The following is a 72,089-nucleotide window of genomic DNA, read 5'->3' as shown; positions in this document are numbered from 1 at the left end:
GAGTGTGTGTATGTTAATATTAATTAAGTAATATGTGTTGTCTTTTACAAAAGGTGTCAGATGTTCCCTTTGTATTCCTTCTGGGTTATGTGTATATTTTTGTATGTAATGTAAGTGTGTATGTTTTGTACTAACTGTGTGTTATTTTTTAACGTGTTTTTTTGGTGTCCCTTTTTTTTTTTTTTTTTTTAAATGGCCGACGTAATGCGTCACTTCGACGTTGTCTATGTTTAGCGGTCTAGTTTTTTTTTGTGTTGTGTGTGTTCTTTTTTGTTTACGTTTTTTTTTAGCCAATCGGAGCGCGACGTTTTTGACGTAGCGTTCCGATTTGCATACGTCAACGGTGGAATTCCCCAGAGATCGAGAATGTTGGTGCGCGGAAGGCGTGTTCTTGTTCCTGTGGTGTTGCTGCGTCGTTTGACAGGTAAGAATGTATTCCAAAGCTTTTTTTAATGTAATGTAATGTAGTATATATAGTATGTTTAAGTTAAAGACTTGCGAAATGTTTTTTTTTGGCTCGTAATATTTGTAAATGTTTGTAATGTAACGGAAAGTTTAGTTTTTTATTGTCGATATGTAATGCATATGTTTTGTTAAACTGTAATGTAATGTATTATTTGCTGTTTTTTGTTATTTGACGTACAAAAGCTGTTTTTCTAACTTTGTAGTGTTTTTTTTTTTTTTTAATATATTGATGTAAGTTGTGTCTGCATTATGTTTTCGTGTGATGCTGAAGTAGCCGGATTATATGTTATTGACGTACTTGATGTATGAAAGGAAACTTTGTGTCTTTGCTGACTTTATTTTTCGTAGCAATGTATGAAGTAGATGTACAGTGATGTAATGTTTTTTTTGTTTGCTTTCTGTGAAAGAATAGTTCTATTTTCGTAATATGTTTCTTATATTAGAACTAATTACGTGTGAATAACTGCTATTGTTGTATGCGTACGGCTTTTTGTGTAACTGTTGACTATTGTCTTTAATCCGTCCCATTTTCCGGATGAATAGTGCTTGTTTATTGCCCCCAGAAAAAGTTGGCTGTTTCCGAATAGTTGTATTTTAGTAATATTTTTCTTATATTAGATGGAATTCCGTGTGAAGATGTGCTATTGTTGTATGCGTAGGGTTTTTAGTGTAACTGTTGACTATTGTCTTTAATCCGTCCCATTCTCCGGATGAATAGTGCTTGTTTATTGCCCCACGAAAAAGTTGGCTGTTTCACTGTTGTCTTTGTACATCCTCGTCCTCGCTTCCTGCCACATATTTGTATTTGTTTTTTTTGTGTAATATTGTTGTAATATTGTAGGTGTTGAGGGTGAGTGAGGGTGAAGTAGTGAGGTCGCACTCTGATGTTTATATTTTCTCTGACTTGGCTTTTGCTTGTGTTTTTTGGACCCGTATGTGACTTGTTTTGCCGCTATGCTTTTTGTTTTGGTTTGTTCATTGTTGTAGTTAAAAGTATTATGTATGCACTGTTTATGTTCTCTTTGTGTGTGTTTTTGTTATATTTTGTACATTTCAGGGAATGAGCTGCTACGATCGACAGGTAATGACAATTTTATTTTCATATTATTAAAGAGTGTCTTTGTGAGTTATTAGACTTTTGTTTATGCATTTGCTTATTGTAATGTTAATGTAATTATTGTTTTAGGTCTTGCTTTGTTCGCACTTACTTTCTGTCTGGCTCCTTTCATTAGAGTATGTTTTGTATTTTATCAATGGCTGCTATTTCGTTTTATTTGTTGCCATGGATTGAGTTCCGTTTTGCCGTACGTGTTTTCCGGTCGCACTTGCCTTGTGTTTAGTATTTTTCTCTTCCACGGCATCCCTGATGTCCATTTGTGCAGCATGCAGCAATAGCACATTATTAACATTCGGCACCCCCACAGTACCATTGAGCAACATCAGATCATCACTCTTGCCCACTAGAGCCGTATTTAGCACACCACCAGTCTCATTTAGACATAGTACTGCAGTACTGTACAGCAGCAAAGCATGCTTGTCTAGCTGTAATTGTGTGTGCAACGTAAAAAAAGTTGTTCTAAAGCGTGCACTTCCGGCTGGTGGTGTGTGTGACTGTTGAAAGCGTGGACTGATGCCTGTTTGTGTGGGTGTATGCATGGTGAAAGGATGCACTGATGACTGTTGTGTGTGTACGCCTGGTGAAAGTGCCCATTGCTATCTATTGGTGTGTGTGCCTGTTAAAAGCGCACATGTTTGGATTGTATGACGTTTGTCTGCTGAGTAATGCTGTAGTGGTAATGAGTGGTGCTGTGGTGGTAAGTCTTTGTGTGTGGTTGTAGTGTGATAGTGTGTTGTTGTTGAATGATGCTGTTGTGGTGGCGTAGAATGATGTTGGTGTGTTGCTGAGTGATGTTAGTGTGGTGCTTAGTAATGCTGTTGTTGTGATGTGTTGTTCTGTGCTAGTGATGAGTGGTGCTGTGTTGGTGTTTAATAATTACCACCACAGCATAACTCAGCACCACAACAGTTGCACTTCTCCCAACAATGGCATCACTGATGTCCACGAATGCAACACGCAGCAATACCACTTTATCATTCTGCACCCCCACAGTACCATTGAGCAACAACACAGCATCACTCTGCACCACCACAGCCGTATTTAGCACACCAACAGTCTCATTCATACATACTACCGCAGTACTGATGACTGTTGTGTATGTACGCCTGGTGAAAGAGTCCATTGATAGCTGTGTGTGTGTGTGCTTCTTAAAAGCGTCCATCTTTTTATTGTATGACGTTTGTCTGCTGAGTAATGCTGTAGTGGTGATGAGTGGTGCTGTTGTGGTAAGTGTTTGTGTGTAGTTGTAGTGTGATAGTGTGTTGTTGTTGAATGATGCTGTTGTGGTGGTGCAGAGTGATGTTGGTGTGTTGCTGAGTGATGTTAGTGTGGTGCTTAGTAATGCTATTGTTGTGATGTGTTGTTCTGTGCTAGTGATGAGTGGTGCTGTGTTGGTGTTTAATAATTACCACCACAGCATAACTCAGCACCACAACAGTTGCACTTCTCCCAACAATGCCATCACTGATGTCCACGAATGCAACACGCAGCAATACCACTTTATCTTTCTGCCCCCCCACAGTACCATTGAGCAACAACACAGCATCACTCTGCACTACCACATCCGTATTTCGCACACCAACAGTCTCATTTATACATACTACTGCAGTACTGATGACTGTTGTGTGTGTATGCCTGGTGAAAGTGCCCATTGATAGCTGTTGTTGTGTGTGTGACTGTTAAAAGCGTACATGTTTTTATTGTATGACCTTTGTCTGCTGAGTAATGCTGTAGTGGTGATGAGTGGTGCTGTGGTGGTAAGTGTTTGTGTGTGGTTGTAGTGTGATAGTGTGTTGATGGTGAGTGAGGGTGAGGTGTTGAGGGTGAAGGGATGATGGTGTGAGGGTGATGGTGTGAGGGTGAGGGTGAGTGATTGTTGGCGAGGATGAGGGTGTAAGGCTTATTGAGAATGTGAGTGGGTGTGCGAGGATGTGTGAGAGTGTGAGTGCGGATGTGTGGGAGGGTGGGGGTGTGTGAGCGTGTGGGCATGTGAGTGTGTGGTTGAGGTCATGAGGTTGAGTGAGGGTGTGTGAGGGTGTGAGGGTGAGTGAGGATATGTGATGTTGAGGGTGTGAAGGTGTGTGAGGGTGGGGGTGGGTGAGGGTGCGTGAGTGTGATTGAGGGTGAAGCGTTGAGGGTGAGTGAGGGTGAGGTGTTGAGGCTGAGTGAGGGTGAGGGTGGGTCAGCGTTAGTGAGTGAGGGTGATTGAGTTGTTGAGGGTGAGGTGTTGAGGTTGAGTGAGGGTAATGTATTGTGGGTGAGTCAGCGTGAGTTGTTGAGGGTGAGTGAGGGTGAGTGTGAGTGAGGGTGAGGTGTTGAGGGTGAGGGGCTGAGGGTGAGTGAGGGAGTGTTATTGTGGGTGAGGTGTTGAGGGTGAGGGTGAGTAAGGGTGAGGTTTTGAGGGTGAGGGGCTGAGGGTGAATGAGGGTGAGGTGTTGAGGGTGAGTGTGGATGAGTGAGAGTGAGTGTGAGTGAGGGGTTGAGGGTGAGGTGTTGAGGGTGAATGAGTGTGAGGGTGAGTGAAGGTGAGGGTGAGGTGTTGATGGTGAGTGTGGGTGAGTGAGGGTGAGGGTAAGGTGTTGTGAGTGAGGGTAAGGTGTTGTGGATGAGTGAGGGTGAGGTGTTGAGGGTGAGTGAGGGTGAGTGAGTTGTTGAGGGTGAGGTGTTTATGTTGAGTGAGGGTGAGGTGTTGAGGGTGAGTGATGGTGAGTGGTTGAGGGTGAGTGAGGGTGAGGGTGAGTGAGCGTGAGGTGTTGAGCGTGAGGGGCTGAGTGCGAGTGAGGTGTTGAGGGTGAGTGAGGGTGAGGTATTGAGGGTGAGTGAGGGTGAGGTTTTGAGGGTGAGTGAGGGTGAGGTGTTAAGGGTGAGTGAGGGTGAGGTATTGAGGGTGAGTGAGGATGAGTGAATGTGAGTGAGGGTGAGTGAGGGTGTGATTGGCATATGTGAGTCTTTAGCATGTGTTAATGTTTATTATAATGTAATGTTTTTATTCTTTTTAGTATTTGTATATGTTTTATAAGTATTTATTGTATTTACTGAAATTGTCTTTTATTAGTGTTCTGGTAAAGAGTAGTACGCTATGTATTCCCTTTACGTTTGTTACGTAAGGGATGTTAGCGTTCTATTTTTTTGGTGATGGTGATGTAATATTTAGCGTGACGTAATTTTTAGCCAATCGCAGCTCTACGTTGTGTGACGTAGCGTTGCATTTGACGTGCGTCAACGGGGCGTTTTCTAGATTGTTGTGAATGTTCGTGCGGTAAAGGTGTGTTATTCCTCCGTGGTTGTTGCGGCGTCGTTTGACTGGTAAGATGTACATGTTTTAACAATGAGGACATGAATTTGAATGTCTTAATACTTGTGTGTATATACGTATTATTAATAATGTTTTATTAGGATGTATGAGTGTTTTATTTGTATTGCGCCTTGTGTATTATCGACTTTTGAGTTACAATATCCTTTAGTACTGTTGCAAAAGATCGATGCTTTAATAATGTGAATGTTTATAAATGTAACATAAAGCAATGTATTTTTTTGTATGTGTTATGTCTTTGAAATTGCGAACGTAATTTCGCGCTCACTTTCCTTGTGTTTGGCATTTTTATTCTTATTTATGCGAATGGTGGCTCGTGTTTAAGTTGATTTTTCGCCATGCATTGACTAATGTATGCTAGTGTCTTCCTGGTATGTAGTTCCTGTAGTTTGGTTTCGCCTGAGGTGGCACTCTGATGTTTATTTTTTCTCAGACTTGGCTTTTTCTTGTGTTATTTTGACCCGTATGTGACTTGTTTCGCCGCTATGCATTTTTTTTTGGTTTGTTGCTTGTTGTAGTTAAAAGTATTATGTATGCACTGTTTATGTTGTCTTTGTGTGTGTTTTTTTTATATTTTCAACATTTCAGGGAATGAGCTGCTACGATCGACAGGTAATGACAATTTTATTTTCATATTATTAAAGAGTGCCTTTGTGAGTTCTTATACTTTTGTTTATGCATTTCCTTATTGTGATGTTAATGTAATTATTGTTTTCGGTCTTGCTTTGCTCGCATTTACTTTCTGTCTGGCTCCTCTCATTAGAGTGTGTTTTGTATTTTATCAATGGCTGCTATTTTGTTGTTTTTTTTGCCATGGATTGAGTTCCTTTTTGCCGTACGTGTTTTTCGGTCGCACTTGCCTTGTGTTTAGTATTTTTCTCTTCCACGGCATCCCTGATGTCCATTTCTGCAGCACGCAGCAATAGCACATTATTAACATTCGGCACCCCCACAGTACAATTGAGCAACATCAGATCATCACTCTTGGCCACTAGAGCCGTATTTAGCACACCCCCAGTCTCATTTAGACATAGTACTGCAGTACTGTACAGCACCAAAGCATGCTTGTATAGCTGTAATTGTGTGTGCAACGTAAAAAAAGTTGTTCTAAAGCGTGCACTTCCGGCTGGTGGTGTGTGTGACTGTTGAAAGCGTGGACTGATGCCTGTTTGTGTGGGTGTATGCATGGTGAAAGGATGCACTGATGACTGTTGTGTGTGTACGCCTGGTGAAAGTGTCCATTGCTAGCTATTGGTGTGTGTGCCTGTTAAAAGCGCACATGTTTGGATTGTATGACGTTTGCCTGCTGAGTAATGCTGTAGTGGTAATGAGTGGTGCTGTGTTGGTAAGTGTTTGTGTGTTGTTGTAGTGTGATAGTGTGTTGTTGTTGAATGATGCTGTTGTGGTGGTGCAGAGTGATGTTGGTGTGTTGCTGAGTGATGTTAGTGTGGTGCTTAGTAATGCTGTTGTTGTGATGTGTTGTTCTGTGCTAGTGATGAGTGGTGCTGTGTTGGTGTTTAATAATTACCACCACAGCATAACTCAGCACCACAACAGTTGCACTTCTCCCAACAATGGCATCACTGATGTCCACGAATGCAACACGCAGCAATACAACTTTATCATTCTGCACCCCCACAGTACCATTGAGCAACAACACCGCATCACTCTGCACCACCACAGCCGTATGTAGCACACCAACAGTCTCATTCATACATACTACCGCAGTACTGATGACTGTTGTGTATGTACGCCTGGTGAAAGAGTCCATTGATAGCTGTTGGTGTGTGTGCTTCTTAAAAGCGTCCATGTTTTTATTGTATGACGTTTGTCTGCTGAGTAATGGTGTAGTGGTGATGAGTAGTTCTGTAGTGGTAAGTGTTTTTTTGTGTGGTTGTAGTGTGATAGTGTGTTGAGGGTGAGTGAGGGTGAGGTGTTGAGGGTGAGTGAGGGTGAGTGAGGGTGAGGTGTTGAGCGTGAGTGAGGGTGAGGTGTTGAGGGTGAGTGAGGTTGAGGGTGATTCAGGGTGAGGCGTTGAGGGTGAGGGTCTGAGGGTGAGTGAGGCGTTGAGGGTGAGTGAGGGTGAGTCGTTGAGGGTGAGTGAGAGTGAGGTGTTGAGGGTGATTGAGGATGAGTGAGAGTGAGGGTGAGTGAGGTGTTGAGGGGGAGGTGTTGAGGGTGAGTGAAGTGGTGCTGTGGTTGTAAGTGTTTGTGTGTTGTTGTAGTGTGATAGTGTGTTGAGGGTGAGCGAGTATGAGGGTGAGTGACGTTGAGGGTGAGTGAGGGTGAGGTGTTGAGGGTGAGGTGTTGAGGGTGAGTGAGGATGAGTGAGGGTGAGGTGTTGAGGGTGAGTGAGGGTGAGGAGTTGAGGGTGAGTCAGGGTGAGAGGCTGAGGGTGAGTGAGGTGTTGAGGGTGAGGTGTTGAGGGTGATTGAGGATGAGTGAGAGTGAGGGTGAGTGATGTGTTGAGGGTGAGGTGTTGAGGGTGAGTGAGGGTGAGGTGTTGAGGGTGAGTGAGGGTGAGGTGTTGAGGCTGAGGGTGAGGGGCTGAGGGTGAGGGTGAGGGGCTGAGGGTGAGTGTGGGTGAGGCGTTGAGGGTGAGTGAGGGTGAGTGAGGGTGAGGTGTTGAGTGTGATTGAGGATGAGTGAGAGTGAGGGGTTGAGGGGGAGGTGTTGAGGGTGAGTGAAGTGGTGCTGTGGTGGTAAGTGTTTGTGTGTGGTTGTAATGTGATAGTGTGTTGAGGGTGAGTGAGTATGAGGGTGAGTGAGGGTGAGGGTGAGGTGTTGAAGTTTAGGTGTTGAGGGTGAGTGAGGGTGAGTGAGGATGAGTGAGGGTGAGGTGTTGAGGGTGAGTGAGGTTGAGGAGTTGAGGGTGAGTGAGGGTGAGGGGCTGAGGGTGAGTAAGGTGTTGAGGGTGAGGTGTTGAGGGTGATTGAGGATGAGTGAGAGTGAGGGTGAGTGATGTGTTGAGGGTTTGGTGTTGAGGGTGAGTGAGGGTGAGGTGTTGAGGGTGAGTGAGGGTGAGGTGTTGAGGCTGAGGGTGAGGGGCTGAGGGTGAGTGTGGGTGAGGCGTTGAGGGTGAGTGAGGGTGAGGTGTTGAGGGTCATTGAGGATGAGTGAGAGTGAGGGTGAGTGAGGGGTTAAGGGTGAGGTGTTGAGGGTGAGTGAAGTGTTGCTGTGGTGGTAAGTGTTTGTGTGTGGTTGTAGTGTGATAGTGTGTTGACGGTGAGTGAGGGTGAGGTGTTGAGGGTGAGGTGTTGAGGGTGAGTGAGGATGAGTGAGGGTGAGGTGTTGAGTGTGCAGTGTGGGTGTATGCCTATTGAAAGCGTGCATTGATAGCTGTTGGTGTGTGTTCTTGGTGAAAGCGTACATGTTCTGTTTGTGTGACGTTTGTCTGCTGAATAATGGTGTTGTTGTTATGAGTGGTGCTGTGTCGTTGTAGAGTGATAGTTTGTTGATGGTGAATGATGCTGTTGTGTTGGTGGAGAGTGATGCTGGTGTGTTGGTGAGTGATATTAGTGTGGTGCTGATTAATGCATTTGTGATGATGAGTGGTGCTGCGTTGTTGATGAGTGGTGCTGTGTTGGTGTTAACTTATTACCACCACAGCATAAATCAGGCCCACAACAGTAGCACTTCTGACAACAGCATCACTGAGCACCAGCAATGCAACACGCAGCAACACCACATTATCACTCTGCCCCCCCACAGTACTATTGAGCAACTACACAGCATCACTCTTGTATAGTTATTGTCTTTTTAAAAATGTAACAGCAACAGCTATTGTTCTGTATGTAGTATTGGCACATTGAACATTGTTTGAAAAAAATATACCCACCCAGAACGAAAATGACCATGCTACAGGATATGTTCAAAATATTATATTTATTTTCAGTAAACAAAAAACAATAATTATTTTTTTTACTTTGTCAAAAAATTGTAATTGCGAGGATTTTTACTTAATCACTTAAATCTTCCTCCGACTTTTCTTTAACAATTTTAGTTATTTTGCCATTGCAAAATATAACCTCACATGTTTGAGGCAAATAATGAAGTAGTGCTTCACCAATGTCATCCACCTCTTCGTCCAACATAAACCATTGTATAAGTGTTTGATTTTGTACATCCATCGATTGATAAATATCTGTGTTGGTTATATTTGTTGTTAAGGTGCTCCAATCTCCGTTTGTGCTTTCCACGCCATATATTTCGACGTCAATATTATCTTGTGGTGGTGTTGTTACCTGTTGTAGTAAATAAAAACATAGTTATTTTTTTTCCCCAAAAATGTTACAGTGTGTCTCAGAGAGAGTGTTGTACAGAGGCAGTTGTAGAGAGAGGCAGTTGTAGAGAGAGGCAGTTGTAGAGAGAGGCAGTTGTAGAGAGAGGCAGTTGTAGAGAGAGGCAGTTGTAGAGAGAGCGTGTTGTAGAGAGAGCGTGTTGTAGAGAGAGCGTGTTGTAGAGAGAGCGTGTTGTAGAGAGAGCGTGTTGTAGAGAGAGCGTGTTGTAGAGAGAGCGTGTTGTAGAGAGAGCGTGTTGTAGAGAGAGCGTGTTGTAGAGAGAGCGTGTTGTAGAGAGAGCGTGTTGTAGAGAGAGCGTGTTGTAGAGAGAGCGTGTTGTATAGAGAGCGTGTTGTAGAGAGAGCGTGTTGTAGAGAGAGCGTGTTGATGAGAGAGCGTGTTGTAGAGAGAGCGTGTTGTAGAGAGAGCGTGTTGTAGAGAGAGGGTGTTGTAGAGAGAGGGTGTTGTAGAGAGAGGGTGTTGTAGAGAGAGAGTGTTGATGAGAGAGGGTGTTGATGACAGAGGGTGTTGTAGAGAGAGGGTGTTGTAGAGAGAGAGTGTTGATGAGAGAGGGTGTTGATGAGAGAGGGTGTTGTAGAGAGAGCGTGTTGTAGAGAGAGGGTGTTGTAGAGAGAGGGTGTTGTAGAGAGAGGGTGTTGTAGAGAGAGGGTGTTGTAGAGAGAGGGTGTTGTAGAGAGAGGGTGTTGTAGAGAGAGCGTGTTGTAGAGAGAGGGTGTTGTAGAGAGAGGGTGTTGTAGAGAGAAGGTGTTGATGAGAGAGCGTGTTGTAGAGAGAGCGTGTTGTAGAGAGAGTGTGTTGTAGAGAGAGCGTGTTGTAGAGAGAGCGTGTTGTAGAGAGAGCGTGTTGTAGAGAGGGTGTTGTAGAGAGAGAGTGTTGATGAGAGAGGGTGTTGATGAGAGAGCGTGTTGTAGAGAGAGGGTGTTGTAGAGAGAGGGTGTTGTAGAGATAGGCTTTTTTTTAGAGAGAGGCTGTTTTAGAGAGAGAGTGGAGAGAGTGTTGTAGAGAGAGCGTGAGTGTGTGTCTGTGTGTTGAAGTGATAGAGTAAGGGGTGCGTGAGAGAGCATGTGTTCCTTACTTTTAATTTGCTGTGCCTTGTCGTGTTCAATATTTTCTGTCCATTAAATTCATGTACTGTGACATGAGTTAACATGACATATTCTCCAATGTTTATTGAGAATTCAGTAGCCTCTCTCCATAATGTGACTTTTATGTCATCAGTGGCATCTTTTAATGTAATAGATTTTATTGCCGTATTTTGTCCATTAATGAGTACAAGTTTACTTTCCTCTTCCTAAAAAGAAATAATAGTGTTAAAAATGTAAAAGCACAGAAGTAATACGTAATAATTTTCCAAGCATTGAAGACATAATTATTAAAGGCTATTGCTGTTTTCCAATGTACGGTGTTGTTCCCAAGTATGTTAAAAAATCTTGAACTCTGATGTCTCAGTTTGGCGCTCTTCTTTAAACACCTATCAACTTTACTTTTAGAAATGCAGTGTAGCTTTAGCTCACCTATTTACACATTGTTAATTGTTCTTATTTGGCTGCTGTACAGATCATTTATGATGGATAGAACCCCTCAGAAACATACCACCATATGTAATGTGTTTCAGAGACCACACACAGAACTGCAGCCACTGTAAATGAAAGAACATGTAAGCATCAAATAGTACACATACACACAAAGACACACACACTGATAAAGGGAAAATAAATATTGTCAATGGCATAGACAACACGACACACACAAACGGACAACTCAAGCAGCGAGACCAACAGTATAAATCACCACAACTTACTTCTGAAATTGTCCCACACACTGTCATAAGACTTCTCAAAGATGCCCGCTTTATTTCTTTTATTGGCGAAGCAGATGGTGCAGGAGGCTGCAAAATGTTTTCCGCTTCTTGAATTAGTGCTTGAGTTATAGTCATTGCTGGAAATTTTGTTACTTTTGTTTGCTTAGTAATCAGAATTGAGTTGTTTTTAATTATAAAATTGCGTATAAGTAGTCCACAAGTTTTTTGTGTCTGCTGATATAAACTTTCCTGGTAGCACGTAGCTTTGATTGTTCCAGTTTTGTCTGCCAGAGCCAAATGAAAAAGTACTTTATTTTCTTGTTTTGCGTTTTTGTAATTAGTTTTGCTTGAGCACTTGATCACATTAACTCTTATGGGTTTTTCATACGGCTTGTTGTCATTTGTGGTAATGTTAGCGATTTCTTCAATAGTCAACATCTGAAATAGAAATATAGGTTACAACAAATGTTAAATACAAATCCATAGTGCTTTATGATCACTGTAATAGCATTCTGATATACTATAACTTTGAAGTATGTAATTGGTATATATATGATCTAAGATAGATTGGTAGTCTGTTGTGTAAGTATCTATAAGTTGTGTACATTGCAACTTACTCTCAAAGAACCCAATGAGTTTGTTAGTTTGTGAATTGCTTTGAGAGACATCCACATTGAAATCTCCCATAATGATGAATTTGTGTGCTGGGTAAAAATTAGTGATACTGGTAATAATTTCTAAAAGATCTGTAATAAGTTTCTGTGGTGGTTTGTAGACTATAATAATAAGGTAATCTGTGTACTGAATCTGTAATGTAAAATGTAAAATGTCTATCCCTTGGTGTGTTTCATAAATAGGTAATATCCTAATCTCTTTCTTGTAGTAGAGTATCATCCCATGGTTAGTGTTGTATGTATGAAATTTATCAAATATCATGTGATCATATTGTTCTACATTAAAATCATTTGCAGTTGAGTTCCTTGTTGTGTTGATCTCAGTTAAGCAAATAATGTCTGCTTGCATTATGTTACTATCAGCTATCATTGATGTGAAATGCTTCTGAAGTGATCGTATATTGTGTGTTATAATATTGAAATGTGTTTTGTATGTATCTAATTGTGGGATTGTGATTTCAAGTTGCATTTCGGTCCTTAATCTTTCCATTTCCTCATTAACTTTTGGGTGTATTAGAATTTTAGTATCATCAAAATTCTTCGCGTATATGTTCTGTATACATTTAGCTCTGCTTATAGCAACATAATGTAAATGATGAATTTTGCTGTTATTAAAGTGTATATAAAGTGGCTCTATAGTGTCCCCTTGTGTGCGATGTATAGTACGTGCTGATGCTTGTCGTGAAGGAAATTGTTTGCGTATAACAGTAATAAATTTCTTAGTGTATTGAAAATGTCTAGCTATAGCATGTATTGGTGTCCATGACTTTTCTATTTGTGAATGATATAAATGCTTATATTCTTGCCTTGCTTTTTGCCCAACACTAATATTGTCAAATGATACCCAGACTAGAAATGGAGTATTGTTAATAATGTCAACAAATTGGACTATACCAGTTGCGCCATTTGTTAAACCATCATTTACATCCACATTGCAAGTTAAATCATAACGGAGCTGTAAAGCAATGTGTAATGTATGTGCAAGTCCCATAGTTTTTGTTGGATCCTTAGGCAATTGCTTTAGTATAGTTTTTTTGACATTTTCTGAAACATCTGAACTCACAGTATCGTTAGCTACTGTTATATACACTGGATAATCCTTGCTATGTTTATCCAAAACAATTCTGTTAATTTCATTAACTTCAACATTTGTAGACATAATGTATGGGATTGTTTCTAAGAGACTCTCATCAGGTGGCATTTCTCTTTGCTTAATTATTAGAATATCTTCTTTAGTATGCTTCCCTTCTCTTAATCTGTTTAGTAGTTCAGCAAATTGTAGATCTTCTTTTTGACGCATAATCTTCGTTAATTCAAAGAGTTTAAAATGTTCTTTCCATAAATTAATACTTAAAGGGCCATACAAATTATTAGAATCCTGAAAAATGTATCTGTCACAAACAGGTTTCAATTGGTAGAAGTCACCAATAGCTATAATAGAAAGTCCTCCAAATGGTTCATTTGACGACTTTATTTCTTGTAGTCTGTTATGTATAAAATGAAACATTTTTTGACCCACCATCGAAATTTCATCTATAATCAGAACTTTAACATGCATCATTTGCATTTGAAGTGAAGTTCTATTTTCATGACTTAGTGGTTTATAATCAAAACTTTGTGAGACTGGAATTTTGAAAGTACTATGCAATGTTTGCCCTTGAATATTATGTGCTGCTTTGCCTGTTGGAGCAGTAAGTAAGACATGTATATTATCAGGATTTTCACCTGCCTTTGTATTATAGTAGCGTAGTAATGTTTGATGTAGTGCAGTTATTAGAAAGCTTTTACCAACACCAGCCCCTCCAGTGCAGAAAGTATAGCATGGAGTACTTTTCGTTTTTAACAAATGCAAGTGATGGTAAACAAAATTGAGTTGTTGAGCAGTTAAGTTGTGCATTATCTGTTTGTATTTATCATCAGGTAGAATGGAGTTAGTTAAGCTTGTTTCTTCAGTTATTGTTCTAATTCCTAAATCTAATGACAAATCATATAGATGTTGATTTTCTTTATTATTCCCTTCATCACATACATTTTCTGTTGGGATTAATTGTGGTGATAGAGGAGGGGATATAATATTTTCATTCCACTCTTCATTCGTAATATTTCTAACTTCACCGTGATTATGGTTATATATTTTAACTTGTGAATCAACTACCTTTTTTACTAGTAGATACCTTTCAAAGTAAGTATCCTTGTTAGCTATAATTTTATGTTCTTCTCTCCATGGATAGTGCAACATTAATAGTTCTCTATAATATTCTTCTGGCTCTTTGTCTTTGTTAAATCTGCAAAAGCGTATAATTTTTCTCCGTTTGCGCTTACTTAAAGCATACTTGGTATTTATATTCTGCATACCTACATCCTCCTCAGTACATTCTATTTCAATTTCTTCCTCATCTGAGCTGTAAAAGTTTCTTTCAGCAAGTAAATCTTCGGAGTCATTTATTTCTCTGGTATATTTTTTTTTGCTGGAGTAATTAAAATTTGAGGCATAATCAGCTAAAGTACACATTTCTAATGTTTTGGGTCTCTTGCAGTACTTAGCAATAATATTTTCACATTGAATGTCAGTCGAATTTTCTGGCAATGAATTAATAGTTTCCATATTGCGCATTAAATAAGTTCTTTTTTCTGGTGGGCTAGTATTAATAAATACAAATGCCCGTGAACTTTTCCGTAATGGTATCTGAAGAATGAGATATGCTGCTTCTTGAGCACTAATTTCTGTGCAATTGAGGAATTTGTTCCCTATGTGTTTAAGTTGTTCTTTGACATTACTATTGTTTTTCACTTCTTTAGCAGCTTGTGCAATAAGTTTGCTAATTCCTCTTTGCGATTTGCTGATATATGAAATAATATAGACTGCACAAGCATAAGCATCTAGTACAAACTGCAAGTCTATGTTTGCTCGCCAAGCTTTTAAGATCGTACTATTGTAGTTATTAATGAAGCATTCATCTGGTGTTCTTTTTAAAAAAATTGTTGGCTTTTCTAAACTAGTTTGTATCGAAGTGATATATTCTTTATTATCCATCTTAATAACACCTAAGAAATCATCAAAAGAAAGTGTGCTAAAAGTAGCATTATTCATAGCTTCATGGATACGTTTTAGATTATCTTTCCATTGCCTATCTGTGCCTTCAAGTGTCAATGGCTCTAATATGAGAGTTTTTGACATAGGATATTTTGGGTATTGATATTTACATGTTCTTTTTTCTTTCCGGCGGCAATTTTTAGTGTGTCCATGCCTTTGTAAATTTATTAAAGGCTGTAAAACAGTGTCATGTGACTTATTACATTGAATATATTGCTCAATAAAATCATTGACATCTTCTAATGGCGACACACCATAGAGGGGTGCATTTTTTACCCATAGTAATGCATGTATATGTGGAGAACCTCTCTGTTGGAATTCTACTCTGTAAAAGTAGTCAACTATTTCCCCAATCGGATTTGTCCCGTTCATCAAAACACAATTAAACAATTTCCTCACTTGATAGTCAAACTGTCTAGCACATGTAATAGGATCTTCTTGTATTAATCGACATTTAGTTTCCCAAGACATGTTATTGAATTCCTCTTCTGTGCATTCATTTAAGTTTTTAACTCTCAATAATATATTTATTAAATGGTGCCATTTTGTTTCAGCAGCAGATAAAGTCAAGAAAAAAGTTGGTATTCCAAGTTGTCTTATCATAGCAAAAAGATCTCTTTTACAACTTTCCCAATAAGGAGGTGAACTGCGTATAGTTTTCAAAACTTTATAACCTTCATTAAACTGGAACAAATTTTCAATATTATATTTTATATCTTTAGCAGTAATATTCTTACCATCTGTATATTTTTTCCGTATGGAAATATTAATTTTCCCTTGAATTTGCTTAATATGTAACTTTTTAAGTTTAAAGAAAACATTAGTCATACTTTTAGCTACTCTTCTATCATGACTTCTTAATTCCCATTGGCAAATAGTACTATAATGTACCGGTATATGTCTTTCCTTATTGTTTGGCCTTCGTTCTCCACAATAAATTGTAGGGAAAGCCAAAAATTCTGAATCTTTATCCTCATATAAACCTCTTGGTGTATTATATTCAGCTGGAGCTAAACTTAAAACATTTACCCTATTTGAGGTAATTGTTTCATTTGTTAACATAGTATCTAAATTTCCAGCTTCCATGTTCTCAGATGTATCTGAAGAAAAGCTTGTGTCGGAATTATCATTTACATTGTTGATTTCTGGAGGTATATACTGCCATTCGGGGTTAATTGTCACACCATATTCATTAAACATGATACTATTGGTTGCTAGCCATGTAGCTGCCTTTTTAACGGTGTTTGGGCGAATATTTTCATAATGCGTGTGCGACCTATACATTAGTTTCCTTTTTAATTTTACTGGGATGGTCATGGCATCATTCATTTGCCTTGGTAAAATTGTAACTGTTGTCATTACATCTGCAGGTACATTAACAACAGCACCTGATAATGATTTTTGAAATCCGCGTGGTAAACTACAAATTTGTAAAAAAGGTATCCTAGGAGAAACTAATCTTTCTTCTAAATCGTATAATTCTAATTCAATTGGTACATTTGGAAATGACATGCCATTTAGGACTGAACATGGTGGTATTTTATCTTTTCTGATGTAAGCATAGCAAGTCATACAAATTAAATTTGTTTTCTTGCTACTAATGTTACACCTTTTAAACATTTCTGTTTCACAAACAGTGCGAGTATTTTTAATTGTTTGTTTATGCCACAACTGGTTGCAAATAGTACAAACATACTCTGGTCCATGCAATATTTCACGATGGAATTTATTAATAATTAAATGGATTTGTTTATTACCTTTGCGTTTTTCTCCCACCGTTAACATTACATTTGGTGGGTTTTTTTCAACACCTTTATTTCCAAGATTGTCAATGGGTCCTTGTGCATCACTTTGATTTTTCCTTTTTTTCAGACTATGTTCTGAAAGGCTAAAGTAATCAAAGTTGATTTGACAGTGTTTATTTGTCTCCAGAATAGAAGTACTGGTTTGTAGCAAATGAGTTTCCTTACTAGTATTGCTATTATTCACCTTACTTTGAGTTGCTAAAGCGTCCATAGAAAGTAAACTCGCTTTATTTGCTTTTCTTTTTCGTCCCAGAGGTAAACTTACAGTTGGTCTGTTTGGTTGAAGTACTTTATTCCCAACATTGTCAAGAGTTCCTAGTGCAACTGTAGTATTTTCACTATTTTTTGCACTATGTTCAGAAAGTGTCAAGTTTGCTTTTTTTATTAGAGACTGTTTGTTTGTCCCCATAATAGAAATACTTGTTCCTGCCAAATGATTTTTCTTACTCGTATTTCTAATCCTGCAATTACTTACAGTACCTAAAGGCTCCGAAGAAAGCAAACTCCCTTCAAAAATCGAATTGTCAATCACTTGAGTAGTATGTCCAAAGATTTTAGTAACTGGAGTTAAAAGACTATTTTTCTTGTGCACTCGAAGTGCTCTTTGGAATGTTTGCTTCAAAATTTCTTTTACATCTATTGGTGTTAATTCAAATGGTATGCAATCCTGCGAAGAATTTCTAAATTTTTTGGCTAGATTCATTACATATTCCAAAAGTGCTTCAAAAGTTGGAAATTCTAGAGTTACACAGGTTCCATTTGAATGAGGCATGCCTTCATTGTCCCTGCTATGTGAATCAAATACATAGTATGTTTGCCTATTTTTAAAAATAGAAATGACATATACACTCATACAAAGTAGTACCCCACAGTACTTAGAAATCCCTAAATGCAATGCACTGTTAATATCTGGATAGTTTTCATCAAAACGTTTAAGGACATTACCATAGAAAGGGTTGCGTAGAGTAAGTGAATAAAACCTATTATTGTGCTCTATATATTTTGGCAAATCATCAGGATGCATAAGTGTTTCTTTGTTAAAAGAATGCATTTGTAGATACAAAGCATCTCCAAGGTCCATGATATAATGTAGATCGTTGGAGTTCCATGTATTAACTGGTTTGCATACATTGTGCAAAATAGCAAAAGTACTATTTGGTAAGCATTGCTTCCCTTTAGATGTACTATTAAATCTTGTATTGCCTTGATGGTAACTGGCTTTTAAACATCTATGCATGGTTTTTTTTACTCCCTTTACTTTATTCCTCTAAAGTCTATTCACAGAAGTAAGTCAAATTACTTATGTAATACCTATTTATAGTTGTTTCCAACCAAGAATATTATTTACCTTGATTTGTGGGTGATTGTACCTCAATGGATGAATCTGAAATAAGAGTAATATGAATTGTCAGAATATTGTTTACATGAAATGACACGTCAAATTCCAAACAAAAACAGGAAATGCAATAGTAGTTTGTAAAGTTTGTATACTTTTGTGTGAGAGTGTGACAGAGGGCATGATAATAGATTGTGTGTGTGTGTGTGTGCCTTCATTTAGTTTTATGAGCAACTTTGTAGTGTGAAAGTGTGTGATGTGTAGAGTGTATGCTTGTTGCCCTGCATACTGAGTACAGTTTGTGAAGTAGAGAAAAAATGAATGTAGTGAGATACACATTTCTCTGTTTTGTATGAAATGAGTGTTGATAGAAAATACTGAGAAGTAGGAAGAAAAATATTTGAAGCATGAAAGTTAGTGAGCCAGTTAAAGTAATTGGTATTTTTTTTGTAATGTATTATTATGAACACATCATTCTGACAATGGAAAGTTGTGAGGTAGTATAGTAAGCGGCAAAGTGTGTGCGCTTTGGCATGCGCGAGAAATGATTAATGTGAAAGTGAAAATGATAACTCAGTTTCCCTATAAAATTGTCACTATGAGCATCCTCCACCCCCCAAAAGTAAAGAGTGACAGTATTTTACGTTGTTAGTCCGAATACCTGAGTATGATAATGCCAGCTAAAACTGGGAGTCAACTGTTGTAAGAAAGTAGATGAAAGCATCTGCTATTCTAAATAACAATTAGCATGAGGCTTGTTATAGTTGTAAAATAGCACGAAAAAAACAGTAATGTTAATGTAATAAACGTTCCTGCTAAGTAGCAAAGTGTTGTAAGCTTTGTGTGCCAAAGGATGGAGCAGTGGAGTAGCAAGGAAATGTTGTGCAGGGAGGGGACAATATGTATAATTAGTGTGAGCTACATATGCAGAGGTAGGAGCTGACTTTGATAGAGATTCTGTGCATTTATGGGACCTGTGCTGTGTTTGAGTAACATATGGTTCGAATTAGTGTCCCCTGTTTGTTACCATAAGGAGGGCTCATCAGAGTTGGAAGGGTAGGCTGTGCAGGCATGGCCTTCTTATTTGTACAAAGCATTGGCACTTTAGTATTGAATTAGCAGGTCAAATAGTTCAAGAGATGTGGCAAAGTGGTGTGAGATGCCCATACCGGAACAAAATGCGTGAGCAGCAGAGTTGGCTCACGAGTGTGCATGCATTTGACTGTGTGTTGATATGTAGTGTAAATTTGTAGTGATGTGTGGCCAATTTGTGTATGTATTGTTTTTGTTAGTAATGTTCATGCAACTGTGCTTTATAGATGTGGCAAAGTAGTTCGATGTGTGTGTGCCTTAGGAGGACCCAGCGGAATAGGCTCTAGATGTTGTTAAAAAATTTGTTGGAACGAAGGGTGTGCTGTATAATAATAGGTATAGCTGTAGGAATTATAGTCTAAAAAGCCGTGTGTTCAAACGAATTTTTTTAGCTCTAAAAATTCTTAATGTAAATGTTGTGAATTGGTGCAAACTGGATTTTTAATTTAAAAAAAGGATGGAATAGCATAGTATGAAAGATGGGCTGGGCATGTAATGTACAAATGTGCTTTAAATCCCAGTTTCCCATGTTTGTTGTGTAAATTAGCACGACCCAATGTTAGAATGTCCAAATACCAATTGACATGCATGTAATAGATTGCCTAAAAAAAGTGTATTTTTCCAAGAGAGTCTGTGGGCTGCTTGTGCGTGTTGACGTGCGTAACTAAAAGTCGAAGGTGTGTTTGAAGAACGTGGCGATGAATGAGAGCAAAGCTATGGTGTGCGTGTTTCCGTGCAAGAGAGACTGTGAGTGTGGGGGTGGGTTTGGGATAGAGAATTTGTGTGTTGCTTGTGTTTTAGTGTTTATTTACGCTAGTGAAACACATAAAAATTCTGATAAGTGAATGAGACAGAAGGTAAGGCAGGGTGGGTGTGTATGCTTGTAAGATGCACGTCTAAATGTTGTCAACGTGTGCGTGTTTGCGTGCGTGTATGGAAAAGAGAGAGTCTGTAAGCTGTTTGTGCATGTTACCGGGCATGCGTGTAATAAGATAAGGAAGAGGCACTCACGTGTGCGTGTTGGCGTGCGTGTTATTTTTTGTGGGGGGGGGGTGTTTGGAGAGAGAATTTGTGGATTTGTTGTGTTTTTGGGCGTATTTACGCAAGTGAAACGCAGAAACATGTGGATGAGTGAATGAGACAAAAGGTAAGGCAGGGTGGTTGGGTATCCTTGGAAGATGGACGTGTAAAAGTTGTGAAAGTGTGCGTGTTTCCGTGGATGAATGGAAAAGAGCTAGAGTCTGAGGGCTGTGTGTTACTGTCGTGCGTGTGGACGTGCCTGATTGGGATAGGATAAGCAAGAGCCACGACCAGAAAGATAATTTTGGTGGACTGTTTGTGCATGTTGCCTTGCGTGCTGAATGGAACAGAGAGATGATTAGGTGTAATAGTTCAAGCAATTGAAAGACAGGGTGGTATGCTTAAAAGTCGGAAACATTTTTACGTCAGAATATGAAAGGCAGAAAAGTGGAGATGAATGAATGAGACACAAGGCAGGGGGGGTTTGCTTGGAATAAGAACGTGTAAATGTGTTAAAAATGTGCGTGTTCCTGTGCCTGAATGCAAAAGAGAAAGACTGTGGTCTGTTTGTGCGTGTTGGCGGTCGTTATTGGGATAGGATAAGAAAGAGACACGAACAGAGATGTTTTTTCGTGTATGTGTCCCAGCTAGTGAAAAAGTCGAAATTTCTTTGATTGTATGCATTCCTGATGCCGGTGTGACTGCACCTTCTGCACGAACGGAAATCGTGCCTCTGAAAGAGTGTGTGCAAGGGAGAGGGGAGAGGCATGGTGAGCTGTGCTTGGTGTTTACTGAGAAGGACCCTGTAGGGCGTTGTAGGTGACAGGGCAAGTCACCACAATAAATATATAGAAAAGAAATGAGCGTCCGCCATTATTTCCTGTTAAAAGGAAGACAAACATGTGTCTGAAACGTGCTGGAGGGAGAGGTGGGGGTAGGAAGCGACAGTAGCAGGGGGAGTTTGCTTAAAAAGAGAAAGTCTGTGGTCTGTTTGTGCGTGTTGGCGGTCGTGATTGGGATAGGATAAGAAAGAGACACGAACAGAGATGTTTTTTTCGTGTATGTGTCCCATCTATTGAAAAACTGGAAATATATTTGATTGTATGCATTCATGATGCGGGTGTGAGTGCACTTGCTGCACGAACGGAAATCGTGCCTCTGAAAGAGTGTGTGCAAGGGAGAGGGGAGAGGCATGGTGAGCTGTTCTTGGTGTTTACTGAGAGTGTTTGTTCTTTTACAGCGTATTTGCGCGAGTAAAAGCCTGAAAGGTGCAAATGAATGAATGAATGAGACAGAAGTGAAGACGGGGCGATAAGGTAAGGCAGGGTGGGTATGCTTGCAAGATGTACGTCTAAATGTAGTGAAGGTGTGCGTTTTTCCGTGGATGAATGGAAATGAGATGTAGTCTAAGGGCTGTTAGTGACTATCGTGCGTGTGGACGTGATTGATTGGCATAGGATAAGCAAGAGACACGAACATGGTGCAAATGATGTTTAAATGGCATTTAATATGAACGATTAATTGTAATGAAGGCCGCAAACGTTTTGCTGTGGCCCCCTCCCCACCTTACAGAGGTGAAGATAAAAATGAAAATAAAAGTTGTGGTGCATGGATGTGAACGATTCTAGAGTGTTTGTTCTTTTACTGCGTATTTGCGCGAGTAAAAGCCTTAAAGAGGCAAATGAATGAATGAGACAGAAGTGAAGACAGGGGGCGATAAGGTAAGGCAGGGTGGGTATGCTTGCAAGATGCACGTGTAAATGTTGTCAACGTGTACGTTTTTCCGTGGATGAATGGAAAAGAGATGTAGTCTAAGGGGTGTTATTGCCTGTCGTGCGTGTGGACGTGATTTATTGGCATAGGATAATCAAGAGACACGAACATGGTCCAAATGAATTGAAAATGGCAGTTAATATGAACCATTAATTTAACTGCAAAACACATTTTTAAGATATTGCGAAGTGGTGTGAGATACGTGTCCTAAATGAGTGAGCAGCGGAGTAGTCCAAAAAGTGTGTGCAATCGTGTGACGCTTAGGTGGTATGTCATGTTGATCATACAGACAGCTAGAGGGAGTCTATAGTGGCCTTTAAAAATACCCTTATTTCACAAAGCGTTTCCGTAAGACAGATAATTCTATGACAACAGTAACATGCAGATGTACTCACCTAAATTATTGTTTGTTGAAGATCACAAGTGGTACAGAATGATTAGCAAACAGTCTGTGTTGTATCTGTAAAATAAAAAGTATAATTTAGTCACATGTATTACGTCCGTCTTTAATGCTCATTAGAGTACGATTGATCGTTTTTGGGTGAGGTCAATGAAACAAATTTGTTGGTTAATATTATTGTGGATCTGGCAATGTAGTTATAGGAACCATAAGAAGGAGGGTAAGATCGAATAAGAAAGTATTCATGAGCTGAAATGAGCAAAGTAAAGGCGAAAATGAATGGTAAGAGTGTGCTGTTAAAGGGACCGAAAAGAGTGAACGCTGAAAAAATATCTGTTTAGAAAGTGGAGAGATACAGGGGAGAATGTGTAGAGGTAGAAAGCTTGAAGATGAGAGGAGAAAGAGATGAGGAAATGTAGAGACGACCTAGTAATTTAAACTTGTAAGGAAAAGTCAAGTGTAGTACGAAAAAAAGTACAAATGCACTTACATTCCAAAGTAGTCGCGTAGTGTCTTTGAATCTGTAGTCTTCGTTGCAAATATAGCGTCGTTCCGTCGGTCACTGTTGTGTTTCTGGACACGAAAAAGGCTATGGCTCACAATGAGCCTTTCGTGATCTTAAATAGGCCGAAGTGGAGAAGTTTCCCGGTAAGGTGTTTGGAAGTGGACAAAGGATGAAAGGTACATCCCCTTCCCTTGGCCCCGGGAGATGTCTCCAGAGATAATGTGTGTAACTCCCAAGTGTGAAAATGTGAATGTGTATGTAGATGTAGGTTCGATTGTGGCGCCACTAGCGACTTTCGTGTCTCCTTGAGGCACCACTTGTTAATGTACGTGTCTTCCCGCACGCAGCAAGGAAGAAGCATTCAGAAAAAAAGTAACGTAAATGCGAGGAAAGCTTATATTTATCCATATTTTTTTAAAAATAACCAAAGTATAAAGCAATGAAGGGTGTAAAAGGTACGTGGGTATAAAGATAATGTAAAAATATCGCGGCGTTGGAGTCCTAAATGTGACGTTAAGAATTCGTGCTCATTATTTCACAATAAATGGTATTGAAGTAAAAGAGCACTTGGCACACTAAGATGTCAAACATATTGTAACTGTGTAATCTATCCATCAGTTGTGTGTGATAGAAAAGGATGTATAGTGTTTGTGTGTATGCATGTGCTAAGCATATACTGAGGGCTAGTGTTCTGTGTAGATTGTTAAGAACTGCACAAAAAGTTGCCGACTGAGGCCTGTGTGCACTGACAGTGAGGGCTGTGTGGACTGAATGATGGTTGTGTGCACTGTGAGTTATGTCTGTGTGCAGATAGTGTCTGCAGTAGGAACGGATATCGTACTGTATGCAGTGTGTTTGAAGGATGTGTGCATTGTTAGTGAGGCCTGTGTGCAGTGTGAGTGATGCCTGTGTGCAGGTGGATTTAGAGTTGATAAAAGTCTCAGAATGAGTTCTGTGTGCACTGACAGTGAGGTCTGTGTAGACTTATTGCTGGTTGTGTGCACTGTACGTTATGTCTGTGTGCAGATATTGATTGCAGTACGCACTGATAGCGTACTGTATGCAGTGTGTTTGAAGGATGTGTGCATTGTTAGTGAGGACTGTCTGTAGTGTGAATGTCGCTTGTGTGCAGGTTTATTTACTGTTGCGTGCACTGAGTGAGTGCTGGGTGCACTGTAAGTTCTGTCTGTGTGCGGTAAGTATGTGCAGTACGCACTGATAGCGTACTGTATGCAGTGTGTTTGAAGTCTGTGTAAAGTGTTAGTGAGGGCTGTGTGCACTTTGAGTGAGGCCTGTGTGCAGTGTGAGTAAGTGCTGTGAGCAGTGACTGAGAGGTGCTTGCACTGAGTAACGCACTTGCTTACATTTTTCTTTTGATGGAAATGCGTTAGTGATATGTTTAGAATTAGTGTTCCCTGTGTGTTTGCGAAAGGAGTGAGCAGCGGAGTCTGAAAGGTAGTGTGTGCAGGCATGGCCTTATTATATGTACAAAGCATTGGACTTTCGTTTCGTATTTGCAGGTGAAATTCTTCAAGAGATGTGGCAAAGTGGTATGAGCTCCCTGGGCCTAATGAGTGAGTAGCCGAATAGGATGAAGATTGTGTACATGCATGTCACTAATGTGTGTTGATAAGTAGTGTACATTTAGTGTGATGTGTGGGCAAGTTGTGTTTTGTTTGTCAGACATTGTCAATTCTGATGACACAGACTTTTATATATGTGTCGCAGTGTTGTGATCTGTGTGTGCATTAGGAGGGAGCAGCAGAATTGGCTCAATATACTGTGTGGATCAAAGGTAGTGACGAAGGGTGTGCTATTTAAGAGCACGTACAGCTGTAGTTAGTATATAGTATTGAAGATGCATGTTATAAATAATGTGTTTGTCATCAAATGGGTCACTTATTTAAAGTGTTGTGAGGTCTATGTAAAAAGAAAGGATGGAAGAGCGTAGTAGGAAGGATGGCCTATGGAGTCATGGGACAAATGTGTTAAAAATGGGGTGTAATATTGTCTGAAAATTTGCACTCCAAATAATTTTCAAGATGTGGCGAAGTGTTGTGATGTGCCTGTGCAAAGTGAGTGAGCAGCAGGGTTGTTTTTCGAGGGTGTGCATTTATGTGACGAATGTGTGTTGTGAATGAGACTGAGGTTAAGACAAGGTGGGATAAGGTAATTAAGGGTGGATATGCTTGCAAGATGCACGTGTAAATGTTGTGAACGTGTGCGTGTTTCCGTGGATGAATGGAAAAGAGATAGTGTGATGGCTGTGTGTTACAGTCGTGCGTGTGGACGGGCCTGATTGGGATAGAATAAGCAAGAGCCACGACCAGAAAGCTGATTTTGGTGGACTGTTTGTGCATGTTGCCTTGCGTGCTGAATGCAACAGAGAGATGTTTTGATGTTATTGTTTCAGCAATAGAAAGACATGGTGTTATGCTTAAAATGAAAAAAAATACACGTCTGAATAAAAAAGGCAGAAATGTGTAGATGAATGAATGAATGAGACAGAAGGAAGAGGGTGTTTGTTTGCAAGAAGCACGTGTAAATGTGGTCAAGGTGTACGTGTTTCTGTGCGTGAATGCAAAAGAGAAAGTCTGTTGTCTGTTTGTGCATGTTGTCGGCCGTGATTGGGATAGGATAACAAAGAGACACGAACAGAGATGTATTATTCGTGTATGTGTCCCAGCCATTTAAATACTGTAAAATAATTTGATAGTATGGATTGTTGAGTCCGGTGTCACTGCACCAGCTGCACGAACGGAAAGCGTGTCTCTGAAAGAGTGTGTGCAAGGGAGAGGGGAGAGGCATGGTGAGTTGTGCTTGGTGTTTACTCAGAAGGAACATGTAGGGCGTTGTAGGTGACAGGCCAAGTCAGCATAAGATATATATTCCAAAGAAATGCGCGTCCAACATTATTTACTGTGAAAATAAAGACAAAGATGTGTCATAAATGTGCTAGAGGTAGAGGTATTGTTCGGAAGAGACAGTAGCAGGGGGATTTTGTTTACAAGATGCACGTGTAAATGTCGATGCTACAGACTTTTCTATATGTGTCGGCGTGTTGTGATCTGTGCGTGCATTAGGAGGGAGCTGCCGAATTGGATCAATATACTGTGTAGATAAAAGGTAGTGACGAAGGGTGTGCTATTTAAGAACACATACATCTGTAGTTACTATATAGTATTGAAGACGTGTGTCGTTCTTTTGAGTGAGTGCTGGGTGCACTGTAAGTTCTGTCTGTGTGCAGTAAGTGTGTGCAGTACGCACTGATAGCGTACTGTATGCAGTGTGTTTTCTGAAGTCTGTGTAAAGTGTTAGTGAGGGCTGTGTGCACTTTGAGTGAGGCCTGTGTGCAGTGTGAGTAATTGCTGTGATCAGTGACTGAGAGGTGCTTTCACTGAGTAACGCACTTGCTTACAGTTTTCTTTTGATTGAAATGCGTTAGTGATATGTTTAGAATTAGTGTGCCCTGTGTGTTTGCAAAAGGAGTGAGCTGCGGATTCTGAAAGCTAGTGTGTGCAGGCATGGAATTATTATATGTACAAAGCATAGGCACTTTCGTTTCGTATTTGCAGGTCAAATCCTTCAAGAGATGTGGCAAAGTGGTATGAGCTCCCTGTGCCTAATGAGTGAGTAGCCGAATAGGATCACGATTGTGTAGATGCATGTCACTAATGTGTGTTGAGAAGTAGTGTACATTTAGTGTGATGTGTGGCCAAGTTGTGTATAGTTTGCCAAACATTGTCAATTCCGATGACACAGACTTTTATATATGTGTCGCAGTGTTGTGATCTGTGCGTGCATTAGGAGGGAGCAGCAGAATTGGCTCAATATATTGTGTGGATAAAAGGTAGTGACGAAGGGTGTGCTATTTAAGAGCACGTACAGCTGTAGTTGGTATATAGTATTGAAGATGCATGTTATAAATAATTTGTTTGTCGTCAAATGCCTCACTTATTTAAAGTGTTGTGAGTTGTATGTAAAACGAAAGGATGGAATAGCGTAGTAGGAAGGATGGCCTATGGAGTCATGGGACAAATGTGTCTAAAATGGCGTGTAATATTTTCTGTTATTTTTCACGCAAAATATTTTTCAAGATGTAGCGAAGTGGTGTGATCTGCATGTGCAAACTGAGTGAGCAGCAGTGTTGTTTTTCGAGGGTGTGCATTTATGTGACGAATGTGTGTTGTGAATGAGACTGAAGTTAAGACAGGGTGGAATAAGGTAAGGAAGGGTGGGTATGCTTGCAAGATGCACGTGTAAATGTTGTGAACGTGAAAGTTTCCACTATGAAACGTAAGTATAAAAACAACAATAAGACCATTGTACGTGCATGTCATCGACAGTGTAAAAGAACGTGCCGCTTGTTTCTAAAGTTGCTTCCCTTGCTTTATGGTTTGGCGGAAAAAAAGGCGCCTTTCGGTCTCTTTAGTTAACATTTGCATTTCCCCGCGGATGGCCTACAACAGATTACAATCTTTACGACTCTGATGAAAGCAATTCAGTCTCCTGGGGTGGTTAGGCCCCAGACGTTTGACTCTGGCCCCCTCCCCACCTTACAGAGGGGAAAAGAAAGTCGTGCATGAAAGTGAAAGAGTCTAGCCTGTTTGTTTTAGTGCGTATTTGCGCGAGTAAAAGGACGAAAGGGGCAGATGAATGAATAAGACTGAAGTTAAGACAGGGAGGGATAAGCTAAGGCAGGGTGGGTATGCTTGCAAGATGCACGTGTAAATGTTGTGAACGTGTGCATGTTTCCGTGGATGAAAGGAAAAGAGATAGAGTGTGATGGCTGTGTGTTACTGTCGTGCGTGTGGACGGGCCTGATTGGGATAGAATAAGGAAGAGCCACGACCAGAAAGCTGATTTTGGTGGACTGTTTGTGCATGTTGCATTGCGTGCTGAATGCAACAGAGAGATGATTTGATGTTATTGTTTCAGCAATTGAAAGACACGGTGTTATGCTTCAAAGAAAATAAAAAGTGCACGTCTGAATTAGAACGGAAGAAAGGTGTAGATGAATGAATGAATGAGACAGAAGGAAGGGGGTGTTTGTTTGCAAGAATCACGTGTAAATGTGGTCAACGTGTAAGTGTTTCTGTGCGTGAATGCAAAAGAGAAAGTCTGTTGTCTGTTTGTGCATGTTGTCGTCCGTGATTGGGATAGGATAACAAAGAGACACGAACAGAGATGTTTTTTCGTGTATGTGTCCCAGCCATTGAAATAGTGTAAAATAATTTGATAGTATGGATTGCTGAGTTCGGTGTCACTGCACCTGCTGCACGAACGGAAAGCCTGTCTCTGAAAGAGTGTGTGCAAGGGAGAGGGGAGAGGCATGGTGAGTTGTGCTTGGTGTTTACTCAGAAGGAACCTATAGGGCATTGTAGGTGACAGGCCAAGTCACCACAAGATATATATTCAAAAGAAATGCGCGTGCAACATTATTTACTGTGAAAATAAAGACAAAGATGTGTCAGAAATGTGCTGGAGGTAGAGGTGTGGTTCGGAAGAGACAGTAGCAAGGGGATTTTGTTTACAAGATGCACGTGTTTGTCTGTTTGTGCATGTTGTCGGCCGTGATTGGGATAGGATAACAAAGAGACACGAACAGAGATGTTTTTTTGTGTATGTGTCCCAGCCATTGAAATAGTGTAAAATAATTTGATAGTATGGATTGCTGAGTCAGGTGTCACTGCACCTGCTGCACGAACGGAAAGCCTGTCTCTGAAAGAGTGTGTGCAAGGGAGAGGGGAGAGGCATGGTGAGTTGTGCTTGGTGTTTACTCAGAAGGAACCTATAGGGCGTTGTAGGTGACAGGCCAAGTCACCACAAGATATATATTCAAAAGAAATGCGCGTGCAACATTATTTACTGTGAAAATAAAGACAAAGATGTGTCAGAAATGTGCTGGAGGTAGAGGTGTGGTTCGGAAGAGACAGTAGCAGGGGGATTTTGTTTACAAGATGCACGTGTAAATGTCCATGCTACAGTTTTTTTTATATATGTGTCGGAGTGTTGTGATCTGTGCGTGCATTAGGAGGGAGCTGCCGAATTGGATCAATATACTGTGTAGATAAAAGGTAGTGACGAAGGAAGGGTATGCTATTTAAGAACGCATGTGGCAGAGATGTAAACAAACTACATGCGCGGCCGCCATTTTTTTTCCTGGGAGGTGCTGGTGTGGCAGGAGTGCTGATACGGCAAGGCTGTGTTGGCGGGGAGAAAGAGAGGAGGTGCTGATGTGGGAGGGGGAAGTCGCGGAGAGAGAGGGGAGGTGCTGTTGTGGGAGGGGGGAGTTGCCGGTGTGGGAGGAGTGCTGCTAGGGCAAGGCTGTGTTTGCGGAGAGAGAGAGAGGAGGTGCTGGTGTGGGAGGGGGGAGTTGCCGGTGTGGGAGGAGTGCTGCTAGGGCAAGGCTGTGTTTGCGGAGAGAGAGAGGGGAGGTGCTGGTGTGGGAGGGGAGAGTTGCTGGTGTGGGAGGAGTGCTGCTAGGGGAGGAGAAGCCCTGGACGTGAATGCTCGTGCATGTTTGATCACGTGATTCACATGAACTGCAAGAAAACCGCGGCTGAAAGCCCTTTGGTTTGAAGAGAAAATAGCCGACTTGAATTCTCCCCATTTCCCATTCCTGCGGAATGGTAAAGGCGAGACCTAAAAACCTTCATGACTGCCTAGAAGGAATTCATGCTTGGATGTCCAACTCAAGGCTTAAGCTCAATGGCTCTAAAACCGAGCTCATGCTGCTGGGACATCAAATGTCATCCCTCCCCACTGCTATGTGGCCATCATGCCTAGGACCCCTCCCACAACCCAAGACTGAACTTAAAAGTCTGGGCTTCTGGCTGGAACAGGACCTTTCTTTGAAAACGCAGGCAAAAAAAACAGCCGGTACCTGTGTGGGCTTACTCCGCTCAACCAGGAAGATTCTCCCACTACTCCCTGCACAATCACAAAAAATGCTCATCCAAGGTCTAATCTTATCAAGATTGGACTATAGTAAAGCTCTCTTCTTGGCCGCCCCAGAATCTACGATCAATGTTCTTCAAAGAACACAAAATGCCGCTGCAAGGATCCTCACAGGTACCTCCCGCAGAGCATCAGCCAAACCCACCCTAAAGGTACTACATTGGCTGCCGATCCGTGAAAGGGTCAAATTCAAGGCCTTATGTACCACACATAGAGCCATGCAAAATCAAGGGCCCCCGATGCCGAAGACCATGCTCTTCCCATATAAACCCAACAGGTCCCTGCGTTCCACCCAAGGTAATCTGGCTACGGTCCACAGAGTCAAAAAAGCCCGAACTGGAGGATGTCGCTTTTCGGTTACAGCCGCAGCCCTTTGGAACGCCCTGCCAATCCAAATACATGCCGAGCCTAACCACATGAAATTCTGGAAGCTACTCAAGACCCACCTTTTCCCGCAATAACCCTTCCCCTTACTCCTCTGCTTCCACCCTCAGATTTTAATGCAATATCAGCGCTGGGACGCTCCCGGGCAGCCATGGGCTATAGAAATCCCAAATTCATTCATTCATTCATTCATTCATTCATTCATTCAGTGTGAGTTTCATGAATTACTAATTAATATCAAAAGGGAGGAGTCTTGGGCTATTACTGCTCTTATCGGAGCAGAAGGTCCACGCACGACGTGCCCAAATTACATGGAATACAAAAGATTGTCGAGGTGTTCCTACTGAGAGGGAAGGAGTTAGTGCAGTCTGTAATGCAAGCGGATTAGAACAGGGTAACCTGGTGGTCACCCTGGGAATCCATTTTGTTGGATTTAATGCCCTCACACACCCTTTCAGGTGTCATGCTTCATCATTTGGGTTTGCTCCTCGTTGGGTCGGCGGTGCAATACCCAACGGGCAACACCTCATAGAGGGGCTCTTTGGCGGAGATCTTTTTCCAACTGCCATGTAGATGAAGTGCAGGTATGGGGCCAGGATTCAGGGTAGATGTAACTATGTGAAGTAAAATAAAGCTAGTGGTACCAGAGACAATTTTATTCAGGAGGGCCACTGCTTTAATTAAAACCAATATCCTAGAGGAGAGTAGTGGAAAGTGATGTTTCCCACTCTCTTCTGGAGTGTGTTAAAGTCCGGTCAACATGTTTCTCTCTACTCTATAATTTACTGATCGATGCTTCAGGACCAGGGGGACTAGTTAGAAGGTATCTAAAGGTATCTGTAACTATCTACACTATTGCCACTTGGTATGGTGTATGTAAGCTAGTTTGACTACCATCCTAGCGGTTGAACGGGCGAATATTACTATATTACCCTTCTTCAAGTTGCGATTGTTAATACCTAAAGTTAAAAACAATCAAACAACAACAGTATCCAGCGGGTAAAGCTTCAGGAGATCTTCCACCACAATGTTGATGTTAGCCTGAGCTTCGTTCATAAGCACCTACCCATCACCGCTGGAACCGGGTGGAGCGGCGATGGGTAGGTGCTTATGAAACATGTTGACCGGACTTTAACACACTCCAGAAGGCAGCCCTCTTCCTGGACTTTCGGACTTGGACCTTTGCGCTCCCCGCCATTTTCTTTTTATGACTCGCTTCTTCTTCTACCTCTCTCCTCCGCCATTTTAGCATTCTCTAACCTCCCCCTCTGTCCTAGCGACCTTTCTATTGTCTCTCCTGTTGCCTCTGAGACACTCCTCGCTGTCTTACTAGTTACTATCTGCTTCCCTGCTTCACTTTCCTGCCCTTCTCTGTCCCTCCCTTGGTGATGCGACTGCATCCCCCTCCGATGGCATCACCCCTCCGACCCCACTTAATGGAACTCTGCTTTTCTGTATATAGAGATAACTCTAATCAATAGTATTTGCAGTAGACCTTTGTACTCTCTACCACTCCTATGTGACTCAGAGTATATCCATTCATATCCCTTCCCTATGTATATAGAGATAACTCTAATCACTAGTATATGCAGTAGACCTTTGAACTCTCTACCATTCCTATGTGACTCTTAAAGTACATCCATCCGTATCCCTTCCCTATGTATATAGAGATAACTCTAATCACTAGTATATGCAGTAGACCTTTGAACTCTCTACCATTCCTATGTGACTCTTAAAGTACATCCATCCGTATCCCTTCCCTATGTATATAGAGATAACTCTAATCACTAGTATATGCAGTAGACCTTTGTACTCTCTACCATTCCTATGTGACTCTTAAAGTACATCCATTAATATCCCTTCCCTATGTATATAGAGATAACTCTAATCACTAGTATATGCAGTAGACCTTTGTACTCTCTACCATTCCTATGTGACTCTTAGAGTATATCCATACGTATCCCTTCCCTATGGATATAGAGATAACTCTAATCGCTAGTATATGCAGTAGACCTTTGTACTCTCTACCATTCCTATGTGACTCTTATCCATCCATAGCCCTTTCCTATGTATATAGAGATAAAACTAATCACTAGTATATGCAGTAGACCTTTGTACTCTCTACCATTCCAATGTGACTCTTAGAGTATATCCATCCGTGGCCCTTCCCTATGTATATAGAGATATCTCTAATCACCGTCTCTTCTTTGTGTGACTTTACAACTTGTACATTTGCAATTTTTTCTGTTTGTATCTTTTATGAAACGCATGTAATCCTTAGTCCTTATGTTTTGCAACTGGTTCTTATTTAAAGCGCTCTGACACCTTCAGGTAAAGTTCGCGCTATATAAAATCGCATTAAATAAAATAAAATAAATAAATAAATACCATAGCATCTTGTTACCTTCACTCGAATATCAGGCCCCGCAGGAATTTCTGCGAACACACATTTTGCAATTATATAATGTTTGTGGCTGTGGTGGTTTACTGACTTCATTCTTACTGTCTGATTCAATTAGCTTTATTAGCTCACCAAGGTAGTTTGTATAGGTACCTCTCCTATTATTGTTAGCAATGTAATTTCCCATAAGGACGGAGACTTTTTTCTTAAGAATATTACAGGTTTTTACTAACTTACCAAAAACCAACAATGTTCTTGCTAGGGAGTAATCTTTTAAAAAGGTGTTATGCATTTTGCCACATATTGTTGCTATATCATGTGCTACATCAGTATGTGTACAATCTGGGCTCTTATAGAGGTATGCACGGTAGTATACAGTTATCCAATAATTCTTAGTAATTGAAGGAGTGCAGATCGTGATAGACGCCTCTTCTTGGAACTTCCTTACTCTGGTACCACAACACGTATTTTTTCTATTTTTATTCAGGAAAATGGGATTCTCCACCTTGCATCGCAGGGAGGGTGGACTTGTGGACCGGAGATAAGAGTAATTCTTGCAGTGGTTTTGAAGCAATGCAGTTCGAAGCCAAGAGGGAATCAGGCTTGTTCCTCACTCACGTTTTCCTCAACAACAGACAATGTCAAGTTTTTTAATTAAAGCCCTGGGGGTGGGGCGAACCACAAACAACTGACCTCTAAAGTATAACTCCCCTACCTCGCACATAACTTGGAAGAGGTCATCCAATTAGCCTTTCTTGAGGTTCTACCAAAGTTCGAAAGGCATATGGATAGTAACTGTGCGACCCTTACATTTTATCTGGTCGCGTAATTGCAGCGAATAATTTCCATATAATTTCATTCATGAAGGAGTTCAATTCAGGTTAAGGTTTTTACTACCTACGCTTTTTTAGCTCTCGTGGCAATTACAATAAATTACCTTACAAGCTATTTCTTTACTGATTGAAATATTTGTGCTCCCTTTGTGAAAGCCGTACCCTTGTCACTTTTGATACTGCATATTTAAAAAAAGAAATGTGACTAAATGACATGATATGTGACAGTAAATGTTATTTTTCGTTTCTTCTGCTCCAGACTTTAGACTTCCTGCACACATACCAGGCATTAGTGAATTGTCTCTAATTGAGTGCTTGGAATTTCGTTGCTGTCTGTTCTGTCTCCTGATCACCACGGCAACACTCATACCCTTCTCACTTTCTCTTCCTATTTCTCTTCCTCTCATCTCATAGCTTTCGCCGTACAAGAGCACATTATCAGGAGCAGTTGTAATATTATTTTGCAGTTGTATTTATATAGCGCTTCTTACCCTTGACATGGTGCCAGATCGATAGCACTATGCTCCATAGATGTTGTTTGGTTGGAAGTCTATTAGATTGTGAAGTGTCCAATTGGTATTCAGCGGCGGCTCCTCTCGATGGCGGAGGAGCGTCGCCCCACTGGGTCAGAGCCAGCCAATGAAAAATAAAACGATATTTTAATATTGTTTTACTTTTCAACTGCTGTCCGAGAGTATGTAGGGCCAGCCAGGTCTGGGTCACAGGGAGGAGAGGTTGTGTACTTCTAAGAGCACATGTCTGTTTGGCCGGCCGTCTTTGACCGGCCAAACAGACATGTGCAGTTAGGTTTCTCTAACCCTGCTGTACTCTACAGCTGGGTAGAGAAACGTGCCAGACTCCATGTGCCTCAGCAGAGCGCCTAAGCATCCTGCTCAGGCCAATCTCGGCGATGCTCTCGTAGTTTGAGATTCAGAAAAGGGGGTGGTGATGGACAGAGTATCTGAATTAAGCAGAACACTCCTACCCAGTCCAAAGATCAGGGCTTGATCCATCACCGTTTTTTAGCTCACCGCACCATCCCAGCTCAGAACCTGGCTACATGCAAATTAGTCTGTCCCTGGCCCAGTGCATCATGGGAACAGGGCAGACCAAACTACCAAGCCAATTCTTTTACTGGAAAGGAAAACAAGCTTCCGGGGACCGGTTTCTGGCATTACAGCCGTCTTCGGCCCGGCTTGCTTGAATCCTGATGGTGCAGTGAGCAAGGGACTCACATCTGAGTATACCCTTCCCCGCTTATGGTGGACAAAACGATTCAGAAAAGGGGGTGGTGATGGACAGAGTATCTGAATTAAGCAGAACACTCCTACCCAGTCCAAAGATCAGGGCTTGATCCATCACCGTTTTTTAGCTCACCGCACCATCCCAGCTCAGAACCTGGCTACATGCAAATTAGTCTGTCCCTGGCCCAGTGTATCATGGGAACAGGGCAGACCAAACTACCAAGCCAATTCTTTTACTGGAAAGGAAAACAAGCTTCCGAGGACCAGTTTCTGGCATTACAGCCGTCTTCGGCCCGGCTTGCTTGAATCCTGATGGTGCAGTGAGCAAGGGACTCACATCTGAGTATACCCTTCCACGCTTATGGTGGACAAAACGATTCAGAAAAGGGGGTGGTGATGGACAGAGTATCTGAATTAAGCAGAACACTCCTACCCAGTCCAAAGATCAGGGCTTGATCCATCACCGTTTTTTAGCTCACTGCACCATCCCAGCTCAGAACCTGGCTACATGCAAATTAGTCTGTCCCTGGCCCAGTGCATCATGGGAACAGGGCAGACCAAACTACCAAGCCAATTCTTTTACTGGAAAGGAAAACAAGCTTCCGGGGACCGGTTTCTGGCATTACAGCCGTCTTCGGCCCGGCTTGCTTGAATCCTGATGGTGCAGTGAGCAAGGGACTCACATCTGAGTATACCCTTCCACGCTTATGGTGGACAAAACGATTCAGAAAAGGGGGTGGTGATGGACAGAGTATCTGAATTAAGCAGAACACTCCTACCCAGTCCAAAGATCAGGGCTTGATCCATCACCGTTTTTTAGCTCACTGCACCATCCCAGCTCAGAACCTGGCTACATGCAAATTAGTCTGTCCCTGGCCCAGTGCATCATGGGAACAGGGCAGACCAAACTACCAAGCCAATTCTTTTACTGGAAAGGAAAACAAGCTTCCGGGGACCGGTTTCTGGCATTACAGCCGTCTTCGGCCCGGCTTGCTTGAATCCTGATGGTGCAGTGAGCAAGGGACTCACATCTGAGTATACCCTTCCACGCTTATGGTCCTGCACTGGGCCAGGGACAGACTAATTTGCATGTAGCCAGGTTCTGAGCTGGGATGGTGCAGTGAGCTAAAATACGGTGATGGATCAAGCCCTGATCTTTGGACTGGGTAAGAGTGGTCTGCTTAATTCAGACACTCTGTTCATCACCACCCCCTTTTCTGAATCATTTTGTCCACCATAAGCGTGGAAGGGTATACTCAGACATGAGTCCCTTGCTCACTGCACCCTCAGGATTCAAGCAAGCCGGGCCGAAGACGGCTGAAATGCCAGAAACCGGTCTCCGGAAGCTTGTTTCCTTCCTGGTATAAGAATTGGCTTGGTAGTTTGGTCTGCCCTGTTCCCATGATGCACTGGGCCAGGGACAGACTAATTTGCATGTAGCCAGGTTCTGAGCTGGGATGGTGCAGTGAGCTAAAAAACGGTGATGGATCAAGCCCTGATCTTTGGACTGGGTAAGAGTGGTCTGCTTAATTTAGACACTCTGTTCATCACCACCCCCTTTTCTGAATCATCTCGTAGTTTGAGAGCATTGTCTGGATTGGTTGGGGAGCCTGTTCTAGGGCCTGTCAGGAGTAGCAGGAGAAGCACAAGGTGGCCACAGGATCAGGTATGTTTTTTTTCATAATGTTTTTTTAATTCAACCCCTGCCCGTTCCCAACTGCTGCTGCTGCCCTGTCGCCCCCCCCCCTAACCCCCCATACTGGCAGCAGCCGTGACTGTGGAAAGTGATTTGGTGTTAAGTATGATAAAATCAGTGGTGTTCTTATTGTGTCCTACTTTGCTGAGCTTCAGTGTGTAGTGCACCTAACATTAGAAAGATATAGAAAGCTTATGCTTATATAGTATTGATGTCTGGTTGGAAAGAATGTGGGCTGCAAGTGGGGCCCATGTGGGAAGATTTTTGCTGCCATGCATGATGAGCGTCGGCTTGCTCTTACAACATCACTACAAAGTTTGGGAGATCGGCTCTGGTTCTTGGTCGGTGAGAACCTAAATCCCTTCTAGGGGAAGAGCCTTCCTGAAATATATGAGGACCTGTGTGTTTCTTGTTTGTGCAATGAGGCAAATCCATAATTTTATATGGAGAAGAAATTTCCATCCAAACCTGACTTGGGTGGAATAGACAGCAGAGGGGTCATTCAAGAAAAAAGGGTTCTTTTCCTCAAGTGTTTATGAAGTTTTACCTAAAAGAATGTACAGTTTTACACAATTAGAAGAGTGTTTGAAGGTAAGCAAAAAAATTGTTTTGCACTTGGGAGAGTATTTAAATAGATATGTAGGACTACTTGCATATTGCATCAAGTTACAAGGACATCATCTATCCAGTTGTGGGACGTCCTTTGACAGATTTTGCACTCTACAGTGTCTAGGTCTTATTGCTACATTTGAACCATGTGGGTTATCACACCAGATAGCAATGATATGTAAAATAAAAGCTATTTGGGTAATAAGGTGACCTTAAAGTTGAAGCACGATGTGAAGCTCTGCTTTATAAAAGTTTTGAAAATCTAAAATTGTTGAAAACATGTAAAAAATTAAGGGCTGGAATATTATTACATTACATTATACATTAAATAATTTTTTGTAGCAAAGCTTACTTTCAAGTCCCTAGTGTATGGTACTCTGGGTACCAAGGGCCTGCAATTTAAATATCACCAGTAGATTGCAGCACTTGTTTTGCCACCACTGCTGTCACAATGTGAAAAACTGGCTCTGGGTTTGCTATTGTAGCCTAGTCGGGCAGCTTTTAAACTGCCATCTTGATATGGGAAAATAACCCTTTTACCAAATCCAAACCTTCCTTTTTAATTTTTATGTCACCCCTAAGAAAAGCCTTAACAGCCCATAACGCAGGGTGCTGGATATTTTAAAAAAGGTTATAACACATTTAAACTTTACATGTCTTGACAGTGGAAATTCAAAATGTTTGGTTTCACTGTATTATGCCGGTGGTCCTATTGGCTGAATGCTAACTCCATTTGGGACCACCAAACGAAGGGGTTCATTATAATGGCTGGCGGACACCAGTCCGCCCGCCATCATAATGGCCAGACGTGCGGCGGTCCCACCAGTGTAATTAGGATGCCCGCACCATACTGGTGGGCGCATCCTGGCCTTTTACCAATGTAGATGGTGCTGCTGGCTGCAGCACCGTCCGCAATGGTAAATGAGCATGCACAGCATTACCTGCACTATGTGGCATGCACCATGCAGTGCCTGCCAAACTGTAGGGCGTACCATGGGTATCCCCCAGTGCACCCCTTCACCCCCCACAGAGGGGGCCTGCAATGGGCCCCCAAACCAAATCCTGGCCAGCCTTTCCATGGCGGCATCGCCGCCATGCAAAGGCCTATCTATTCCCACATCCTAATATGGCGGACGGTGCCTGCTAGGCACCGCCACCTTTTTAGTGGCCCTGCTCCGCCCGGTAGGCAATCATAACGATTGCCACCGGCGGAAAACTGCAGACGGACTTTGCATCCGCTGTGATACCCACCGCCATCCTAATATGGCCCAGCGGTGGTGATTGTTCCGCCATCGTAATGAGCCCCTTAGTACTTCACGGTATGAAATGAATCGTCAAATTAAACCTGACTTAATTCAGAAATTAGATTTAAAGTAACTTTAAATGCAAAGGTAACTTTTGAAAGTCACCTTTTTCTTGCCCCAAATGCTAGTAGCCATTTCTGATTAGCTGCAGCAGTTGTCACCTGTGACAGCCTGCTGCCCTCCTGCCAAGATGTGTGAAGCACTCAAAGGAATGGGAGCAAAAGGTCTATTGCTGTCCAGTGGTGTGACCTCCCCCAAAAGGATGGTCTGACGGAAGTGGCCACAGATGGCCCAGTTTCATATTGGCTACCACCTCTGATAGGCAGATGTGAGTCAGATTGCAGCCTGCTTTTCCCTTTGTTTATGTAGACAGGCTGGCATCTCTTGTAGAGGGGGAAAAAAACTGTTGCAGTTCCAATTTTCCAGCAGGGATGGCTGCCATTCAGTTCAAACCTCAGGGGTCAGCCCGTGACTTGGTCCCAGAGACGAAGAGTCCTCACATTTTGGATTTGGGAAGAGAGATGCCCTGCTGGATTGTTTAGTGCCAATCTCACAGAGATTTATGTTAAATTGTGTAGGATTGACTCACAGGAATTGTAACCCCATTGGCTAGTGAGTTCTCACCCACCTCAAATTCGAAATTGGCCTAAAAATTGTACACCTGGCTTCCAGTCTCCGAACACCACTGGACTTGAAAAGAACAGAAGAAGGACTGCACCGGCTGAACATGTGGACTTTAGAACGAAAGGCTGCATCAATAAAGACTGCTCCTGCTGTGCCAAGACAGGGTCCAGAAAAATAAGGACTGCTCCTGCTATTGAACCCGTGGAGACCGACCTCAAGGGCTGAAACTCTTCCCACTTGTGCCAGGGATCAGTGAAGTGGACTCCAAGGGATAGTTGGCTAGCCTCCTGTCAAGTTTCAGGGGCACAAAAGCTAGAGAAGCCCTGCATCTGTAAAGTGCCCAAATCACCAGTTAACCTTGGACTTGCCCTTGACTTCGCTAGTGCAGCTCAAGAGATTAAGGCCTAGCCTCCCAAGAGCTGCCTTTCAGGTCCTAGACCCTTGTTTAGTATAAAAGTTAGCTCTTTCTCAACACAGACATGCAATTAGGGAGCCAAAGCCAAAAGTTATCTTTTTTTTAACACTGAGTCTGAGGCTCATAGACTACCGCTGGTTGGTGGTACATTGATAGCCTCAAATGCCATCAAGAACCAACGCTTCACTGAAGCCCTAGACAGTGCAGATGTCCGATATCTAATCCAAAGCTGAACTCAAGTTGCAAAGGACACTGCTCACCTCACTGTTGATGAGAAAAAGAACCTAGAAACGTTTCTAAGTGCAAAGGTGAATTAAATATTGACCGGCACCCAACTTGCATGGCAGTCAGCCAGAACTTTGACTTTGTGCTGGATCCTCACATTCAAGGCTCATACAGCACTGCTAAGCATGAAAAGCAGTGATATACTATCTTTGTAAAAACCTTTCTATACTTTTTGGAGTGAAAAGCAATGATTTATGAAAACCTTACCAAAATGATACCTCCAGTGCTCTTCATCAGTTTTTTGTTGGTTTGAAATCTACTTGAAGACAAAAATATATATTATTTTTTATAAATTGAAGTGGGGTTTTATTGGTGTCATGATTCTTACAGTTTTCGTACTAATAAATGCTTTACACTTGTTTTCCTTTGTTTTAAGCCGGGCTGTTCTCTGACACAGCTACTCAGGACCGAGCTAAGGTTTGATTTAAAGAAACCTAACTGGACCTGATACCTATTAGTGCCGTTATTACTCAGTGAGGTCTCACAGCCATCTCAAATTATGACCCAATTTTCTCACACTGATCTCTTCTTATCTACCTTAAATCTTAAATGGCAGCATTTGAAAATAGAAAATAACCAACGTTATTAACCCGTTGGCTGCGGCTGGAATTCCGCGCCGGTGCTGAACATTCCGATCGCGGGCGTGGTCATGACGGCTCCCAGACGTCATCAGCACACGCCCACCGTGACTCATGACGGCTGGGAGCCGTCATGAGCACCCAATGGGTTCAAAAGTGAATCCCAGCAGTACATTATTTCAGACTGTAAATTGATAACCAATATTGAGTCAGTAAACGTCTTTTAGTAGAGAAAAAGTGGACATCCCAAACCTTCTAAACCACCTTAAAATGCTAATGGGAACAATTTTAAATGAAAGTTTAAGTTTAATCTGGTGGAGGAACAGTATTTGCTCACATGATGATAGTAGAAAGATTGATGATTGCCAAGGTTCCCTTGATTGATTGATTGATAAAAATTTATAACGCGCAAAACAATAACCCGCAGGTATCAAGGCGCCTAACATGTTACAAATTACACAAAAGTGGCGCAAGAGCCTTGTAAATAAGGCCCTCTGTCTTTGAAGATTTGCACCTGCCTTTATACATTCCTTTTAGTATCTCTTTCCATTCAGCACGTCAATACACGTACACGTACATGGTACAGGAATGGAAACTAAATGGAGAATTCAAGAAAAGGAACAGGGGCTTACATTTCTGAAAGTATGGGGTCTACAAGAAATGTCTAGCGATGTGTTATCCAGTAGGTAAACTATAGAGTTTTTTGCCGAGAGGAGTAAAGAAAGAGAATGTGTAATTTGTAACATGTTAAAAATGACGCAGAGTGGTGCAAGGGCCTTGTAAATCTGCGCCAGAATGTTTTTCTCTAGAAATTACTATCAAGTTTGAGACCCAGCGGAGGCACGGAAAACGCCTTGAAGGAGGTTCAGCATCATTAGAAATGGCTCTTCACGCAGTCAGAAATCTTGCGATAGTAGTAGCCTATCACACAGCTATTCATTAATTTCTTTAGACTGCAGAGATGTGGATGTGGCAACACATCTTGCTTTGAGATGGATTTTCTCATTTGTCACTTGCTATCGCCTGAAAATAAGGTTGGATACCACCAAATTCTCAGCATAAAAGGTGGCCCATGAAGTTTTCCAAGGCTCTTTGTTGTCAAGAAAGTTCACTGCATTAAATGTATTTATATATTCCTTGGTGCGCGTGGAAATACAGCGTGTACAAGAGTAGAGATCAGGCAACTCAGCTTGGTTATCCTAAGTCTGGACAAGGGAGAGGTTCCCCTCAGGTCTAGAAGCCCACTCAATAAGACTCTAACCAACAAAGGCTATGAAGGGCTTACCCAGCATAAACACAACCCACCTTCAGATTACAGGAAACTCTTTGAAAACAGGTCAGTGACTAATACAGTCCAGGAGCAATGGGAGCCTTTTGAGCCCTTTTGTGCAAAGCCTGAGCTCAAAAGGTCAATCATTTGTATGAACATTGAGTTCTAGGTGCCAACTTGGATTTGAAGGGCAGGAGAGGAAACTGGACTCCGTAACGGAGACACCCATCAGCATGCAGATACGTGCTGTTGCTGCCTACAGTGTAAGTTACCACTCTGAAGTCGAACTTTCTGTTTCATGACCCTGGTGTAACTTGGAACCTTAAGGGAAATTGTGAGAAAAATTGGGGAAAATGCTACCCAGGTGCATGTTCACGGATCTTTAAGGAGAGTAGATGTCTAGACTCTAGAAAAAGTAATTCTAGAATCCTAGGCAAGGAGTTAGGGAATCAGTAATGCAAAAATGTACGTTTCATCCCTGTTTTCCAGGCTTGATATATGTGCTGCTTAAATTCACTAATTAACCAGTATGCATATATATTCGAGGCATTTAAGCAGAGCAATAAGTCACATTAATTTGATTCCAATATCAAATTTCACATATATCGTGATCATAATATCCTCTCCAATCTTAGAGGTATGGTAAATGTAGATTTACTACTAGGCAACCTACTGCAACAATACCACTGCCACTGTATATGTGTAGGTTGATATTCTTAAGAGAAATCGTGCAGTACAAATCCCTATGAAAAAAATCAAAAGAAGGACATGTCTTTAGATAACGTCTGCACTTCACTCTCATCCAGGTTCAGAGGATGGAAGCAGAATACTGTACAACAAGTATTTTACAAGCAGAAGTCAATTCACAGCAGGTACCACCACATATAACTGCTTCAAAGGAACTCCAATTGATTCACATAGTATACATTTATCACAGTTCAATGGTGGCACGATGCGAGCGGCTCAGTAGGCACAGTGGGGAACACTAGCCGAAGACAAGAGTATAAGATGTCCTCGCCTTTTGAGCGTCAATACCTCTGACCAAGTTTACGAATCTGCACAAATATTTGGTTATTAAGGATATGCAAGTTAATTTAGGTGTTAGAAAGTTTCATAGAAAATAGTTTAAGGGAATGAGAAGGTCATAGTGGGGTCTCCAAAGTTGTGTTTTTAATTCAGACTCCTGCAGGAGTGATTTTATGAAAGACTGTGGATGTAACGAAGCCAAACTGAATATAGAATTCATTGTTTTCTGACGTTTTGGTGCACATCTATTCAGTAGTTTTGCCTTTGAAGACCCACATTTATGGAGCAGAAGGGGCTGGTATTTGAAGGCGGTAGGGGGAGGGTAGCGGGGGCAGTCATGAATGAAATTTAAAAAAAACATTTACCTGCCTGCAGCTGTCGCGAACCGTTGCCGCCTTCTCCTGTCGGTCCTCTTCCCCGCTTCCAGAGCAGGAAGCAGGATGCACCCAGCTCCCAGCCTACCGATAGCCAATTACAAAGCTGCAATGCAGTGTTGTTATTGGTTTGGGTGCCATGGATTGGCGCTCAGTCAGAGAATGGTAGTCTAGGCATGTTCTCCATGCAGGCTGTAATGCAGACTGCATGGAGAACATTCATGCGCACTTTAGGGAGTGCATACCACTCCTCCCCTCCCCTCTGTCAGCAGAGCAGCCCGCCCAGTCACGCCCGCAAAGCTACTGCAACACAAAAAAAAAAGATAATACCTTAGAGTTATTATCATTTTATTTTTCCGTTAATGACACTGCTTAAAAACAGTGAGATGATGCTCCCCCGCCTTAGTGGAGGAGCCGCCGCCGGTATGGAGAGTTAGCTCACAAATGAACTTTTGCTGCTGGGAAAGACTTCACCATCGCCATGTGAGGAAATGGTGGCAACAAACCAACTGCATGAGGGCTATGTCAAACCATACCACATAGGGATAGACTCTGCTCCCAAATTTAAATAACATCCTCTAAACTCCCTGCAAACTTCAAAAGTCAGCTGCGATGACACAGAATTCTTTATCCAGGTATCCTTTTGAAAATTGGATGGCAGCGTATTTTATTGAGATTCAAGTGTCTGTGTGGATATGTGGCAATGGCAAATCCCGCCTCTGCGCAGCCACAGGTGACCACTGCCCCGCCCTACCGTAATGGAGATCGCTGAACGAGGTGAATCAGTGTGAGATGATCGCTGCTCGCTCGCAGCCGTGATACTGTCAATGCCGAGGCCAGGATACGTTGCGGCCAAGATTCCTCCTGCAAAACTGCAGAGATATTAAGCACCCATATGGCTTGAGAGGCTCAGTCTGTGAAAGGCACGCTAATGCGAAAATGTTGCAGACCTGGACCACTTCATGAATGCTTCATGCTTCTTGTCTGCTGGTGGACAGTCTGCCAGGTATACTGCCCCTTACTGACCAGCCGGACTCCTCCAGCAACTGTGGGACGGCGGTTGTGGCACTCACTACACTTGTCTCTTCACCTCTTGATGTGCTAGCCTCCCCTGCAGGCTGGAGTGGTGCCACACTGGTGGCGGTTGATCGTCGGAGGAAGCCGGGGCTGAGTGTGCTGAGGCACTGAGCCAGTGGAGGCTGCTGGAGATGCTGGAGGCATCGAAAAAGGAGATCAGGAGGAGAGACAGCAACTAAGAGTCAGCAAGGAAGCAGGAAAATCTAGAATTACATTTCTTTTTGAGGCTTTTGGAGTGGATGTTATATATTAATGCCTCTTTCATGAAACTTATTTTTACTTGCGGCTGTTGTGGGCTGTATTAGTGGAGCTTTTCCTGGATCTTGCTTAATAAAAGGCCCCTGGGGAGCTCCTTTCGAGTAAGGTGGAAATTAGTGACCAGGTGCTAGATTGTGCTGGTCTTTGTTCTGCAGAAGTGTGGGAGTGTCACGGCTCAGAGAGGCGGACACTCCTACCCCCTCGACTATATAAGCGTAATTCTTAAGCATTTGCCTTTAGGATCTACTGCCAAGACAAGGAAGCATTTAAAAATTGCCAAAGTAATGGCTCATGTTGATTCAAATGTGGCCCTTAAATCCAAAACTAAAACAACCCAGCTGAAGACTGTTCCAGCAAATATTAGAGCTGAGCGTTCGCAGAAGGCTCGTTGTGGGCAGTCCAAATTTCTAGTCCTATGAGCTCTGAAGATGAGGTCCTAGAACATGGAGTAGGGAGTCAGGTGGACCCCAATCAGGCGAGGGATGTAAATCCCAGCCAGAGAGAAACAACTCTGAATCTATTGTCTGAAGAACGAGACAGTTTACCTTCCGATTCAGTAATGGTCGAGGCAACTCCGGTGGTTAGCCCGTTAGCTGTGATTCAAGATGCAATGGTGAACCATGAGATCACTCAGGAAAATCTTGCCAGTACATCTCAAAATAAGGCTAAGGAATACCTGGGATTTATGAAATCGAAAGTGCCTTTACCACCTTCATCAAATCTAATCTCAGAACATGATCTCTCCGAGCGCATCGAAACGAGTCCTCTCTTAGCCGTAGGGTCTCCCTCCACTTCATAGAACATTGGGTCTTCATAAAACATTAACCTCTACATATTCATAATCATTTCATACTCACAGTAACTCGACATGTCAGACATTCGATCACTCACATACACATCCACAACAATTTGCTTGTCACAACTTCAAAATTTGGAGCAATCTTTTTGAATTTGATGGTCTTATGGCTCAACAAATATGGTCATATTTGTTGAGCCATAAGACCATCAAATTCAAAAAGATTGCCTAATTAGGACTTAACGGTAAATAATTTGTGGTGGCTGTGTATGTGAGTGATCGAATGTCTGACATGTGGAGTGACTGTGAGTATGGAATGATTATGAATATGTAGAGGTTAATGTTTTATGAAAAGTAGGAATAATTTTTGTATTTGTGGTATAGATGTTGGAAATGTAAATTTGGTGAAATTGAAACAATTAATGTATTCAAAGTAAAGAATAAACAAAGAGATTAATTCAGACTAGAGGTCTTGCACCTACATTGTGTTCAATTCTAATGTGTTGAGAAAAGAGAAGGATTTAGTTTAAAAGTATTGGCCTTTGTTCTGCTTACTATAACGCAAGCACATATGGTCCCAGCACAGACATTCCCGGACTCAAAGTTGCCTAGAACTATTTTTGTTAACTTTGCAGACTACCGAGTGAAGGAACAGATATTGACCAGGGTTATTCAAAAGAAGCAATTCTCCACTCGGGAAATTCCAAGTTGCCGCATCTTATCTGATGTGAGTGCAGCAGTTGCTCGGTGATGGGAAGAATGTTAAGCTCCTCTATCTGTTCCAGGCATAGGAGGCTCAGGCAGCCATCACTCTACAATCAAGGCTGCGAGTTTTGGTTCAAATCTCGATGAAGCCCAGGAATTTTTGCAGAAAATTACTATGCAAAAGCAAAATTTTGAACTATCTGGAATTATGGCTTGGAATTTTTTGTCTTTGTTCTTTTTTAATTGGTTTATTATTTCATGGGGCAGGGCAGTAGGTCACATTAGGGTGAAATAACATGGCACCTGGCTTAGGGGAAATTCAGGGAAGGAAGGCAGGGGGTATGGTGGGCCTTTCCCTTGCTGCCTGGGGTGGGAAGGGGGAGGTATGAGTTAGGGACGGGGTAAGCATTGGAAAAAATGAGCAGGAGAAAAGTGAATTATAGGGGATAGGCTCACAAGTTAACAAGATGCTGCAGAGAGTGGCTAGGAAGGAAGGTGTAAGTAAAAAAAGGGTTAAGTATGCCGGGAGAATTTTAAGATTGTGCAAAGCTGAGATAGGCTATTTAGGATGGATCAAATGTTGCAAGAGATAAAAGTGATTACATGCAATAATAATGGATTACTGAATCCGCGTAAAAGTTCTGCTTTTTAGGTCGAGGCAACCGTCGCACTCCGAAGCAGTGGGAGGAGCCGAAGATTTTATGATTTCTACAGTGGGGCTTTAACCCGCCTATCTCTTCCATTGGCTAGCTTCGTGAATGGAGGCTAGCCATTGGAAGAGATATGTGTCACTCGGGGCTGGAGCAGATTCGTGGGCGTTTCTTGCTTTTTTTAACCCCGCCCCTTTTTGTTCATCATTCGGAGGTGGGCGTTTACTTTTCTTTTTTGGGTGGCGCTTTTGTTTTGCCATTTCCCCCGACCGCCGCCGGAAGAAGTCGTCCTCAGGTGAGTACTTGTTGTCCTGCCCCCCCCCCTCGTTGTTCGTGCTTGCTGTCCTGCCCCCCCCCCCTTGTTCGTGCTTGCTGTCCTGCCCTCCCCCCAGCGCCGTACTTGACTGGCAGGGCTTGGCAGATGTGGCATTAGAAATCGTAATAGTGCTCAGGTTAACACACACAGAAAGCCCGCTACGAAGGGAGGTGGTATGGAGGTAAAAAACTGTTATGCTAACTCCAGAAAATGTTTTTCTCTGTTTGGCCATGAAGACCAGCTTGTTGAAATAAGACACGCTCTATAAGAGGTGGTTTCCCAAATGTGGAGCTTAAAAACGATTACACCAAGAGTAAACAAAAAATCACGCCGTGCAGCGTATACCCGCGAGCAAAATGAGCCACCGAGGCAGCCTGTTTCTGGTGCCTTGTCTTTTTATGTGCTCTTTCAGTAGCGTTTGCCCGAGGCAGACTTGCTTGTACCAACAGGAAGTTGCCCAATTTACTCACATAAAAAGCCAGCGCTTGGCACAACAAAAACAGTGATGTGCGCCTTTGTGAGGCTACAAAATCATGCCATCGTGCTCACAATGAAGCCTGTGGTCACGTGACGGCACCACAGCATGATCAACAAGTCTATTAAAAAATGCCATTCCAATTATAGTGCGCAGAATTAGTTATTCACTTGGGGTTTTTCTGGATCGCAGTTGGGATTGCAAGATTCCGGGCTATTGCCAATTATAGTAATGTGCGTCACTCTACACTCTTCGTGGACGCATACTCCTATGAGCAGCCCGCCTCCTCTTACCCTTTACCACAACACCACAGATACTTTATCTGTCACACACCACGTGGAAGATATAACATTCGCATAAATGCAATAGCTTCGCCACCGTCCGGCTTTTCCTGGAGCAGGGGCCTGCAAAGGGTCGGGAGTGCTGGAATGCATTTAATCCGAAATATGGATTATCAGGAACGTGTTTACATGTATTTTTCAAATGGTTTGCCTTCTAAAACCTAGTTAATGAAAGGGGTATTTTTTCTGAGGGCAATAATTATAAGGTGAATGCAGTCAAATGCAATCAAATACCGTTTACACATTGTAATAACTAAGCGTTGTCCCAAAAAATAATGTATTTTTGTAAGGCCTGCTTTGTTTGCTGTCAAGGTGACTGGCTTTCCCAAGATGCTTCCTTTCTCCTTTAGTCAATGGACACCGGAGTGGAAAATGAGGGAAGAGACAAATATCCACCGAGTGAAATCACTTTAGACATTATACCCCTGTCTTCAAACTGAGCTTTGAGTGCCGTTTGAGTCCCCTGTAGGGACCCCCCCTTCAGAGACGTAATGCTACAGCAATCCCTTTTACGAACATCTGGATCCAACCGCACACATTTGTTTTGTGGCACACCCTTGCAGCATGAATGCATCCTATCCCCAATGAGGCCAGATAAATCTTCTGCAGCACCAAAGGGACAAAACAAGAAGTACTGTCTCAGCATTGAAACTTCAGTTTTTAGGTCACCTTCCCCCCGCCCATAAAACAGGCAGCTGAGGCTTTAGAACAAATCAAGTGTCTCCCCAGCTCCCCACAAAATTAAAAACATAAATAAATAAATTAAACAGCAGACAAGACTGTCATTGACCCTCTGCAGCGCGTTCTTGAACACCAATTCTGAGAATCTCTGAGGGGCCGCCCTTTAGCCTCTGAACCAGCAGTTGCTGTCCCCAGTCTGTCGCACCCAGCAGCAGCTGCCATCTTTGTACCCCAGTGGCTCTGTCTGTCTGTGTGTGGCTCTGTGTCTGTGTGTGTGGCTCTGTGTGTGCGTGCCTCTGTCTGTTTGTGTGTGTGGCTGTGTGTGTGTGTGGCTGTGTGTGTGTGTGTGGCTCTGTGTGTGTGTGGCTCTGTATGTGTGTGGTTCTGTATGTGTGTGTGTGTGTGTGGCTCTGTCTGTGTGTGTGTGTGGCTCTGTGTGGGTAGCTTTTTTTGTAGGTGGTTCTATGTGTGGGTGGCTCTGTCTGTTTGAGGGTGGCTCTGTGTGTGTAGGTGGCTCTGTGTGGGTGGCTCTGTGTGTGTAGGTGGCTCTATGTGAAGGACTCTGTGTGGGTGGCTCTGTGTGTGTGGGTGGCTCTATGTGAATGACTCTGTGTTGGTGGCTCTCTGTGTGTGGGTGGCTCTATGTAAATGACTGTGTGTGGCTGTGTGTGTGTGGGGGGCTCTATGTGAATGACTGTGTGGGTGGCTATGTGTTGGTGCCTCTGTGTGGGTGCCTCTGGGTGGGTGGCTCGGTATGTGTGTGTGTGGGTGGCTCTATGTGAATGACTGTGTGGGTGGCTCTGTGTGGGTGGCTCTGTGTGGGTGGCTCTGTATGTGTGTGTGTGTGGCTTTGTGTGTGGGTGCAAATGCAATAGGTCTCGCATTTGCGAGAGATTAAGCTATTGGCATTGTAAATGACAATGCCATTTATTTAGGTTTTAAAAACAAAAACATAAATAAAAATAATGTCATGAGCAATGCCAATAGCTCTAACTTTAACAATGCCGAGACCAATGCATTGTAAATGTTTGTTTAAAGAGGTTAGCATCCCTCTCTCGTGAAATCATATTCCTACAAGAAACACATTTTAGGACGCAAACTCCCAAGATAATGATACCTAAAAATTATTCATTGGCGTATTTTTCATCTGCTAACTTAGCGGTGAGAGGGGTTAGGATCTTACTATCCAATACATTAGATTGGCAGGTTGAGGAGGTCAACCGAGATGGAAAAGGTAAATGGCTATGGATGAAGCTAAAATTGAATGGGATAGTGTTAAATTAGGTTAATTACTATGGTCCCATAGAAGATGATACTCTAGCACTCACGCAAATTTATCAACTGGTAGCAAATACAGAAGGTATACTGATCCTGGGGGGTGATTTTAATTATATACTGAATCTGGTACTAGATACCTCAAATAAAACAAAACAACAGCTAAAGCCTAAAACCGAGGACTAATAAAAAGTTTGTTAACAGACTTTGCATTAACGGACCCCTGGAGGCAGGGACATCCCGGCTCCTCTCAATTTACTTGTTACTCCTCAAGATACAGAATGGCATCTCGGTTGGACTTTTTTATGGATAAGCTGGTGGCCATTGGTAAATCAGAAATATTGGCCAATTCATCCTCTGATCATTCTGTAGTGTCATTTACGTTAAGGTTGAGGATCAAGCCGAAAGAGAGTGCAAGATGGCAGTTCGCTAAATCGCTACTGGAAGACAATACTTAGGTGACGAAAACTAACATTTTTAGCAGGGAATTTTTCCAGTTTAATGTAAATACTGCTCCAATTTTTGTGGTTTGGGAGGCATTGGAGGTCACCATCATAGGACAGACGATAGCCTATAAGCTCAGGTTAAACAAACAACGCAAGCTAAAGATTTCGGAGTTACAGACCGCAGTATATGAAGCTAGACAAAACCTAGATTCTACAGCAATAGCAGAACATACATTTAAAGCACTACAGCAAGATTTATCAAAAGTTAAAGATCAGTTGAAGGATTTCTTTCTGCTACAGGAGATCTCAGGAAGCAAGGCGTATCAACAAAAGGTTTATGAGGAAAGCCAGCATATTGGCAGATTCTTGGCCTGGACTACGAAAAGTAAGAAAGCGGCGCAAATAATCAGTCATGTCAGAAATCTTTCTACGGGCCTGTTAGAAGAAGATAAACAGGCAATATCGGAGGTGTTCCTTTCTCATTTCAAACAAATCTATGCGGATACATTGGCAGTAGAGGAGTCAGAATTGCAGTCCTATCTAGAATTATTGGAGTTACCACAGATATCTCAGCAGTATACTGAGACGCTCAATAGTTTGATAGGAATGTCACAGGTTAGTGCAGTACTAAAAAGTATGTCCAACGCCAAGCCTAGGGGGTCGGATGGGATGCCGTTTGAAGTATATAAGATATTTCAAGAAGAACTACTTCCTATGCTATCTAAATTGTTCAGTCAAATAAAGGATGGGATTGATATCCCTAATAGTTTTAAGGAGTCAGTACTTGTAGTCTTCCTTAAGAAGGATAAAGATCCTTAGGATGCAAATTCCTACTGCCCTATCATTTGTTAAATACAGACTACAAACTGTTTATGATGATCTTGGCTAGAAGGATTGCTCTGTGCACCCAACAAGTAGTTCATACTAATCAAAATGGTTTCCTTCCGGGACAGCTAATGGGCACCAATACATACTTTCTCATGCAAGCAGTCAATTATTGTTCGGTTAATAAGATTAAAGCAGCCATTCTGATGATTGACAATGAAAAGGCTTTTGATTTGGTAGATTGGTGTGCCTTATTTGCTATTTTGGCTAAGTGTGGTTTTCCTGTTCAGTTGATACATATGCTAAAAAAATTATATATATATATATATTTTTTTTTTTCAACTCTGCAGCGAACGCGGTCAAATACAACCATTGGTGAAATGAGGCGACGCCTTTAAAATGAAAGTCCGGCGGTCAGCCCCTGTGCGGAAACTCCAATTCCCGACGCTCCCTTAACAACTGTGCAACAGAAGACAATAAGCATTAAGCGGCCAAAGTTACGACTAATGGAAATTCACACACAACAATTCAAACGTCATTCAAGACCTCCAATCAACTAGAAAATATCTGTACACAAATTTTAAGAAGGTACCCAGTTAATAGCCCTGAAGAAAAGCCCGACGAATAGGAAAACGGGCTTGGAAACGCGTCGGCATTGCTTGTTTACAAACACTTAAATCGCAAAGGGCACTAAATAGAACGGTGTATACCTACTGGTGTACACAGTCAACATAATAACGCATTTAAAAAGAAGCATGCCCTTTACGAGACCAGTCCTCTATTAGATAAAAATAAACCAGTGTAGGTCTGGTGTCAAATTAGTTACTAGGGTACAACTTAGAAATGGTTTGTAGAAAGTGTAATGTAGAAAGTGTAATGTGAAGTGTTAAAAGTATAATTGTATTTCAATTGTTCTTTGGTGTAAAAAGTGTATATATAATTGTATGTAGTGAATCATTGTTTTTGTATGACAACATGTAAACCTCTGACAAGCTTAAAAGTATATAAAGTGATGTAACTTGCATACGACACAAATATTCATTCATACCCAAGGATTAATTCTTTAGGGTGTAAAATCTGCTCAGAATAAAAAAGAGGCAGAATTGAAACGTGACCGGGTTTTCTTATTTATAAACATTGTTACGTTGTCCTACCGGCCCTGCAAAGGACACAACCCCACTCTTTCTATAATAAAAAAATTATATAGTCAGGCGGAAACAAAAATTGTCATAATTGGTGAAGAAGCTGGGAGGGTGAATATTAAACGAGGCACGCATCAGGGCTGTCTGTTATCTCCCCTTTTGTTTTCCTTGTTTATTGAGCCCCATGCTGTCAAAATTTGTAATAATTTATTGATCATGCCCCCATTGAAAGTATGCCAAAAATCAAGCTATATGCAGATGATATAATCCTATCAGCCTGATTCATGTACATGCCGTTTTGCGTGTCCCTAATAGCGAATCATAGCGAATCGCTATTGAGGACACGCAAAACGGCATTCATGTAGGAATTGCTACTTAAATAGCGATTCCTACATGTTCTTTATTTGCGAGTAGCAATTTGCTACTCGCAAATACTCCCCAATCATTCCTATGGGCCAAGAGGCCCATTTGAATGAATGGGGATTTGCGAGTAGCAATTTGCTACTCGCAACTGAGATAGCGATTTTAAGGGTGCCAGGGGTGTCCAAAGGACGCCCTGTAGCACCCCTGAAATGCACTTTTGGACAGGTGTTGCGCACACACATGTCCAAAGGACATGTGTGTGTGCTACATGCAACTTTGAATGATGCTTTTAAAAGCATTTTTCTGAGTTTTTGCTATTTACCGACAGGTCTGACCTGTCGGTAAATAGCGGCCCCAAAAGTCCAAAATCGCAATTTTGTTGTGTGTCATGAATAGCATTTGAGGAATCTCTATTAGAGATTCCTTAAATGCCATTCCACGCAAATATGCGAATTCTTACATAGCGATTTTTGCATTTGGTATCATGAATACCAAATGCAAAAATCGCACTCGCTAAGGGCCAGATTCTGAGAATCTGGCCCTTTGCGAGTGCAATTTACCTACATGAATCAGGCTGTATATCTTAAAGCTGAAAGGTCTACCATACAGAATGCGATGGATGAATTTCAGAAATTCGCAAAGTTAGGGGGATATAAAGTTAATCAAGCAAAAACAGAAATCCTTACATGTAATTCAGTTCCTCCTGATTTTCCGGCTTCTTTACATCCTCAACTGCCACATCCAATCAGATACCTAGGCATTTTTGTTACAAATTATTATGACCAATTTTATTTCTCTGAATTATACTACTATGCTAGGGAAAGTGAAAAAATGATTAGAAAAGTGGTCTTTGCTTACTTTATCATTGATAGGCCGGATGTCTATGGTTAAAATGTTGGAGCTTCCATTTATTGATCTAGTTCCTCTTCAGTAATCTTCCCTTGAAAATCCCAAGTGCCTATTTTAAGGAATTGGACGAAATGATTCCGAAGTTTTTATAAAATAATAAACATCCCCGGGTTAAGCTAGCCACACTACAATTGGATGTAGCATCGGGGGGTTAGCACTACCACATTTTTCAACTTATTACCAGGCCTCTTTACTCAATTTGGTATCGCAACTTGGAGAGGAAAATTCAGTTTTTGATAACTTTTTTTAAGACAAATGATGAAGAAAAATGCCTAAAACTTTCCACTTTTTTATGATCAGCAAAACGCCCTAAAAACAGGTATAAGGTCATTTTGGCATTAGCAGCTAGGACACTGCTTTTTTATAAATCACACGATATTCCAGCATATCATGCTTATGTTCCTACCTCAATGTGTAGTAGGAGGTTTAATGCTGCCCAGAAGGCTTTACCAAGTATGGCAAGAATTAGGTTTTGGTCAGCTTGGGGATTTTTATAATCACCAAACGTTAAATACCTGCGAAACGATACAGATGCAAGCCGGCAATTTAAATACTGCTTTTCTTTTTAGCTATCTTCAGCTCGTGAATTTCATTTGTTTATTTTTTTATTTTTATTACTTTTTATTAGATATCAGGTGTATACAAAAATAATTTTCTAATTAAAACACATGTTCCAATGCAACGCCAAACAGTCTACAAATGGTAATAACAGTTCTTCATAAATATCCATAAATACATTAATACATCATGATTAGAAATTAATCAAAATTTATCCTTAGGATTTATCCTTCTACCCCTACGGGAGTATAGGGACGCTTCCATGTTGTGGATGCCTAGCAATCTTGATAACCACATCTGGAATGAGGGTTCCGTGGAATCCTTCCACAGTGCAGCCACAAGTATTTTTAAGACTGAAATACAAATAAATAAAAATGCTTCTTCTCCTTTTTCAATCTTAACTTAGAATCTATTCCAAATATCATCAAGATCGGGGATAGGGTGATCTTAATCCCTAGCAGCCCCTCCCAGAATTTTTCGATCCCAGTGCCGAGTTTATTCAGTGCGCTGCAATCGTAAAACATGTGCACTAAATTTGCCGACCCCAGGAAGCACCTTGGACAACTATTGTCATCTCTTTTCCCCCACTCAAAAAGCTTAGCTGGAGGAAAATATAGCTTATAAAGCGTCTTCTAATGTTGTGCCCTAAGGTTCGAGGAGCGAAATAGATTACTAGCCATCTGCAGCGCTCTATCCAAATCCACATCTGAGTCCCGTAACTTGAGCGCCCAGGAGGCCTCCACCTACTCCATATCATCTTACAGTGTATCACATAGAGCCCCATATATCATACCAATCCTGCTACCACCCCCCAGGAACATAATCGATGATCTTGATTCTTCCTCCTGGGTTGATCCGGGGTCTAATGGACGTTAGGGTTTGGAATATTTGCATGTACTTAAAACTATGTTTACCCTCAACCCCAAATTTCTGTTGGAGCTCCATAAAGCTCCTCGGGGCTACGCCTTCCCAAAAATTCCCTATTCTGCTAATTCCTTGCCTTTCCCAAGCTAACCATCCTCCATCACTACTCAAATGTGGAAAGAGTTTTGAATTCCAAAGAGGTGTATAATAATTATATTTCGGAATTCCTAGTGCCTTACTGACCACTTTCCACCCCCCCCCCAAACACTATCCAAAACCTTGTATCTTTTTTTATTATAATATCGGCGGTCAGTATTACGGAGCAAGAGCCCTACTGCTTCTTTCCCCAACAGCAGTTCATAGATAGAGGGGGTAAAGGTACTCGCAGATTGACTATTCGGATAGCTAGGGGTATTATCCACAAGTAATATCATTTGGCAAAACAGAGAGGACGCTAAGTAAAACCAAATATTAGGGGCCCCCAATCCTCCTCTTTCTTGCGGTAGCGACAAATATTTTAGGGATCTTCTTATCTTTCTATACTGCCATAAAAAATTACCAAATGCTGATTCAATAGATTTTAACACATTTCCCCCCACCAAAAGCGGGATTGATCGAAAAAAATACAACAGTTTCGGAAGCATAGTCATTTTTAAAACATTAATTCTCCCTATTAATGATAAATGGATGACGTCTATCTTTAGTGCCGATGTAATTGAGTCTACCAGTGGCTCGTAGTTTTCTTTAATTATAGACTCCATTGAAGAGGTAATTCTGACCCCCAAATAGATTGCCGAGTCTGTGTATCTACCATCCCGCTTTATGATGTTATTTGAGCAGACTATCTGGGTCTTTTTTTCATTAAGTAGGTACCCAGAACAACAGCCAAACTCTAAAGTAATTGTCTTCAGAGCAGACATAGCAGTTTCAGGATCTGGAGTTATGACTGCTACGTCATACGCATTAATCGAACACCTTTGTTTTGAATCCGTTCTGTACCACTGCTTTAATATTTGATATTTGATATTTATGGTCATTTGTAAAGCGCAAGCGTTCGCTCCCAAGGGAGCATCATGGCGCTGGGCAAGCTGCAGAGAAATGGCTGGGAAGGTGGAATGAATGGAAGAGAGAACTAAATGGCAGCCAGGACAGAGGAGTCTGATAATTTGTAGACCCATGTCTTGAGGAGTTTTTCTGAAATTGTTCTCATTGTCTATGGCTCTAAGGTCGGCGGGTAGAGTGTTCCAGGCTTTAGCTGCCAGAACATTGAAGGATTTTCCTCCTCTGGTCTTATATTTAAATCTGGGAATTTGAACCAGGTTAGTCCCAGAGGATCTCAAGCAACGCGAAGGGTTATAGCGCTTGAAACGGTTTACAAAGTAACGGGGTCCTGTGTTTTGCATGGTTTTATGGACTGTAAGAAGCAGTTTAAAAAAGATTCTTTTGTGCAGTGGCATCCAGTGAAGTGAATTCAGGGCTGCAGACGCAGATGACCTTCTGGGGAGTTGTAGAACCAGTCGAGCTGCAGCATGTTGTAAGCTCTGCAACTTTCTGAGGGTGGATTTTTTCACTCCGGCCATGAGGCCGTTGCAGTAGTCAAGTCGGGAAAGTAAAAGGGCTACCGCGACTGACTTTCTGGCTGCTATTGGGAGGAAGTCAAAAAATTTCCTCAGAGATTTTATTAATCCAAAGCATCGACCGGCAGTGATCTTAACGTGGTCATCAAAAGTAAGGGAAGAATCGAATTGCACGCCCAGGTTTCTAGCTGATGTAACTGCACTAGGAGGGGCCTCGGATCCTGTGGGCCACCAATCTTTCGGGCAAAAAGAAGGATTCTTACCTATTGGAATGATCTCTGTCTTTGCGCTATTGCATCTAAGATGATTAGTATTTAACCACTCAAAGACGTCAAAGAGGCAGTTTTTGAACCGGAGCTCTGCGTCGGTACGCTGTTTGTCAATGGTAACGACCAATTGAGTGTCGTCAGCGTAGGACGTGACCAGGATCCCATGTGATTCTATCACGGCTAAGAGAGGTGCCATGTAGATATTAAAGAATAAAGGGCTTAATATGGACCCCTGGGGCACTCCAGATGTAATTGGCTTTTCGCAGGATAGGTGTGGTCCTAGCGCCACATTCTGAGACCTATTTGAGAGAAATTATGAAATCCAGGCCAGGGCTGAGTCTGTCACGCCAATCTCTCGCATTCGATTGATTAGGATAACATGCGAGATGGTGTCGAATGCTGCTGTGAGATCCAGCAGGATGAGGACAACTTGCTTGCCCTCATCCTGTAGGAATTTGATGGAATCAGCAAGTTCGATCAAAGCTGTTTCGGTGGAGTGACCGGAGCGGAAGCCCGATTGCTGGGGGTGCAAGATGTTGTGGGCTTCTGTAAAAGTTTTAAGCTCCTCATGCACTAAGTGCTCCGTGACTTTGCCCAGAATAGGAAGTAAGGAGATGGGGCGCATGTTAGTCAAATCTGTAGATGATTTATTCTGTTTTTTCAACAGGGGTTTGACAGTAGCCTTCTTCCATTCGGCAGGTACAATTCCGGATTGGAGGGATTCATTAATGATTCCATTAATGTAAGGGTTGACTGTGTCAATCAGATGGTGAAGAATGATTGGGGGACAGGAATCAGTGGGTGCTCCTGATTTACAGGCCCGGATTGCCTTGCTTGTCTGTTGCAAGGATACTGGTTTGAAACTGGAGAGAGGAGGATAGTTAACTGTTACCTCTACGGTGGTTGTCGAGGGTGGAGGAAAGTCTTTCTGAATGTTGACAATTTTGTCAATGAAGTAGTCAGCAATTTGGTTACAAAGACTCTCTGAGGGAGGTACATCAGTGATGAGAGCTTTCGGATGAGTGAAGGACTTGACTATGTTGAAGATGGTTTTTTGATTTTGGTGCGCTTCCATTATAAGGTTGGTAAAATATTCTTTTTTTGCTGCTTTAATGTCAGAGAGATATACTTTCCTCTGTTGGACATAACGTGTTTTGGAGGTCGTGTCATATGCTTGTCTCCAGTGTCTTTCTAGTCTCCGACAAAGGAGGTGGCTGTCTGCCAGGGTCTGGGTGTACCATGGGGCATTAGGTTTTTTCTTCTTGGGGCCCTTTCCTTGATTGTTTTTGGGTTCAGTGTTAACCGCAACTATTTGGTGCATCCAGATGTGGAAGTTGCGGGAGTCAACTTCGACGTCTCCAGTTAGCGTGGGGGGTGAGGGCAGTGGTTTTGACTCAAGCTTTATACGTTCAGCCACTTTCTTCCAGTTGACTGTGAAGGTGGCTTGTGTATGTCTAGGACTAGATGGGGTAGGAATAGGTGTTGTGAGGTCAAAGGGGATGAAAAAGTGGTCGGTCCAGATTTGGGGCAATGGAGGGGAAGTGGAAAGGGTAGAAAGATTAGAACAGATGCCGTCAATGGTATGTCCAGCACTATGAGTGGCCGTGTTAATATGTTGGGAGAGTCCAAAGATGTTCAAGGACTGTAGGAAGGAGATAGTGTGGGGGTCAGTGGATGATTCCATGTGTAAGTTCATATCGCCAAGGAGCGTGAAATTAGGGTATTGTAGCATAAGTGCTCCGAGGGCCTCATCTAAGGAGTTGAGAAATGAGGAAGGGTTGCCCGGAGGACGATAGAGGAGCCCAACCGAGAGGGAAAACGAGGCAGTGATTTTAATTGAGAAACCCAAGCTTTCAGCGTCCTTAAGATGGTATAGGTCAAATGTGTGGCAGGAAAATGTATCCTTGATGATTAGTGCTATCCCACCACCTCGACCTGAGGGTCTATCCCTCCTAAAAATGGTGAAACCAGGGGGGAGGGCAATAGCAATATTCCTACACCCCAGAATCTTTATTATTAACGGATCTATATAGAGGGCAAATAAAATTGGGGAGCAAAAGCACCCTTGACGGGTACCCCGGGAGATGAAAATTCTGTTCGAACCTCCACCCATTAACTGGACTCTAGCATACAGGTCAACATACATTGCCTTAATGGCCTTAATTATTTTAGGGCCTAAGCCCGTCCGTTCCAATATACCCCACAAATACATCCAGGTGACGCAGTCGAAGGCTTTTTTGGCATCGAGAAGGATCATGGCGATCCGACCCCCTGAGGCAGCAAGTGCGTCAAACAGTGTGTTAGCACGTCTTATGTGGTCCATTGTTCCCTGGCCTGGCATAAACCCATGCTGCCAAGGTGGAGACCAGACCGCCAATGACTCCTGCCAGCCTATTAGCCAGGACCTTAGCGTAGATTTTAGTGTCTGCATTTATGAGGGATATTGGACGGTACGACCCAGGATCCTCCTTAGCTTTACCCTTTTTATGGAAGATTATGATATTTGTCTCTTTCCATGAGTCTGGAATTGCCCCTGAGCATGATATACCACTAAATAGGTCCAGTAATATTGGGGCCAAAACTTCCTGCAGGCACTTATACTTCAGCTGGAATACTATCTGGCCCAGCGGCCTTGCCAGATGGTGAGTTCTGAAGAGCCGTTATCACTTCGTTCAATTCAATGTCCCTATCTAATATATTCCTCTCTTGATGGGTCAGAGAGTGTCCAAAATCATTGAAAGCTAAACTGAGGGGATCTGCCCTAGCCTCCTCTTGATACATTTTTTGATAGAATTCCTTAAATATCTTTCTGATGTCATCTGGTTCTGTATACTCTTGATTATTTACCTGTATTCTACCTATCAGGTTTTTGCTAAACCCCTGCCTAATCCTCAATGCTAATAGCTTATCGACCTGTTCCCCGGTCTCGTACATTCTTCCCTTATGTACCTGGTAGTCATCAGCACTTTTCTGAGCATCCACCTTATAAATTTCAGCCTTGAGAGCTAGAATCCGACATAGGCTTTCATTTACATCTTTCTCCTCTGCGATATCTCTCACATGTTGTTCCTCTCCCAATACTAACTGGACCACTATCGTCTCATGTACTTCCTGAGCGTTTTTCCTTTGGCTAGCAGAGAAGCTAATTGTCTCCCCTCTTAATGCTGCCTTAAATGCATCGCAGACGGAATTACGACGGGTACTATAACTGTTCATATCAAAATAGCACTGTGCCCAGTTCTTAAGATGAATCACAAATTCGAGTTCTACTAATAATCTCCTCTCAAACGTCCACCTATAGGGGGAGTTTACAGCATTAACCTTCTCGTACTCACGGTTCAATGGGCTATGATCAGATATTACCTTTGGCATTTTAAAAATCCCTATCCTTCGTGACTCAGAACGTGAGATGAAAAAATAGTCCAGTTTGGCGTATTTTTTGTGGGGGCATGAAAAATAAGTAAAGCCTGGATTCAATGGATAGAGCTCTAAAAACCTTAGGTTTACGCCCGGCGTAAATTGCAATATTAACTCCGCCAGTAAAATCTGCGGATATATTAAAGTCCCCACAGACTATAAGAGGATATGGCCAATTCAGTAATTCAAGCTCCAATTTGTCAAAAAGGTCAGGTTTGTCCTGATTGGACCCATAAATTGTACACAAAGTGATCCCTATCTTTAGTTCAACTACAGCCCACCTGCCCCAAGCATCGGATAGAGAACGTGTACATCCTCCCAGGTTATTTTTGACCAATACAGCCACCCCCCTGACCATGGATGTTTGCGTAGCGCACCCCACTAGATCCAAACCCTTAATAGTTAACAAATGTTTCTTGGACCAGGGCAAGTGCATTTCCTGAATGCATATGACGTCCAAACGGTTCATACCTGCAAAGTGTCCTAATTTCTGCCTTTTAAGTCCAGCGTTCAAACCCCCTATATTTAAAGAGCAGATCCTAAGTTTTCTCGTCATTCCTTTTTTCAAATTTTACCCTCCATACATTAGAACCGTGACAATGATACACCTGAACCTATTACATTTTTCTCTTTTTACCCCCACCTGCCCACCCAACTTACCCCGAAAGGTGCCCACAACCACTTCCCAACCCCCTCCAACCCAGTGAACCCCCCACCCCACCCCCCACCCCCTCCTGAAAGCTACCTACCCCTCTCTGTGAGCGCTCAGACCTAAGTCTGTGCATGCGATATACGCAGTACTAGAAGGTAATAGGTCCTAAAACACAACACAAGTTTCTAGAACCTGTGGCTACGGGAAAAGAAAGCACCTCCTTCCAAATACAAAAGACAGTCACCTAATGTGCAGATCCACTAACCACTTCTCTTCCCCCTATTCCAACAGCCCAAGGGTGCCACCCCTTGTGTCGTGGCTCAAAGTTTAATCTAACAACTAGCCATTTACCACCTTACTCCGCCGCCCCCCACCAGCATCCCCCACAGCTCAACTCATCAATTCATCATTATAACCACAACATGCTACTTGTCCAATGAATCCAGATACACCTTTGCCTTAATCTCAGAGGAGAAGTACCAAGTGGTCCCCTGGTTAATAATTTTTAATTGTGCAGGATTAACCAGATATGCCTGGATCTTTTTATCCTGAAACAGCTTCAGCATCTGTCTTAGCCTCCAGAGTCTCTCTACCGTTATATGGCAGAAATCCGGCCTCATGAAAAAGGAAACCTCGCCGCTTGATCTCCTAGCGTCGGGTCTAGCTTTGTCTGATATAGACTGCCTCAAGATGAAGTTTCCAAAGAAAACCAGAATGGCCCGAGGATTATCGCATTTCTTCACTGGTGTTCGCTGTTTAAAGGCGAAACGATGGTCCCTTTGAATTTCAGATGACCAATTCCCCTCCGACAATTCTGGAAAAGCTGCTGAGAAAAGACTGATTACATAGTTACTGGTGTCGGACCCCTCCAAACCTTCCTGTACCCCTAGGACTCTTAAGTTGTTTCTTCTTAGCCTATTTTCGGACTCCTCCAACTTCCATTGTATGTCCTTGATCTGGGCATCATGGGCCTCCACCATCGTCATTTTCGGCACACATCACCCTTTCCTCCAGGTTTGCCACTCTTTCCCCCAAGGTGGAAAATGCTTTGATAATTTTCTTACTACTCCCTGCATATTCCTCATCCCTGCCTGCATTTTTCTGCTATCTTGGCGTGCCTCATCCCTATGGGCAAGTATAGCCTGATGGATGACCTCGAGCGTAGGGGGATCTTCGGGTCATACCAAGGAGATCGATTTACCACAGGAGCCTGAGAGTGGGGTGGTCGCAGAATAGTCCCATGAGAGACCTTTTCTCCCTTTATTTTCCCTTCCCAATTGCCCTGCAATTTTTTAGTTGTAGCTGATTGCAGGCTACTAGCCCCCTGCGACGTACTTAAAGCATCATCAGACCACTCATGTCCTCTATCAAGGAAAAAAACACAGTCACTTGGTTCCCTCTCCTCTTCCAAGCTGTTTTTATCCTCCAGAGAACTCTTTTCTTCTAGTGCACCAGATACTTTTTGACTGTCTATTTGGTGCACGACTTCTTGAGCTATTGGCGACCTGGTAGATTCCAGTGCTAGATTAATACAGATCTCGACCCCTCACCGTTCTTATTACTGCTATCCTTGTTGGTGAGTGGGGTATTCACAGGTAGGTATTTTACGGCCTGACTATTTGCAGATCTTTGTTCCTGAGGTGCTACACGCTCCCTAGCCCCCCCATTGCTTCGGCCAAACCCGTACCCGTCAAGTTCTCTTTGACCCGAGTTGCCTGTACTGATTGAATTATTGCTTCGGGGCTCCCCACATTGTCCATCTGAGCTCCCACTCCGCTTCCAACACCATCACCAGCGTTTTCCTCCAATATACTCCCAGCAACGGTACTCACTGCAGCCGATGTTTCACTCCCTCGCTGCAGCAGGTCTACCACCGAAGGTCCAGCCGGCTTGTTTCTTGTGGTACCTGCGTTCAAGGATCCGCCCTTCCCTCTCCTTGTCTCCGTCGGGCGCCATTTTTGTAGCTGACCAGGAGAGTTTTCGGTGGGACCCGGGACATTCTCACCAGGGGGAAGAGCCGCCTCGCTCCGTGCTCTGCAAGCGGCTGCCGCTGCTGCCGCTTTGGCTGCCGTACCGCTCTGCACTACTTTCAGGGACATGGCGGGATCCTTGCTCGTATGGCAGAACACCAGGCGTCTCAGGTACATTTCCAGGTATGTTTCCATACAGCGTCTCACCAGGGAGGAGATTCCGAGGTATCGAGGCCGGGGGCGTTTATGACAAGACAGCATTCGGAGCGCGGGGGGGCGGGAGGGAATGGAGCAAGGTCCGACACGGGGAGAGGCACTCTATTCTTCACACCAGCCATATTGAGGCGAGCGCACCACTACCTACTAGCTCCGCTAGCGTCCACCCGTCATCTTGCTCACCGCGCGAAAATTTTCTTAAGATTAACTATACCATGCTGAGTGAGGCGGCGCATCAAATTACTAAGCAAATGACACATAGTGGGAGTGGGATTTTGGTATCGGCAGGTACATCAGCAGGCTCATATTGAAAGAGCTCCAGAAAATCTACTCAGAGACAGGTTGCAAGTTTAATACGAAAGAATGGCGGCAGCTCTGTGAATTATCAAATAAAGCAGTGCAAGGTGCTAATTTTAAAAGAATGAATTTCCTATCCAGATGGCCAGCATATTACACCCCTTTGAGATTGCATAGGAGGCTTCCTACTAGCTTGAACCAATATCTTAAATGCAATAAACATGGTGAAGGGGGATAGGTACACACATTTTATGAATGTAGTAAATTGTAGCAATTTTGGAAAGATGTTTTTATCATGATTTCTCAATTTCTGTCATCAACTATTGACCCATCATCCAGGCTGGTATTATTTGGTGCATCGCCGGAGGTACAATGTTTTACGAAATATCAACAGCATTTTGTAATAATTTCTATAGCGGTTGCTAGATCCTTGTTCTGAAAAATTGGAAAACTATTAAGCAACCTACAATTGGCCAATGGGTCACTAAAATGTACGGGACTTAATGATTCGAGGAGGCCTATGCAAAACGTGTAGGAGCTACTGTAAGATTCAGAGCTATCTGGCAAAAATGTTGTCTATCTGAGTAAAGTAGGTTCTAAGACCCCCTCTGTAGTAGGAAATTAAGTTTTGCACATTATTAAAACAGTCACTGCTAGCTGCACTTGCCCTTTAAAGAGTTCTTGGAGATTTGTACTGATGCTGCTACTGGTATGGTTTTAACTGACTTCTTGCACTTTTATTGAAATATTTGCTCCTAGTTGCACATGCACTTTAAATTGTTGCTGATATTGTCATGCTTTTTTTTTCATTACTGTTTAGATTGGAGTGGGCCAACTATGCAGTAATAGTTATTAAGGATTATAAACTACTGCAGAATATATTTTGTCGCACCTTTCTATATTTCTTAAAACCAGATACTAATCCAGAGTCCTTTTGTTTGTTTCTTATGCATTATTATGTAATCTATATTGTGTTTTTTTCTGCTTTTATTCCTGCTCTAATAAAAAAAAGAGAGATTCGAGTGTCTGCACTACCTACTCATGATTTGGAAAATAAATTCACTTTGGTCACTAAATAAAAACCCATTTCAACACCTCAAAACCCCAATTCCATGCTAGATCTCTGGCGATGCCTCAGGGCCAAAGAGAAATGTCCCCATGGCCATGCAAGGCCTACCCTCTAAGACCTTGTCTGCACCTGGCCTTGGCCAATTGAATTCCACGAAAGAATAACATGTGTCATAAACATAAGAGGAAATCAAAGGGATTACATTTCTGATTTTGTTAATGCAAATTAGGCCAATTATCTCATTTCCAGACTGCAAATCCAATAAGGTTGCAGGAGTCAATCTTCTTAACCAAACTGTAACACTTGACGTTGGCTCAAACTATGTCCTGCTTGGAAGGATATCTATCAATTGTTTGTTTATCCTGGCCCAAATCCATAGGGGGCCTGAGCAACCTACTTATGATCTGTCTTCTAGTACCCTGTCGTCCATAAATGAGGTCTTTTGATATTTGGAAGGCCGGCTAACTCCTAATCATTATGCCCACAAATGGATCCTTCAAGGGAAAACAACACATCGCTTGGCTCCACTTCCTGGAGTCACAGTGCTGGCCAGTGAAAGACTAAAGCACAAAATAATGAGGGTAAAATGTGCATTTATGGATCAATCTAGGCTGGGTGACTGACAAATAGTTAATTTATAAATTCTTATTTATTTTTTAAGCAGTATTAAGAACTATCTCCAAAGTGGGCTACCTCTAGGAGCAGCGCGTGACAGGGAAGAGCATGAGGAAGTAACGAAGGGGGATCCTCCCACACCACACCCCCAAGTCAACACTCACTGCAGTTTCAAATGTATTCAGCCCAAAACCTGATCACGCTTATTTGCATCCTTAAGCAACACCTTTTGGCAGCATTGATGCATTAACATTCTGTGCAAACATATGCTCATTCACACTGTTTAAAAACAATGCCGCTTTAATGCTCACAGATGCTTTCCCAAAAATCTAAAGAGGTTAATGTGTCGGTGAACCCAGAGGGAGGTTTTTTCTGTATGTGGCGTTGAATCAAACAGCCCCAGATCTTCATAACCTGTAAATCAGCTGTCGACTCAGCTGTCAATATTTGAAGGTGCGACTCACAGATCCAAAGGTGAACATTCTGCAGTTTTTCATTTATGCCGAACTGCAATACACATTAACCATAAGTTGCTTTTGGGAAAAAAGGAAGGAGTGGGAAACACTTTCTTAAAAAGGCAACCTTTTATTCGTGATATTTTAAGATTTAATACATTTCTAATTGAAAAGGGCATTGCCTTCTTCTGGCATCCTGTAACTGTGACATGTGTCTAACGTGTGTGCGTTTCTCTAAATTTGGTAAACTCTACTTACATTTCATTTTCTGTAATGTAATGAACACTTTAATGTGCATTTTTTCCCAACTGATATAAAAAGGCATACAAGTTATCAACGTTTCTTGAAATGTAAAAACATGTTACATTATTCATCTGGAATGCAGTGAAGATTAAAAGTCTTGCCCCGCTCTTATGTCAACAGCCCACTGCATAAACTTGAAAAAGTATAATTAGTAGATGACTTATGCAATTATGCAGCATCTCCAACGTGCGTTTTTGCAACCGCCTTTGCACCCTTTGACATGGAAAAATAAATTCACCACATTGTTGCTAGTTGTGTCCTGTTATTTGAGATGTACGCTTCAATAATTACAAAGCGTTGGGTTATATTTAAATTCTGAACGTGACTTAGCCACGCTGAATCGTTTCAGGAGTTAAAACTAACTCTGTCATTTTGCTGGCGAGTATATGTTCATTATAGGGTCTAGAACGAATGATTCTTCAAAGGAGACTAAATGATTTCCAAACATAATGTCATGCTTGTAGTGCATCTTACAAAACAGTGAGTAGATTAAAAAAGCATTCACAAAGGTGATAATTTTGACTTGTGTATAATTCACCCATGCAAGCACGTGATGTTACATATATGTTTCATAATTTTATATTTATAAACTTGTACCCATGAAGGCAGAACAACATACCTGCATATCCCCTTGCACATAGAGCAGCAGTCAAACAGGTACTCATTCAAATAAGCCCTTGTTATACAGATACCACCTCAATGATACTTCAGATCACTAGAGAGAACAGGAAGGCGGAATACAGACAACAAGCAATGGGATGGGTAAGAACTGTATAAATGGAATGACCTGACCCTAAATAGAGTATACATCTAGTAGGCTAGGAGAAGTTGGACGGTAATGGTAAAAAAGGGGAGGGAGGGAAGGAGGGAGCAGGAGGGGGAAGAGAGAAATCAACTGGAGAGACAAAGAAGTGTAGGCATGGTCTTGATGAAGAATAATTAAACATCAAAGATTGATGGATAGATGCCACACCATACGCTGAAACAAACACCCAACTCTCTTGATTCATAACAGCCTTTGCCTACATGTCCACCATTCACCCATTTTGGGAGACTGTCTTTATGGACACAGTCAAGACATCATTCATTGCTAACACACAATCCTCTTTAAAGAATCAAGAATGGGGAGGTAGAAGTACTAAGGATATCTCAACTCGACTTCCAAACACAAATCAAAGGGGAGTGGGTTGCCCTAGAGAAGCCTCTTTTGGTCTTGGAATCCGTCAAGACGTGTTAAGAGACCCTCACCCAGCATAGTTTTTTGGTGGCATGCTTCATCATCGGGTTGATACTCAGGCATGCAATGTGGCTCAGTGGGCTCAACCTCCTCACGGCGGAAGCATTTCGAAACAAGGTAGCAAGTGGGAGCTGTGAAACGTGTGTTAAAATTACCTTGGATATCCCAATCTGGTTTCATTGTGTATCCAGGAATCGGGTTAAGAATAAAAAACATAGAGAGATGCAACAAAGGATGGAAATTTATCCCTGGCATCATCTATGTGATTGTGGATTACATGTTTAAGCCACCTGGGCCCGGACAGGGTCTCATGGCTTTCCTCGGACTTTACTGTGACAGAATTTATGATAAATCTGCAGACACTATACTGGGTGTTCACAACGATCGTTCATTATGAAGTGTGAGTGCACAAATGAATTTAATAATCCATGCAAGTCACTGTTTTACATAATCCCTGGGTATACTGGGCAAGTACCTTCTAATGTGGCTAATTAGGGTCCCATAGGCCAAATTAGAGGCGGACAGACCCTATAGTCACACATTCATGAAAGGTGCCAGCCCAGCTGGAGCATCTACTCACTCCTCTACACCCCAACACACAATCCTCTTCATCTAAGAAACTTTTATTGTGCAAATTTTACCGTGCATGGACACTCTTTCCAGCGGATATATACTCAGCAATGAATGTGAACTTTTGTAACATAGATCAGCAACAAGCATGGGTGAAATCTAAACTGTACCCACATTTCGAATAAGTGTACAGGCCAGTGTATGTTCAGTGTAGAATAAAAAAAAAAATCATAAAAGAATTCTCAAAAATGCTCAACAGCCCAGACACAAGCCACTCCAATGCACTTCATTGATTTGTGATGTTTTTCAGCTAATTCTTATGGTCTTGACTCTGCTGTGCACTCAATGTCTTCTACAAAGTGAAATTGGACTGCACCAAGGCCCAATGAACTTGCATCCACAAAACACACAATGCTGCACCAAACAGAAAGGAAACCAAAGCTGGAGTGCCACCATTTGTTTTCATTTTCTTAATCATTTCCTCCTCCTGCTGCCCCCCGAGAATGACATCCATTCTGAACACATTTAAGATGCCCATACTTCTTCTAGAATGGAATGCAGCTGGAAAATTCTTTAATTATTACATATCCTTCCATGCCCCTCACAAACCTGTTTTTATTTTATTAGAGGGAAGACTCCCGTTGTCATAGACTGGATGAAGTGAAGCTTTGTCTTGTTTCCTTCATGAAGTCCTGAAGAAATGGCAACTCATCCCACTAGCCACAGTGTCACCATATACATCAAATACATAAGAAATGTGTCACATGAATCCTTCCGAGGTTCCTATTTAGGTGGGGAAAGCAATGAAGGGCACAAACAACTCCTTGACAATGTGTATAGTTCTTGATTGAAGATAGAGAGCTTTGCAACAGTTGGCTAGTAAGACACTAAAACTAAAGGCAGACTAGAGAAGGACTCCACTATGATCTTTCAGGCTGAAGAATTCAACAGGGAAAAACAGCTGCAGAAAAAAAGGAGCAATCACAAACATCAGGGACAATAATGTTCCACGGTGGTTAATGAACACATAAAAATGTGGGGAATCTAAAGAGTTGCAACACATTATTTTCAGAGCCAAGCTCCCCTATGGGTAGGACAAACTGGGAAGTCAACAACTTGGTTAGGAATAAATATAAACCTTATCACATGAACCATCAAAGGAAAATGGCATTGTCCTTGTACGGCAGGTGCAAAAAAAGAAATAAAATGCATGACATTCTGCCACTGCTTCAACAGACATCTCTGATTCTTCATATCACCATACTGTCACCTCAGACTGACATCCTTGACCATTTGCAGAGTAGCCCACTACCTGCAGAAACCATTTAGAGATACTGTGGCCATGAGCATGCCTGGTGTCAAGGGTAAAGCAGAAGGGAAATACTTGCTGCAGGAACAGGATGACAACGTGTTGAAACAGTTGTGTCATCTGCATGGTACTCTGGTGGGAATCCCTCACCATGAATACCCGACTGCATATGAAATTGGTGTCCTGATTTTTCCTTTCACCCTTGCTTCAAATTAATCTACATAATTGCAGAGGGCTAGTCAAGTCCCTGGCAATATAAGATCCAAGACCTTTCCTGTGATCTGAGGGGGTGCAACAAGCTGGTTCTCATGGAAGAAAGGAGACTTCTGTCCCAGTTATTGGTGCATCATGTGCACAGTCATGGCAATGTACTGTGCTTTAGGATTATAGTGTAAACTTTAAACATGCCAGGCATGGATGGGAAAATAGGTGTGAATTGCAAGTGCGATACCAATAACCCACAGAGGAAAAATTAATGAGAGTTTGCATAAATAGGCAAGAGTCCAGGTTATATAAAAATTACCAAAATGTAAGTGGTATCAAGGGATCCTGAATAGACCTGATGAAAGCCACATAACTTAGCAAGATATTAAGGTGGCTAGAACTGTAATCTTAGAGCTAGACCTAGCATCACACACACAAGAGTGTTCACCAGCGTTTGCTGAGGAATTTGCAAATAAAGTGCCAAGTAGGCTAGTTATTAATGAATGAACCCTGGTTCATATAAACCAGTAAGTTGAGGTGGGTAAGAAATCAACTAGTTAGTTTTGAAATTTTGCAAATGATCTCTGTACTCCTACGACGCCCCAAATGACCTCAAGAAGAGCTGAAGGACAGCAGCATAAATTAATTTAACACTACAAACTGATGAATGAATTAAGGTGGATGCAACATGTTGACCAACGGAGGATAGAGATACTTTTCGCAGTCGGTCCTCTTGAAGCTCTGGAGCAAATGTTTTGAAAAAGTTCCCAAACATCTGTCTTTTGATGCCCAAATACTGACAGGTGTACACTTCCAAGCACCCCAGGGCCTAGTCCTCTGGGATTCTTTTATATCTTCCTGGAGGCACCCAGGGAATCACCCTTATGATCCCTTAAAATCTTTTTGTCCTTGACTTTTAAGGGGAATGGGGTCCAACATCCTTGGGTCATTCTCACATGTCATAGATGGCAAGTGTAGCAGGTTAAGTATGCCTGGTTTCCTTCCACAAGTCCAGCAGTGTTCTGATGAAAGTACCTTGGGGTGTGCAATTTATGCTTCAACAGCTGGTGAGTGAGGACTAATCCTAGACACTCCCTAGACCATATTTCTGTCTCCAAGGGAGAGACAGTTCTGCCCAAAAGGCAGGTAACCAGCAGAGACCTCTGACTGCTGTAAGTGTCAGGAAGCAGGCTCCTAGACATCCACTGACAGGTGGATCCTCCCTTCTGGTGTCTGGAGTAGGTTTCATGTCGAGCCATTGAGCTGGCAATGAGTTGCTCACTTGCTCCTGATAGTCCTTTGGCTTCTGGATGTAAGGCATTCTATGTTATAACTGTAATTTTGGAGCTAGACCTAGCATCATGCATGCAAGAGTGTTCACCACCCGTTTGCTGTGGAATATGCAAATACGGTGCCAAGCGGGCTAACTGTTAATGTATGAACCCTGGGTTGAGGTGGGTGAGAAAGTGACTAGCTAGTTTGGGGCGAGAGCAGCCAACTTTGAAATATTCCAGAGGCACTCTGTACTCCTAGGGCGTCCTAGATAACCTCAAGAAGAGTTAAAGGATGCATCGATGGTGGATCACCCACTAACACAGCGGCATTCATTGATTTAACACTACAAATTGATTAACGATAAAAGAGCAGGAAGCTGGAGAGGGTCTCACCGCACTTGGGCACATGTTCAAGGTGAACCTCGAGTCCATGCTCTCCTTTCAAAAGAGTCTATACAAATAGGGAACGTCCAGAAAAAAAATCTAACATTAGAAAAAAAGGAACAAAGGGGTTGGACTGGGCTCTTTCTCTGTTGATAGTGTGAAAAAGCTGGTCCTTTTGATAATCAGACCACACAGTTGGCAGGAAATACGCCTATTCAAAACTGGCTGACAAACAAGAGTGCACATAGCTCAATACAAAGATCACAGATCAACAGTTTGAACTCATCACAAGAAGACTCATTACCATTTAAGCATCCTTGTGGCATTTCTGTAGGGAAATCTTGCAGAATTTGCCATAATCAACTCAGGAACCTCTGAGTGTGTCACTTTCAAGCTTTTCAGAAAAGCTGGCGTAGCAATAATAAACTCCTGAAGCTATCAATCGAATTGATGGAACATATTTAACATCAAGAGAAACCTCCAATGAAAAGTAACCCTTATAATAGTTACACAGATGGGACACCTCAAAACCATCAGATTCAACCACATTGATGCTCCTGCTTTCCCACTTGTATAAGGTACCAACTGGCTCAGACTACAAAATTCAACAGTGATTTGGGAAGATTTAAAGATCAATTCTTTGTCACAATTATGTATGACCCTTTATTACCTGTTTCCCAAGTTTGAAAATACCCAAATCGTGATTTGTTTTATAGATCACAGAGCAGCTCAGTAAGGATGAAAGTCAAGGAGCTAATCAGTTGTGGATTTATCTCTGTCATACCAAGAGTTTGCAGATTTATTTAATAAAAAAGAGAGCTGACAGCCTACCACCACTCTGAGAATTCAATGAGAGGACTTATTCCTCAGGGCAAAACATTTTCATGGTCAGATCTATCCCCTATATCAAAAAAGGACACTGTTGTGAGGTAATGGGCACATGTATGTCACCCACTAAAGCAGAGAAGAGAATGAAAAGGATGAAGAGTTAGAAGGAATGAGAGAGTAAGGGTTAGGGGAAAGTGAGAGAGAATGGAAAAGAGGGACAGAAGAGGCAGATGTTTATCCCCGGTTTCAAGGATCCAATCCCGAAGGGGAAGACCAGGTCTTGCCTCTTTTTCGCCCTCACACATCCAGAAGGATGTCATGCTTCATCATCGTGTTTTTTGGTGCTCCTCGTAAGACCGGCGCTGCAATGTCTGACCGGTCCCCAAAGGGTCTCTTTGGCGGAGATCTTTTAAAAGAGAATAAGCCGTAAAATGCGTGCAGGTGTGGGGGCGGAACAGATAACGGGAAGGGTTCTAAGAGAGAGGTCAAGTGGTGCGTGCACGTGAGGCTAAAAATACCTAAGGGCATCCAAACTAGGGTAATTTATTCTCGTGGTGTCCTTGGTAAGTTAAAAAACCAACAGGTTAGTGTGTTACGTGGGGCTTCAATGTGCCTGTATAACTAGTCACAAGGTCGACATGTTTCATGCTTGTAGTGTCTAAACGATCAATAGTGTGTCTTCAGGACCTAGGAGAGAGTGCACGTCAAAGTATAAAAGGGAGGAACTCGCAAAGGGTTTCAGAGTGAAAACCCTATCAAACCATGGGGTACCCTAGTACATGGTTCCTAGAGTAGTCAAGCGATCCAGACATCCGCTGGAAGGGGTAGGTGCGGAGGCCCTGAGCATCCTGGCATAACCTATTCCTGGATGCTTGCACAATCAGCGGCGAATAGCCTCAGGAACCTGAATTCCAATACAGGGCACACATGGTTTGATCTACCTATAGAGATTGCTTGACTACTCTAGGAACCATGTACTAGGGTACCCCATGTGTTTGATAGGGTTTTCACTCTGAAAGTGTCCTTTTTTGAAATAGCCATTAACAGAGGAGCACAGACACTG

Source organism: Lissotriton vulgaris, chromosome 9 (assembly GCF_964263255.1).
Source record: "Lissotriton vulgaris chromosome 9, aLisVul1.2, whole genome shotgun sequence".
NCBI lineage: Eukaryota > Metazoa > Chordata > Amphibia > Caudata > Salamandridae > Lissotriton > Lissotriton vulgaris.
Note: the sequence above shows the minus strand (reverse complement) of the source record.